A 72,089-nucleotide genomic window follows, 5' to 3' on the forward strand; every position below is an offset into this window, starting at 1 on the left:
CTTATTGAGACTCTATTAAGAATATAGGCTGCTATATTTACTTCCTTAGCCCAAAGATATTTAGGTAGGTTGTTCTCACACAGCATGGTCCTAGCCATTTCTTTCAAGGTTCAATTTTTCCTCTCTACAACTCCATTTTGCTGGGGTGTTATAGGTGTGGAAAAATTGTGATCCAACCCCTTTTCATTGTAAAACTTTTCAAACTCATCATTTCAAATTCTCCTCCATGATCACTCCTTATGCTAACTATGGCTAGTTCTTTTTCATTTTCTACTTTCTTACAATGACTTAAGAATGCTTGTAGAGCATCATTCTTATGAGAAAAAAATACACCTAAGTATATCTAGAATAGTCATCAACTATAACAAAGCCATAAGATTTTTCTCTTAAGCTAGTTGTGCTTATTGGACCAAATAGATCAATATGAAGCAAGTCAAGAAGTCTAGATGTTGACACAATTTTCTTAAACTTTAAGGATGTCCTAAATTGTTTTCCTAGTTGGCAAGCATCACATATCCTGTCATTTTCAAATTTTAACTCAAGCAGTCTACCAACAAGATTTTTGTTAATTAATTTTGACATAGTATTCATGCTCACATGTCCTAATCTCCTATGCCATAGCCAACTATCATTTTCAGCATTTGCAATAAGACATACTTCAGTATTTACTTCAAGATTTTCAAGAAAAATTACATACATATTCTTCAATCTATTTCCTATAAATGAGATTTTATTTATACTCATGTCTATCACTTCACACTTAGTTGAATCAAAGCACACTCTAAATCCTTTATCACATAATTGACTAATACTTAGTAAATTATGCTTTAAGCCTTTAATCAACAACACATGACTAATTTGAGTTTGGGAATTCTTATCAACCATACCTATACCATGAATTCTTCTTTTTGAATCATCTCCAAAGGATACGGTTCCTCCCTTTCTATTATCCAACTGAGCAAACAGCATTTCATGTTTGTCATGTGCCGTGAACAGCCACTGTCCAAGTACCAATGTTGTTTCTTCTTGAGTTGAGCTTTTGAACATGTCTCCTTTAAGTCCAACTCAACCTACAAAACAGAATTTCAGTTTTTCTTTATAGGTACCCATACTTTGATGGGTCCTTGAGTGTTAGTTGCAACAACGGATCCCTTAGGAACCCAGATTTTCTTAACTTTTTGCACTATTCATTTCTTAAAACACTCATATGATAAATGACCATGTTTACCACAATTATAACATCTAGGTAATGCTTTAGCTGAATTTTTATTGGGGTATACATCTCTTTTTAAGGATTCATTTTTCAAACATTTAAGAGTTGTATTTTCATCAAGAGTTATTTGCAAAGCTTCAGACTTGTTTTCTAGCTCTTGTTTTAAAACCTTAAAGTCTATTTTTGAGTGTTCTAACTCAATTTGCAAAATATTTCTTTACTAAAAAACAGAAGCAAATTCTTGTTTGATTTGTTCCAAATCATTTTCAAGAAATGCAGCCTTTTTCTTTAATGATTTGTATTTTGAAAAAAGCTTTTCAAATTCATCATAAAGACACTCATACTTATCTTGTAAATCATCATAAGAATTAATGCAGAGGGATGAGGGTACCTCTGTTTCATCCTCTTGTGCCATTAAACAGATGTTTTCTCTTTCCTCAGATTTTTCATCATCAATTTCAGAGCTTGATGTGTCACTGTCCGACCATGCAACAACCACCATTGCTTTCTTGGATTTCTTATTTTTCTTGGGAGTTTTATCTTTTAGCAATGGACACTCGGACTTGAAGTGACCAAGTTTTTTGCATTCATAACAGATCATCTCCTTTTTTTTGTTGGAGTCATTTTTGTTCCTTATTTTCCATGAAGCATCTTGATCTTTCCTGAAACCTCTTCTAGTTAGCCTTCGATTTCTTCTGCTCATTAGCTTTTTGAATTTTCTTGCAATTAGAGCTAATTCTTCATTATCATCACAAGAAAGCTCTTTCAGCTCTTCTTTAAGGATGTTGGCTTTAAGTGCAATGCTCTTTTTCTTTTCCTTTGCTTCCCTTCGGTCTTCTTCTTCTTCTTCCTTAAGCTCCAGCTCATGAGTAAGAAGAAAACCACAAATCTCATCGAGAGTGAAGATGTTCAGATCTTTAGCCTCTTTAATGGCAGTCACTTTTGGTTTCCTAGATTTTGGTAGGCTTCTAAGCAGTCTCTTAACTAATTCATGTTCAGGGATAGCGTTGCCTAGCTAACTTAATTTATCTGTGATGTTTGTAAACCTATCAAACTTACTGGTGATGTCTTCACCATGCTCCATTTTGAACATTTCATAACTATGTGTTAAGAGAACAATTTTGGACTCCTTGACTTGGGAAGTCCCTTCATGGATTATCCTAAGTTTCTCCCACACTTGTTTAGCTGTTGTACAGCTTGAGACTTTGTTAAATTCAATGGGGGTCAAGGCACAATGTAATGTGTTGATGGCCTTAAAGTTTATTTGAACTTTCTTAGTTTCAGCCTTAGTCCATTGAGACCTTGGCTTGGGCATCAACTCATTTGTCACTACATTCATGGTTGAGGGCATAAAGGGTCCATCAGTTATGACGTCCCACATTTTATAGTCTATAGCCCTAATGTAAATTGACATTCTAGTGCTCCAATAAGGGTAATTAGAGCCATCAAACAGAGGTGGTCTGTTTGTTGATTGTCTCTCAGCCACTACTGAATTTTAGAGAGCCATATGGATCCTCCCTAAGGATGTTAAGCCTTAATAACAAGGAACTAGCTCTGATACCAATTGTTTGTCCCGATAAAATGTGTTAGAAGGGAGGTGAATAGCACAATTTAGCTCTTGACAAGATTGGAAACTAATTTTTAGAACTTAAGAAAATAAAAACAGAGTATAAAATGCATAGCAATTTAGAGTGGTTCGGTCCAAGACCTACATCCACTACCTTGATTATCCAACCAAGGATTTTCCCACAAATCCACTATGGACCGGTGAAATTCACAAGCTTTCACCAAGCTTTACAATGACTATTACCAGGCTCAACCAAAAACCTTTTACACTAGTTTTTCACGAGCTCAACTAAAACCCAATGTTGTTTTCCAAGGCTCAACCACAACCTACAACAATCAAGCTATCCCAAGTTTGAACAACCCCTTAGAGTGACTCCCTTACTCTAAGAATAAAAGAGAAGTAATAAAGAAGTACCTATGATCACTTACTTGATCTAAATGGTACAAGATGAAGTGTTGAACTCTATTACAAAGATTGGCGTTTAAGTGCAGTAAGGTGCAATGAAACTTTTCTGGTTTTTTCTACTTTCTATAGCTCAAATCTCATTCAATGCTTCAAAAAACTTATTTCTTATTGTTGGAAAACCCTTTTATACTTGGAGATGGAACTTTGATGGCAGTTTGGCAGTTTATATCCATTGAAAATAGTTGAGGATGAGTTCAACCGTTAATCTGTCTTGTAGTGCTCTGGTTCAAATTGTAGACAGAGAGCTCTTAGTCTACTAACTTGGTTGACTAAGTTGGTTCTGTTTCTGGTTTGCAGATTCTGGCAAAGAGCACTTAGTCGACTGACTTGGTTGACTAAATTGGTTCTGTTTCTCAAACTCTTCAACCTGCCATTTCTCCAATTTGAAATTTGGTCAACCAATGTTCTTCCTTGTTTCACCAATAAGCTTCCTCTTTGTTATTTAGTTACATCTTGTTGATTTTATTCCTCTTTTTCTTTCAAAAATACTCTTTGAAGAGTTAATAAATTAATTTCATGTATTACTTTCCTGCACACTTAAGTAAAGGTATTAGACAGACATAAATGGGAATATTTTATTATCATCAAAAACTAATGGAGCCAACAATTGATTATCTTGACACAGCAATATTCCTTAATTGTGTGAGAATTTAAATTGATTTAAAGAGTATACAAACTCAATTTATACAAATTAATGCATATGGATTAAATTTACCTTTTTAATGAAATATAAAAACTAAAAACATAATTTGATCTAAATTTTTTAACCATTTTCACCTTTTCGAACCAACAAAGGAATAACGAACGACATGATACTAGTTAAGTAAGACCCACCAATAACTCAAACGTTTTCATGACCCAAATTTTCGAGCCATGACCAGTGCATGGGCTCAATGGACGTAGTCCACTAAGCCCAAGCAAGCCTATTTACATGATCAATTCATTTCTCCATCAAAATTACTGAAGTCATATTTCATAACTTTGAATCAAAATAATACTAAACATTGCCAACTCATAGTGGCATATCGATCAAGTATATATAAATATACATTGTCTACAACATGTATCTTAATAATTTACATCAGGGTTGTCTATACATCTCAAAAGAAGACTCGATTTTCAGCAGAGAGACTCCGGGTAAATGTACAGCTACTGAATGCCGAGACACTTACCAATAGTAGAATCTACGAGGTCACCTCTACTTAATTACCGACTGCCTCCTGATCTAAAAATATGAAGTTGAAAACGGTGAGTATAAACCCAGTGAGTGAACAAGCAGGGAACAAGCAAACATTAAGGAATGTTTAACGAAATCATGATGCATTCATTTTTCAAAACAATGCAATTTGTTTTAGTTCTTAATAAAAACCCCTCATGTAAACCCCACATGAGTAAATCACTTTATGAAAAGGGTCCATGCTCAACAAAGGATTTGGAGAGTGAAAACTTTAATAGCATTCATGCTCAACAAAGGATTTGGAGAATACCTTTCGGCTGCAGCGACACTTGACTTAAATTATCAACTAGCCAAGGGTTTCTTAACTGGCCAAAGGTTTCTCATCAAAACCCTCATTTTAAACTTAATTCATTTATTCCTTAATGTTGAAAGTCCATGCTCAACTATGGTATCAAAGAAATGGAAAATAGGGTAGCAACCGAACCAAATGAGGAGCAAAACAGAAAGTTTTTCAGTATAGCGAGATTCAATCTCGCTGCAGCAAAATTTTCAATCACAAAACAGAAAGTTTCTCGTTGCAGCAAGAAGCTACAATAACATTCTCGCTGCAGTGAGATTTCGGCCAGGACCACCCCTCCAAACCCGAGAGTTTCTTGCTAATGTGAAATTTAATCTCGTTGCAGCGATAAACAGGGCACTAGCAAAAATATTCCCCTTTCCCGCAAGCAAAGGCCACCCTATTCACATAACCAACACAACATGAAACTCATATAATTTCCCAAAGTTTAACATGTCAAATTTCTCAAATGCATTACATCCATATACCATATTATGAACTTTATATAACACACACATTTACATATACATACATCATCATCATCATGTGTGCACTCCCTACTCACACACTCCATCATCTTCATGTGTGCATTCCTTACTCGCACACTCAATCATCATCATGTGTGCACTCCCTACTCACACACCTCAACATCATCACCCAACATCATTCATCAATACACAGCACGTATTCATAAGATATATACATACATACAAACATAATAATAAACACATGGATTCATTCTTATACACGTCTCCCATTTCACAATATCAAAAACATTTAATCAAGGCTTGCTCCCTGGCACACATTTTCAAAGGCAAGTTGGATAAAATCATTCACATTCCCCAAAACAAGTTTGAAATGCAAGTCCACTCACCAGTATTGTTGAGCCTTTAACCGACTCTAACTTCACTAATGGTCCAATTGGGACAGTGTGGCTTTGTTGGAACCTATCATCACATTAACATCACCATTAATTCAAGCCACATACTTACAAATTCTAAAAGTTATCTCTTAGCTAGCTTTCAATTGCCATTTAAATGGTTATCCATTTTCACTATCTTATCACTCTAAAGTGAATTAACAATCTCAACCACAAAGTATTCACAAATTCAAATCTCTAATCATTCTCAACACTAAAATTTCAACTCTAATTTACTACTCGCCTTAATAGCTTTAAAACTTTGAAATTCTTTCCAATAATTCTCCAAACTATTGTAAAGTTTCCTCTTTCTCTCTCTAAAACACCTAACTAGTGAGAGAGAGTATGGAAACAAGATTTTTCAAGGGTTTTAAAGTGAGAGAATGGAATAGCACAAGGGCTTATGGAAAGGGTGCACCAAAAGCATGAAATTTGTAGCTAGAGAGAAAAAGTTATGAAAGTTTCATATGAAGCTTTCATGGAGGATGGAAGTAACATGAGATGGAAGAAGAAGAAGAAGAAGAAAAGCTACTGGAGAATGTAAAGGCTGTTGGAAGGAAGAGATATATATAGCCCATGCTTATCCACTCCATTTAAATTACCAAAATGCCCCTCCACAATTTAGCTTATTCTCCTCTAATCTTTTATGCAATCTTTTTACTCCTTTGACACTGGGACAAGATCCATAATGGTCTAGAAATGCTCGGGTTCATGAAACTTAAAAATTCTAACTCGAGGTGAAAAATGACCATTTTGCCCCTAGCATGAAAATCATCAAAATTTTTGTTTCCTTGTCATTTTACCCATATTTTCATCATTTATTTATGCCTTAGGCCTACTTAGGCCTTAATATTGTTTAAAACTTACTTTTATGGGCTTACTAAGGAAATGATAAAATTACCCCTGATCAGGGATAACGCGTGTACTTCTATCTACGAGTCTATAAAGGTTAAGGTCTCACAAATGTACTAGTGTAAAAGCTTGATCTTGAGTAACTCAACAAGCCTCTAATTAAATGAGTAGACTGGTTATCTTATTATATGGTGGAAGGTAATTTTTTGACTCAATATATTAATGAAGGATTTTATTTATTAGTTCATTAAGGTCTCATTGATTTGACTTTGTTGACATGCATAACATTTATTGTATTTCACATATATTATACATACTGAAAAATAAATCTATCACATGCCAACTACTAGGATGGTTGTGGACTTTACTAATTCTAATTTCCTCGAGCTATTAAGAAAATTAGTTGGTCGAATTCTTAGGGGATTTTACGAACATCATCTCTAAGCTTTGCTTTTATTCTCTTTGAATCTCCATGGCTCCTTTAGATCTCCATCTTCAAGTTATAAAAATTTTTCTATCTAACCCTAGTTTTACACTTTGATGTAACTAATTATATGGAACACTGAGAATGGAACGGCTTGCCTTTTGGGATTTTATGAGAAGTATTGCAGAGAATGTACAGGGTCCTTGGCTGGTTGGAGGCAACTTTAATGTTATCTTAAGGCAGGAAGAGAGATTTTTGGGTACAGACCCACATACGGGAGCCATGGAAGATTTTGCAAATGCCTTACTTGATTGTGGGTTAGTAGATGCAGGGTTCGAAGGCAACAATTTTACGTGGACTAACTCCCGGATGTTCCAAAGATTAGATCGGATTCTTTATAACCCACAGTGGGTAGCTCAGTTTACTTCCACTCGGATTCAACATTTAAACCATGATGGTTCAGATCACTGCCTGCTTGTAATCTCTTGTTCTAACTCCACTATGTCGCGGCCTTCCTCATTTCGGTTCCTCCACTGTTGGACAAAGCATCATGGCTTCTTCGAATTTGTTGCTAATAATTGGAAATTACCGATGCAAGAGCAAGGCATGAAGGCATTTTGGTTGAAGCAGCTAAGGCTTAAGAAGGCTTTGAAAAGCTGGAACAAATATGTTTTTGGTGATATTTTCAACAATCTTAGAGCAGCCGAGAAATAGGCCGAGGAAAGTGAAAAGCGGTTTCAAGAAGACCAGTCCATGATAAACCGTGAAAACATGAATTTGTCCTATGCTAAACTTAACCACCTACTCAGTGTTGAAGATGCGTACTGGCAGCAGAAATCAGGGGTCAAGTGGTTGATAGAGGGGGAAACCAACACACGGTTTTTCCACATGCGTGTGCAGAAGAAAAGAGTGAAAAATTCAATATTCCGAATTCAGACTTGTGATGAATCGGTTGTGGAGGATCAAGAGCAGATTAAAAATTCAGCAGTAGACTATTTTGCTCAACTTTTGAAGGTTGACAACAGTGATAACACCAGGTTCAATGCTTCATTAATTCCTTCTTTATTAACTGATCGTGATAACGATTTTTTATGTGCAGTGCCTACAATCTCTGAAGTTAAGGAGGTAGTTTTTGCAATTGATAAAAATAGTGTGGCGGGTTTGGATGGGTTTTCCTCTCTCTTTTTTCAACATTGTTGGAATATAATTGCAGATGACCTTCTCGATGATATTCAGGATTTTTTTTTTAGAAGAGCAAGGATGCCTAAAGGAGTTACTTCTACAAATCTGGTTCTGTTACCAAAAAAACTGGATGCAATGCACTGGAGGGATTTTCGTCCAATTAGCTTATGCACTGTCCTCAACAAAATTGTCACCAAGCTATTGGCAAACCGGTTGTCTACAGTGTTGCCTTCATTGATAACTGAAAATCAGAGTGGCTTTGTGAAAGGGAGACTAATCAGTGACAACATACTTTTGGCCCAGGATTTGATTGGTAAATTGGATCATAAATCGAGAGGAGGTAATGTTGTCTTGAAACTTGATATGATGAAAGCTTATGACCGGCTAAACTGGGATTTTTTATATTTGATGATGGAGAAATTTGGATTTAATGCTCAGTGGATAGACATGATTAAACGCTGCATTTCGAACTGTTGGTTTTCTTTATTGATTAATGGGCAGTCAGTTGGGTACTTTAAATCTGAAAGGGGTTTACGACAAGGAGATGCAATTTCACCATTATTATTTATCCTTGCTGCTGAATACTTATCTTGTGGATTAAATAACTTATTCTCTCAATTCTGCTCATTGCATTATCAATCCGGATGCTCCATATATATTAGTCACCTTGCCTTTGCGGACGATGTTATGATTTTTACTAATGGAAGCAAAGCTGCCTTGCAGAAAGTGTTAATGTTCTTGCAGGAGTATGAACAGATTTCAGGGCAGAAGCTTAATCCCAACAAAAGTAACTTCATCACAGCCAATAGTGTGTCTAGCTCGAGATGCCAGATTATAACTCAAGCCACAGGATTTCATCAAACAAAATTACCCATCACATATTTGGGAGCTCCTCTGTACAAGGGACCTAAGAAGGTGTTGTTGTTTGATTCCCTTATTAATAAGATCCAGGATCGCATTACAAGATGGGAGAATAAAGCTTTGTCCCCATAAGGACGTATTACTTTATTACGAAGTGTTTTGTCATCTTTGCCGATTTATTTGCTTCAAGTGCTTAAACCGCCTGTGACTGTTATTGAACGAATTGAGAGACTTTTTAATTCTTTTATTTGGGGAGGTTCATTAGATAGTAAAAAGATGCATTGGACAGCATGGGGAAAAATAGCATTACCTTGTTCTGAAGGTGGATTAGGTATTTTTAATTTGAAGGATGTTTTTGAGGCTTTCACTGTGAAACTTTGGTGGAGATTTCGAACTTGTAATAACTTGTGGACTCGATATATGAGAGCTAGATACTGTACTGGCCAACTTCCTCACACTGTGACTTCTAAACCCCATGATTCACCTACATGGAAGAGAATGATCATTGGGAGAGACACAACAGGGTAGCAGATAAAGTGGCGGCTTGGGAAAGGAGATTTATTTTTCTGGCATGATAATTGGTTTGGAGATGACCCACTGGTAAACTCTTTCCCTTCATTTTCTAATTCCATGATTAAAGTTCATTATTTTTTTCATGATAATGAGTGGGATGTAAACAAGTTGAGAGTTGTACTGCCAACTAATGTTGTGAACGAGATATTGAAGATCCCTATATGTTGTACACAAGAAGATGTGGCGTATTGGGCTTTAACGCCAAATGGAGACTTTTCTACCAAGAGTGCATAGGAAATGCTTCGCCAACGCCAACCTAATCATCCATTAGGTAAGTTTTTTTGGCACACAAGTATCCCACTTACCGTCTCATTTTTCTTATGGCGTTTAGTGAATAATTGGATTCCTGTGGAGTTACGGATGAAATCAAAAGGATTCCAATTAGCATCGAAATGTCTTTGTTGCCGATTGGAGGAGACAGTTATGCATGTATTTTGGGATGGTTCGGTTGCGCAACAGGTTTGGAATTATTTTGCGACATTCTTTCGAATATATGTTCTTAATCCCAACAATGTTATGCAAATTATTCATGCTTGGTATTATTCTGGGGATTACACTAAACTTGGACATATTCAAATATTACTGCCTATACTGATTCTTTGGTTTCTTTGGGTTGAAAGAAATGATGCTAAACATAGAGGTCTTGGAATGTATCCGGATAGAGTTATTTGGCGTATTATGAAAATGTTATAGTAGCTATTTCAGGGCAATTTGTTACACCAATGGCAATGGCGAGGTGATCTCGATATTGGTATACATTGGGGTTTCCGTTTTGATCAAAAGAGCCAAGGTCCACCAAAAATTATTTACTAGCATCGACCATTGATAGATGAATTTAAGCTGAATGTCGATGGTAGTTCCAAAGATGCCTTTCAGAATACTACTGGTGGGGTTCTTCTAAGAGACCATACAGGTAATATGATTTTTGCTTTCTTTGAGAATTTTGGACCTCATAATTCGTTACAAGCAGAGTTAATGGTATTACATCGGGGTCTGCTTTTATGTATTGAGTACAATATATCTAGAGTCTGGATAGAAATGGATGCACAAGTAGTTGTACAAATGATTCAAGAGGGCCATCAGGGTTCTTCTAGGATTCGGTATTTGCTTGCTTCAATCCGTAGATGCTTGAGTGGTTTGTCTTTTCGTATTTCACACATTCATAGAGAAGGGAACCAGGCTGCAGATCATCTCTCAAATCAGGGGCATACACTCCAAAATCTGCAGGTATTTTCACAAGCAGAAGGTCTACTCCAAGGTATAATTAGATTAGATAAAATAGATTTACCATATGTTCGTCTTAAATAAATGTAAAAGAGTAGTACTCCAAATTTATTTATGTTATTTGTCTTTCTTAGATTCTTGTACTATGGAAAAATTTCAATTTTATGATAGCATTAAAAAATATGCACATAAAATGAAATTTTCCATTTCAGGCATCTTTCTTTATCTTTCTCAAACTCTTGTAAATTTGGAGGTTCGGTTTATATCCCCCTCCCGATTGTACTTAATTTTTTCAATATTTAATAAAATTTTAACAAGGTAGCTGGGACTTGCGGGAACTTCCAGCATTAAAAAAAATATTATATTCTATAATCAAGAAACCTTGAGTTACATTCGCGGGGAGTTAGGTAAGAAAAGAATTTTATGACCTTAGACAAAATGAGAGTAAGGCAGGGTGTGTAGACCTTAGTTTAAAATAAATACCATTAGATATAAATTTAACCATCCATAACCTAATCTTTTAAGGTCTAAGTCCATAATCATCCTCATGCTTTATAATCATAATCAAAAGCATAGAAATAAATGCAAGCTCAATATCACTTGTTGATCTTGTGTGTTATTTGAGAAAAACATCAATTAAGTTACTTAAAATGCTTGACTCAAATTATTGGGTATTGTTTTAATTCAATTTAGTGTATAAGAAATTTCCATTTTCAAAACATTTAAAGTAAACCTTTTCTCCTTTTGCTTAAATAGAAATCCATTGAAATAAAACTTTCCATTTTCTTCCATAATTAAACTCCTTTTAATTTTGAAAACCTCTTTATTTTAGGTACACTTCCTAGAATATATCTAAGACAACATCTTAATTTCTAACATTTAGAGTATGGATTAGGTTCCTAAATTGTATATTGTTCAAGTTACTTATTAAAACAAATTTTGGAAACTTCTAGTCAAACCAAAATTCTAAAGAAAGTTCAATGCTATCACATAATTTTAGAAATTTCTTTTAAAGTAAAAAACTATTTTCTATGAATTTCCCAAGTTAAAATGCTACCATTAATTTTAAGAATTTCTTTTATAGTAGGAAACAATTTTCTATTCTTTATGAATCACCCAAAATTAAAATAAATGTCATTTAAGTGTTCTTAAACTACATAAATCATGAGTGAAACTCATGAAAAAATTACTGAAAATATCCAGCAAGTGTGTTTAACAATTAAACACAAAATTCATGGAGAATTAAGCCACAAAAACTTATCATAGTTGCCCATAATTTTTCACATTGAATCTTTGTTGTTTTGGAACTCGAAAGCATGATTTTTATGAACTTTTCATACTAAATTAAGTTTGATTGAAATATGCAGTAACTTAATTTGATAAAACTAATTTTTAACAATTTAAAACTGCTCATAACGCTTGCCCAATGTTAGCAAAATTAATTAGCTCATTAGTTTCCAAAATATGTCAAAACTATTCGGTTTTAACTTGGCTTTACAACCTTTTAATCCATTCATTAATTCTTCAGTTAAACATGATTTTAAACCTTTTAAAATATGTTTTAGTAGATTAAGCACTTGTTGTCTAGATTTGAATTAAAACAAAAAAAATAAATTTCAAAGAAAGCCTTCAAAATCTATATATACCAAATCAACATACAAATCAATCCTATTGATTATCAATAAGAATCAAGCATGCAAATTACATAAAAAAAATCAAATAAAGGCTTTGATACCATTTCTAGGATTTGACCGTAGGCATAAACATGAAATTAAAAATATAGCGCAATGAGAAAATAAAATATGCATTTAATCAAAGAAACAGTCGATTCTCATTGAATCAATGTTTGTATTTTGCATGTAATTTTCAAATTAATTATGAACATTCATAAGTTTAAGTATCATGTACTTTGCTTTAGAAATCACAATCAAGAGCCAATTAAATGCAAAAGGCTTGTGATGAAGCAAGAAACCCGAAAAAGAGAACAAGTCAGTCTGAAATCCTTTAGCGAAATTCATTACTTCTTTACCTTTAGGATTTGTCAAATCTTCAGCCACCCAAATATTTGGCCTAACAGTAATCCACATAGTGACAGAATAAGACCTTCTCAAAGGCAGGGTCTTACTTGTGTTAGCAAGTTTTGTTTCTAAAACAAAAAGATCAAAAGTTCTTGTTGAATCTTATTTCTATCAAATAAAGAAAACTATTTTTCTTTTCTTATTTTACAATATAGCTAAGAAGTGGCTGAAGGCTTAGAGTTTTAGTTGGCTAACATAACATATTTATATAGTCAAACTAAGTTGTAACCATAGATGCAACATTTGTATTTTTATTCAATTAAGTCCTTTGAGCTTAATTAATTTTCTCACTTTATTTTGGTCTATTTCAATTAAGTCCAACTTGATTGATTATCTTGATGTAATCTCAATCATATCACTTAATGTGTATGACCCATGAGGCTTCTAACATGTTGATAATAAATATAAATCAAAATCAAATATCAATTTAATAATTTATTTAAATTTATAAATCATGAGTTGTATCTAGCAGCACATTATGACCAACCAAATGTTAGAGAGTCAATTAAAGAATTTGACAAAACTCTTCAGTGATAAGCCTTTCAGTGCAATATGGTCTTTTTATAAAATATCTCAGATATGTGATAGAATATGGCTCGGTGTCTACTTATGATTTTTCATATTAGTTCTCATAATTCATAACTAACCTTATGAATTTAAGAAACTAACTTTCGCCAGATTCATCATGTTTTGGCCGAAGACTTTATACAAGTTAATCTAGAATTCAGAATAAGTGAGATACATCCCCTTATATCACTTGGAGTGATAAATACTTTCTTGACCACTCATCCACCTTCATTTGCTTTATGGCATACCCAAAAACACCCTGTTTAGGCATCTGGTCGCCTTTAGATCCATAGGGGTGAAATCAAAGTATATCATTTCCTATACAAGATGACTTTGTCTCTTAAGTTCGAGGACTAGTTGCACAACTATCACATGAGAATATATTCTATAGACACTTGAATGAAATACCAAATGGAGTTCTCATAGTGGGTTGTGTTCATTGAATTTGTTCTCTAACAAGTACTCACATGTTATCCTTAAGTATCCCATATACTTCAATCTATGAGATCGATTGCTTACTTCCCAAGTAAGGAGGCTTAACATATACTAGTCTTTGAGCATTGTCAATGCCCTGTGTTGACAATACAATGACAAGGAACAGTTTTAAGAACATGGCTTTGATGCATAGTCATCTCATTATTGTAACAACTTTACAATTCTCTTGCAAGGCCCTTATGTTCCATGGGCTTCATCCAATTAATAGTTAATAATTCCCTATTATTGCACTAATATAAAGAAAAACCTCTATCATGTAATGTTATGTGATTAACAATGCATTAAATAACAATATATCCCCTAATCAATTCAATCGACTCTAGGTCATATACCAACAATTGCATAGGTTGTAGTTGATTAGTGCTGTCAAAATCCTTTTGTGGTAGTGAACTTTTGTAATTTTACAGACTCTCAAAGCCCTTACCATAATTTTATGTCATGAAAAGTGTTTTACAGGTCATGCTAAAGACCTGATGATGGCATAATGGTAAAGAAGACTAATAAAATCAAGCTTTTTTTAATTTAAAAAAAAAAGTGCACTAATAAAAACGAAGGAGTAGCTACCGTATATATAATATAAAAGAGACATACCTGTTTTTTATAGCCAATAACAAGTTCATATATCCTAAAAAAAGTCGCAGAAAATGGATGGACTCTACATATGTTTGTTTGAAGATAAATGTGATCATACTTCGCAGAAAGTGCTTTGATGATTCATTTACAATATAAGACTGATGGGGTATGTAATATCTAGTCATATTTTCAATTTTTATACACATTATATTCTTTTTGGCCGATCTCATGCTGGCAACAAAACTTGTTCAGAAGAGAATGTTAGAGTTGCTTAATCCTTTTAATCCCTTTAGAATTAATCCACATAATTAAATGATGCGGGTTTTTCACTATGAATTAGTCCGCCTGCTGCCCATCAAACTTAATTAGATAAAAAGATTTAGTATTAAGTTGATCAATATCTTTAATTCTTTTCACTCATCGATCTTAGTCATACATCAAACTTGTATAGATTTCATCTCCTTAGGTTTTGTGTGCATATTTTCCAAACTATTATATTATTCAATTAATGGAAAATGTTCGTGGCTGTCTTCATCGCATGTCAATTGCTCTTTGATTTTATTTGGCATTGTAGTTTTCACTGCGCTGTCACCTGACTCTTCTGCGAAGTATCGTTTGTTTTTAAACAAATATTTTCTGGAGTTCCCAACTTTTCCATATTCATAGCAATAACCTCCTAACTCCCAGGTACAGTAGCTTCCAAAATGTTTCTCTCAAGGCCCAACTTTCATTTTTGTCTTGCCATGTATTTCCTTTCATGCGTAGATAATATCTATATCTAAATATAGTAGTAACTGGGTTTGGCGCTATATATATAAAAGAAACTTGTACAGCCGACTAGCTACCTAACTAGCAGCTAGGCATGGCGAACTGCCTTCATCTCTTGTATCTCTTATGTTTCTTTCTTTGGGTTCAGTTGGAAGTCAAGTCGGAAACGAGAGGAGTTGAAGTGAACACCTCGATTCAAGTTGGGGTGATTCTTGATTTGAAATCACCGCTGGGTGCCATGGCTGAGATATGCATTTCCATGGCAGTCTCGGATTTTTATGATGGCCATTCTGATTATCAGACGAGACTGGTTCTAAATACGAGGGATGCACATGATTCCGTTGGGATGGCTTCTTCAGGTAGATTTTATTTAGCTATAACTACATTATTATACTATTGATAAAATAAATCTTATGTCAATTACTCTTAAAGTGTAATAATGATTTGTTACCTTTATTTAATAAGTTCAAGATGGATGCTGTTGTCATAACGTATGAGTTTCAAATTTTTAGGTTCAATTCCTTGAATGGATAAAAAAGGGGTTAAAAGGATATATACCTCTCAATTTCATTCTATAATCTAAGTATATCCAAAACAAAAAAAGAAAAGGGGTGACGTTTTAACTTGACAATTTGAATGGCTGATTAAGAATTCGGACGAGAAATTGAACCAATGGTGCCACTGATTCCTAGCTCGGTTGATTGACTCAATCTCAATCTTATATATGTATATATATATATTGATAATTTTATTGAGTGAAATTAACCGTGTAATTTTTTTATATGAATATAACTTATTCAAAGAGTATTAATTTAAAAAAAAATTATAAAGTATCATGTGAAAAAAAATTGAAACCGTAAAGATGTAAGTAGAGTTTATCTACTAAATATTTGACCAACTGTTTAAACCTTTAATTAATAAACAAGTGGCTAAACATTTTTTCCGCTTATCAAAAATAAAAAACAAAAAAATTCAAATATTTGTCATTAATTAAAAAAATTGAAAATAAAGAAACAATTAAACAAATTCTTCGAAACCTGCAAGGGTTAGTAGAACTTTAATACTCTACAACAAATTTGTAATATTTTTAAATTTTAGGCATAATAATAAAAGAATACCTCAAATTATAGAAGATTTTTTTACTTAGAACTTTATTTTTTATTTGATGTAGTTAAGCTCTCATACATTTATCTTGTTTCGAAGAAAGTCCAATTTGAATGGAAAATGCTGCTGAAAACAATTAACAGTTTCATTGACCCATATAAATTTATGGAAAATCTATATTCTTTTTAAATTTTTTGGGTCCGTAAAAGAAAAGTAGTTCTAGATTTACATTCAATTAATATATTGTCAACGTAGATGTGAGTCATATCAGCATTTTCATCCTAATTCGAGTCTATTAAAAGAAAATAATAATAAAAGGTCTCTATTGCACCAAATAAAAAAAAAAAAAAAAGAAGACCAAAGACAAAATTTTTTACTTTATAATTAGGATGATCATTATGNAAAAAATAAAAAAAAAAAAAGAGCCAAAGCAAAATTTTTTCTATAATTGGATGATCATTATGCCTAAATCTTAAAAGTTGTAGAATGATTATAAATAATCATTGCATATTATGTATTTCATGGTTTTGCCATTTGTATGGATGGAACAGTTGTAGACTTGCTGAAGAATGAGCAAGCGCATGCCATTATAGGGCCACAGTGGTCAGCGGAGGCTAAATTTGCGATTGAACTAGGTGAAATGGCTCATGTTCCCTTGGTTTCATTTTCTGCAACAAGCCCTTCACTTTCTCCAACCCAAAATACTTACTTCATCCGAACAGCCCAAAACGATGCCTCCCAAATCAGGGCCATTGTGGCCGTTTTGAAACAATTTGGATGGCCTCAAGTTGTTCTAATACATGAAGATACAGAATACGGCACTGAGATAGTTCCTTATTTATTTGATTCATGGCGGGAGAACGACATTGGCTTAGCATACAAAAGCAAGATTTCTTCTTCTGCCACGGATTACGAAATTTCAAGAGAACTAAACAAGTTGAGGGCCCTGCAGACAAAGGTATTTTTAGTGCACATGACTAGTTCTCTTGGGTCTCGTTTATTTAGCCTGGTGGATAAGGCTGGAATGATGAGTATAGGGTACTCATGGCTTATAACTGATGGCATATCAAATTCATTGGAAGACATGGATCCTGCGGTTATTCATTCAATGGAAGGCGTGTTGGGAGTAAAGCCCCATGTGCCTGAGACACACGTTGTCAAGACTTTCAAAAAGAGATGGCAAAGGAATCTCCATTTGTTAAAGCCTAATAGTTCGGTAGGTGAGTTAAACATCTTTGGTTTTTGGGCATATGATACAGTCTGGGCATTAGCCACAGCAGCAGAGAGGATTGTGCCAGTAAATCCTACTTTCTTGAAGGTAGGCACTAATGGAAGTGTGATGGATCTTGCAAATTTAAGTATTTCTAAGATTGGTCCAAGATTTCTCAGTGAGATCTTAAACACCAAATTCAAAGGACTTGGTGGAGACTTTCACTTGGTTGATGGGCAGCTACAACCTTCAGTATTTGAAATATTCAATGTAATTGGAAGAGGACAACGAATCGTTGGATTTTGGACCCCGAAGGAAGGAATATCACCAGCGCTAAGTTCAACTGAAAGAGTAGCTAGCTCAGGTCTTAAAAACATCATATGGCCTGGAGACTCGACAGAAGTACCAACAGGCTGGGCTATACCCATGTTGAGAATTGGTGTTCCAGTGAAAACAGGTTTCACCCAGTTTGTGAAAATAGACAAGAATGGTGCAGATGAGATCCGCTGCACAGGGTTCTCCATAGAAGTTTTCGAAGCTGCATTGAAGAAATTGGCTTTCAATGTTTCTTATGTATATGTTCCCTTCATGAATGACGAGGGAAAGAGCAATGGTTCTTATAATGACCTTCTCCACCAGATTGAGCACAAGGTTAGAACAGAGCTTTCTTTATCTATCTTTTCTAGCTATTACTTGCATAACATGTGGTCTGCTTTATCTATCTTTTCTAGCTATTACTTGTACAATAGGTGGATAAAAAGTACAAAACTATGCACATTTCTTACTCTATGTTTGGTAAGAAAGGAAGAAAATAGAGAAAGGGAAAAATGTGAGGAAAGAAAACAAAAACGAGAGAAAGAAAAGTTTTTTTTTTCTTTTATTTAATATGAAAGATAAAAATAATTAGGAAAAAAGAAATTAGGGTAAAATGGCAAGTAAAATAGTTAAGCCGAATAGAAAAAAGTAATTTTCTTTTAATTTGAAGCGATTATATTTTGAAAATGTTCAAATTCATCCTTCATTTTAACTTTTTTATTTCTTTCTTACTAAATGAAAAAAGGGAACGCATTAAAAGAAACACTACTTTTCTTTTTTCCCATTCTTTCTATACTCTTTCCCTTCTACCTCCTACCAAACATAGTGTTAAATTTTGGCTTTATTTTTGACTTATTTCCTTTTTATCACGAGACAATTTAGATTGTTGATGCAGTGGTGGGAGACACAACAATTATTGCCGACCGGACATCATATGTTGACTTCACATTGCCTTACACAGAGTCACGGATAGTAATGGTCGTACCCATCAAACATGAAAAATCCCTGTGGAGTTTCTTGCAACCTTTAGGTTGGGATCTTTGGTTTACAATCATTGGATCTTGCATCTTCTTTGGTCTCGTCATTCGGATTATGGAGCGCCATCACACCGCAAACACAAGATTTGGAGGGCCACCTAGTCGACAGCTTGGCATGATCTTTTGGTTTCCATTCTCATCTCTAGTCTTTCCTCAAAGTAAATCCTTTTACTTTTGAATGAAAATCTTCTTTAAATTCTAAATATCACTAGCTATACGGCTAATCGTCCACAATTGGCTGTGACCATAATTTATTGTTAGGCACTGTGTTATCAATCACTATTTTCTTTCATGTCAAACTTAAAAATAGGTTGCCTGATTGTCGTATCTTGTTCCAAGAACAACTTTACCTTTTTCAACAATTACTTACAGATTATTCCAACTATTTCTCCTGAAAATTATCCATACGGATGATACTCGATGCATATTTCACAACCAACAAAGGAACCGGTTTTACCCTTTTTTTTTTTCTGAGAACTGTGTATTTCACCGTTTTTAAACTACTTATGGAAATTGAGGTTGTAGAAAGAGATATAATACAGGAAGAATTATTAGACTTGGTAAGAAAAGTTTTCCTCTTGTAACAGGGGAGCTGCTACTCAATGACTACTCCATATTTGTGCTGGTCATGTGGTTGTTTTTGGCATATATCTTGATGCAGAGTTACACAGCAAGCTTGTCTTCAATATTGACGGTGGATCAGTTGCATCCCACATTCTTTAGTGTCCAAAACCTCAAAACAAAAGGTTACAATGTTGGATACCAAAACGGTTCCTTTGTGCTAGACTTCTTAAAGAATCGGTTGAAGTTCGATGAGTCCAAACTCAAGGCATATGACACTATTCAGGATTATGACAAGGCCTTGTCAGAGGGAAGTGAACATGATGGAGTTGCTGCGATCTTCGATGAGATTCCTTTTATCAGGCTTTTCCTTGATAAATATGGTTCAAACTATATGATAACTGGACCGACGTATAGGACTGACGGGTTTGGATTTGTAAGTTTTATGTCTCTTTTCTACACTAAGAAATTAGTTTATTTACTTTTCTGCTGTCATTCTTGAGATTGATAATTAATATCATTACGGATTAACTCTTCCAGGCATTCCCAAGAGGCTCCCCTCTAGTCCCTTATATTTCAAGGGCAATCTTGAAAGTCAGAGAGGATACAATAATGGATAACATTGAGAAAAAGTATTTTAAGCATCAGGTTACATCTTTATATTCAGCTGCTCCAATCTCTGCAGATAGTCGTAGTCTTAGTTTACATAGCTTCGGTGGTCTCTTTATCATCACAGGGATTGCCACATTGTTAGCCCTGGTCATTTCAGAAGGCTATTTTTGGGAAAAACCTGTTTCTATGGCAAAAAAATATGGTCAAAGATATCTTTCCTCTCGAGCTTCCAATATTGAAACTAAACTGGTAGCTCATTCAACAACTGTGATGAATGCTAGTACACATTCGCTTGATGAAATTCAAATTAATTCAGGGGATTCTTCTGGAGTTTCTGACCTCAGTGACGGAAGTGTTCATCAAGAAAATGAGTAAAAGAAATGGAAACTGAAGACGAATGTCACTCATCGTAGCTTGGTCTTCTAATTGCAGCTGTCAATCCCTAGATACACATTAACATATATATTATGTTTGTTTATTGTTAGTGACTTGATCCGTATATATCATCTTTAGCAGTATATGATATGCTAAGCATAAAATAATTACTTCTAATTTTACTTGTTTGGTTTCTGTAAAAGTTGGTAGCATTTGTCAATATCTAATGGATTGACTATATTGAATTTTATTGAAAAAGATTTGCAAAAAACCAAGTCTCAAGGATTGAGTTTTTGACACTGTTGAAATAAATAGTGAATTTCGCAAGGACTAAGATTCTAGAGAGAAACAGGAAAACGTCTTTTCAGCAATGGTGTCGGTTATGTAGTTTTTATTGTAATTATAGTAACACAAAGTTACACTGTTAGCGCGGCATTAATGGTACATTCAAGGGCAATTTTACAAGTCAGCGAAGACAGATAAAATGGAAGAAATTATAAGAAAAATTACCTGGGAAGCCAAACAACTATTTGTGATCAACGTCCATCCACAACCTCTTCAGATAGTTTTGGGGGCCTCTTCATTATTATAGGAGCTACTTCAATGTTTGTCACTCTTGATTTTTATGTCCAAATTCCCTTATTTCCACTGTTCTGCTTTAGACAACAACCATCTGTTAGACTTTTCCAAACAATTAAAATGTACATTTACATTATTTATTTATTTTATCTTTTACCAATAAGGTAATATTATAATTCGTAAAATGATTTAATAAAATATTATATGTGGACTTTATAGTTAAGTTTATATAAGAAAACTTAAATCCTATGATAGGTAAGATTTAGAATTCACCAGCCGAAGGTAAGGATAAGTCCTTTCCTGTCTAGAAAACATTAAAAAACTTACTCATTGGAGAGTTATAAATTGACAAGGAGTAAGATCCTAGTGCATTAAATTGCAACAGGTAACTTATGTTGTCTTGTTTCCACTATCATATCATAGAATAATAATCAGTTACATTTTGTGTGTTCTAAGTTTCTATAATAGTAAATCCTGTATTAAATATAATTAATTATATATAAAGTTTTAAGAATTGGTATTCGAGCAATTATAGTTAAGATTTAAGATCCTAAAGAATTATATATTGATTACATAAATCATAATTGCATTTAAGGTCTTATGTGGTTTTAAATTTCACTAGCTTTTCAAGCCTACCCTCATTTGGAATTATCTTGCCCGGTATAATACTTTAAAAAGCTTTTGAATTATTCAGACAAATTCAAATAAGCTCTTATTCTTTTGTTGCGTTTAATCAATTTTTTATAATTTTATTTTAAGTCAAATAAACCATCGTAAATAATGGTTGACTAACTATTGTTGGTTAAGATGACATTTGTCATTCTATGCTAAATGACGATGATATGGCATGATAACCTATTATAATAGATGATGATATAGCTTGCCCGTGTGGCATGATGACATAATCATGTGATATTTTTACTTCTAGGTCAACGCCAAGTGAGTATAAAATGATATGTGGCATTTTGTCTAACGACAGTTAATCAACTTTTAGTCATAAGAACCTATTTTTTTTCTCAGTCATAACTATCTATTTAATCTAAAATAAATGTACAAGGGTTTGATTAAATACAATAGAATAATAAGGGCTTATTGAATTTTCTTAAATAGTTCATGGGCTTTTTCAAGTATTATGCCTTTTTTCCTGATAAATTGTCCATATATGTTTTTTATGATTTTAAGTTTTTTCACATAAAATTACAATAAAAACCTATATAAATTAATACCCTTGGAACCATGAAAATTTATTAATTAATCGAGATACTATTTAATCCATAAATTAATAATTTATACATTAATTAATAAAAAATTAATTTATCAAGGTATTTTTTATTTTTTTCCAGAACATTGGACTTAACACATGTGTTATATATTGTGATTATACGAATATTACCTAATTACTGAATTACGAATTATCATTACTCATGACAAGCAAATTATTGAGAATGTCATGGGAAATGACAAAGAGAAAAAAGTTGAAGACAATAGTTCTGTACTAGATCCTGTCTTGCACAAAAATGCATTCAAAGCAATAATCATATTGCATAATTTTCTCTTGCAATATGAAAACATTACACTAAGCCTTCTTAATGCACTAAGAAAGTTAGAGATGATGTTTAAAGAGACATTAATTTCAAGAAGAAACAAGTAATATTTGAGTCATATTTTACAAAGGCCTCCTAATTGAGTCATGTATATATATAATTTTGATGTATAAGAAGATTATTAAATTATATATCAAGTGTTACCTATGTATTAAATTAAAAAATATATTATCTTATAAATTTAGCGAAGTAATTAATTTACCATGTTGATACCAAGTCGGAACCGGTAAAGTTAGAAATGGGTATTCAATGTATTCCAAATTTATTAAGGGTTTTGGAGAATATTGATAATTAAACATCGTTTTTAGATGCTATTGGAGTAATTTGAGTTTATTGAAGAAGCTGAGCTTTCGACGAAAGGTGCTAAGAGAAAAAAACACGCTTGAAGAGGTTGGTAGATACAACATTTTTAATTATTTTGATATAATTAAGCATGCCTATTCTACAACCTCGCATTAAAACGTATTTTAATAGATTTTGCAATGTGAACGTTTGGTTTTAAGCTTGTTTATGAAATCTAAGTATATTATGTAAATATGTTATTATGTATATAGTTTTGAACATAAGGAACAAGCTTTTCAAATGTTTGATACTTCAAAATTGATATTTGTTTATGATTGGTTGGTTAATTAACTATTTGGAAATTTGGAATGGAAAATGATTAGTTTTGCATAGACACTAGCTTCGGGTCAATTTGTCTTTGAGACTGATGACTTTGATTTAGCCTATGTTTTAAGCTTTGATTATTGATGATTGAATTCATCCTTTGTTTTAGAGATGGACTTGAATACTTTGACTTTGTTTTGTTTGGAACATTTAATCTTAGATGGTGAATGGGTCCACCTTTTCATCAGGAAACGAACATTTGAATATTTGGAAATATAAAACAACATGTTTTAATGGAGCCTACTTGAGTTATGGACTTGTAGCTAGTGACAGTAGCCACTAACCATTGTGCACAATGCTTAACTTTGATTGGGTAGTTAACAAACTGCTACCCCCTTTGATTTAGTTTCGTTTGGTAGTTGATACGATCCTACCTCCTTTGATACATGGTTGATGATTATCATGTATCCGACCACTTTGATACTACGGCACACTTTGATTTAATTGTCTATGCTATCTTGGGCTCCATAATCTATTTGAAATTATATTTGACACTATGGACTTAGGATTTGATATTTGTATTGAGTTTGGACTTCGGAATTAATATTGTTTCGACTTGAGAATTTAGACTAACATTTATTTAGACTTTGGTCTTTGGATTTAACATGGTTTCGACCTAGGTGCATAGGGTTGATATTTGTTTCAATTTTGGCATTAGGAATTGGTATATGTCTTAATCTGATCTTTGGATTGGGTAATTGCCCTAACTTTGGTGTTTAGACTTGATTTACTCCATGTAATACAAATTATATTATTTTTGAAATCCATTCATTTTCTTCAAGGATTTTCTAGAAATAACAACATTATTTCATTTTCTTTAAAACTAAATCTTTGTTTTCCTCGACATCTTTTACAAAAGCTTTAAAGCTCGATATTTATAAATTGTTTTCTTGGAAATACTTGAACATTTTACAAACCATGATTCTTATTTCAAAGGTTTAAGAATGGGTTTTCAATAAAACTTTATAAAATCATTTTAAATAAGTTTGTATTCATTGAGACAATGAGTTGAGATTTCATGGATAATTGATCATACTTGATATATAACTCATACCTTGGGATGTTTTATTTTTTGCTTGAAGATTAAATTCCCAAACTATATGGACATTTGTTATGGTTAAAAGGAAAACTTTGATATTGTTTGAAATGGACTACTTGCATTATTTTTAAAAAACGTCTTTGATAAACACTCTGTTGTTTAGCTTGTTCCCCCTCTTCGTATTTGCTCACGGAGTTATTTATAACTCACACATGTAAGATGCATTTATTTTTGTAGATCAATAGTTATTTGTGTCACGACCCAAATTTCGGGTCATGACCAGCCCATGGGCCCAATGGACGTAGTCCACTAAGCCCAAGCAAGCCTATTAATCTAACGTGTTCATCATTCCATCATAAACTGCTAAGTCATTTTTCAAAACTTAGAATCAAAATACTACTACACATTGCCATCTTATACTGGCATAACAAACAAACGTATTTACATTGTCTACAACATGTATCTTAACAATTTACATTAGGTTCGTCTATACACAACAAAATAATACTCGACTTCCAGCGGAGGGACTCGGACGAATGTACAGCTACTAAATGCCGAGACACCTACCAAAAGATGGATACAAGTCTACAAAGACACCTCGTCTTAATTACCGACTGCCTCGTGATATGAAAACATGAAGTTGAAAACGGTGAGTATAAACTTAGTAGGTGAACAAGAAAGGGAACAAGCATACTGTAAGGAATGCTTAACGAAATCATGTTGCATTCTTTTTCAAAACAATGCAATTTATTTTTGACCTTATTAAACCCCTCATGTAAACCCCACATAAGAAAAATCACTTATTTGAAAAAAATCCATGCTCATCAAAGGATTTGAAGAGTGAAAACTTTAATAGCATTCATGCGTATCAAGTCAATAAACGACGGGTCCTCACTGCAACGAAATGGCATTCTTGCTGGAGTGACACTTGATTTAAATTATCATCTAACCGAGGGTTTCTCACCAAACCTCCTCATATTAAGCTTAATTCATTTATTCCTTAATGTTGAAAATCCATGCTCAAATATGGTAGCAAAGAAATGGAAAATAGGGCAACAATTAATCAAAATAAGGTGAAAAATAGAAGGTTTCTCGCTGCAGCGAGATTTTAGTCATAAAACAGAAAGTTTTTCGTTGTAGCGAGAATGAATCTCGTTGCAGTGAGAAGCTACTGTACCTTCCTCATTGCAGCGAAAATGGATTCTTACTGCAGCGAGTTTCCAACCAGCCTACCCTTTCAAAACTCGAGAGTTTCTCGCTGCAGGGAGAATCAGAACATCAAGAAAAAGGTTTCCTTTTCCCTTAAAACAAAGCCATCCTGCTCAATAACAAAAGCAACATGTAACACATGCAAACTCCCAAATTTCAACTGATCAAATGCTCACATTTTTGCATTACAACCATATACCATATATGTATATATATAGATATCAATCATCAAATACACCTTCCCATCATCATCATCTCATATGCAACGGCTTATGTGCACTCCCACTCGCACATAGCCAGGTCAGCAACGACTTATGTGCACTCCTATTCGCACATAGCCGGGTCAGCAACGGCTTATGTGCACTCCTACTCGAACATAGCCGGGTCCACATCAACATGCAAATAAGCACCCAATGCATATAATGCATATTATCATATTTTGATAACACATAGCACATTGTATAGCACATTTCCACAATATAAAATCACTTCACCAAAGGCTTGTTCCCAAAGCACATTTTCAAAGTCAAGTTAGATAAAATCATTCACATCCCCCAAAACAAGTTTGAAATGCAAGTCCACTCACCGATTTATTGTTAAGCCTTTAGCTGACTCTATTTCCCCTAATGATCCAATTGGAAGGATGGGACTTTATTAGAACCTAGGATCACATTAGCATAAGCAATAGGTCAATTCACACACTATGAATCCTAAAAGCTATCTCTTAGCTAGTTGTCAATTGCCACATTAAATGGCTATCTATGTTCACTATCTTAATCACTAAAAAGTGAATGAACATCCTCAACAATAAAACAACTCATAATCTAAATTAATAGCCATTATCCACAGCTAAAAACCAAGCTTAGTTCATCACTTACCCTAGGGCTCCTTTGTAGTCAAATCTTCCAATAGCTTCCAAATCAATGGGATAATTCTCTCTTTGTCACGACCCGGAACCTCCCTCGGGCCCATGACAACCGCCGTGACGTCCCGATTGACACTCATTGCCCGAAATGCCAATCGAAACCCCGCAAGGCTTACATATCAGTTTCTTGCCTTTTCTGTGAGCAATCGTTTTTAAACATTCCGTTTTAAACAATTACCAGTCGTTTCAGGCTCAAGTAAATCAAAAGACAAAAATATAGCATTTTTATATAAAATAATATTTATAGAAAGACGTGTAAGTAAAATAAATTCACACATACAATAATTTACAAAGTTATAATGTACAATAATAATTACAATGACAAGTGGCCCATGAATACACCAAGTGTTGGTGATAGTAACCTACTGTCTGTATGATAGAGGGGTCAACTGGAATCTTCGACAAAATCGATATCTACAAGCTACCACTGGCCTGAAATATTTGAAAAGGAGGTGGGTGGGATTTTACAATCCCAATGAGTAAACAGACATTATCATAAATATCTAAAGGCGAGTAAAATGGAGGCAAGTTTAAACAACAAATTACAAACCATTTCATAAGGTTTTCAATTTCTTTCTTAAACCATAAAACATTTGTAATTTACCAAAACAGTTGTCAAGGCTTATAACCTTTATTAAAAACATGGCTCAAGCCAAAATCTAGTCCTCGGGATACCTTGGCCGATGCATTTAACCGAGTCCGCCAAGGTTGTTAAGATATTTACATGTTAAACACATTCTAGTTTTGAAAACAAGCCGTTCCTTGGTGTTGGCCGAGTTACACATTCACCTGGGGGTTCGATGTGAAGTGAACTCTAACACAACCCTGGGAGTTACCCTCGTCGCCTCTACAACCAGAGTAAGTATAAAATCAGGTTTATTGTGCCCCTCTAATAGGCAATCCACTAAAACCCGTCACTGCAGTGACTAAACCCACCAATTTTAATAAAATTTTGACAATATAACGTGACTTTTATTTATTTATCCAGCCTGCATAGTAAAAGACAGCTTACATTCTATTCCCAATGCAATTATAAAATATAGCCACATATACTCATATATCATAAGCCATTCATAAGAAAATAAATTTTTCAAGACAATTGGTAGCCTCCAATTACTCAATTTCATAATCAACACAATATATTTTTATTTATCACATTTATTTCTAAAACATCAAAAATCCCGTTTTAATCTCATTTTCGTTGCATAAAATACATAAAGAGCATTTAAAAATAAACTCTAGATAATTTACAATAATAATAGGTTTACTCACCGTTTGTACAGATGAAATGCTTCCTAGGTGCCCCGATCATGGTTGGTCGGGTACGACTTCCTTGCCTTTACCGGAAGGCTCTCCTCCTAGACACATTGCAAAATTTACCCAATTCACCACATTGATGCTAAATCACTATATAATTGACTTAAATCCTATACTAATGCATGGTATGAAATGCAATAGCCTAAAACGGCTTAAACGCGATATTAACCTTCTAAAATCACCAAAATCAGTTCACTTACCTCCTTGGAAAATTCGGCCAAAAATGGGACATTAACTCAGTAAATTTTCTACTTTGTTTTTCTATCACATTTAACCATTTTTCATCATTTTCTCTTCATTTCTCTTAGAATAAAAATCAGATCATCATCATTGTACCTCATTGCAGATTCGGCCAAGGGTGGGTATTGTGAAAATTTAATGCTTTCTTGCCCAATTTAATTTCTAAACGCATTTAACTAACTAAAACTATCAATTTAACTAAAAATCAAAACCTAAAAATTTACAATTTTCTCCCCCCCTTTTGAAATTCGGCCAGCCCTTGATGTCACTTTTAGATCTCTCTCCTCAAGCATGCTAAATGGAAACAAAGGCATAAGAAAGGTAGAAATTAAGCTAAAGTCGAAAAATCTTACCGGTTAGACGCGTAAACGGGCGAAAAACGCGAATTCCCCTTTGAATTTTCTTGTTTCTCTTTGGATTTTCTTTTTTTCTTCCTTTCCTCTCTATTTTCTCTCTTGTTCTCCCTTATGGCTGGCCATCACTTAAAATGGGGTTTAAATGGGCTGACTTATCATTAAAATAATATTAAATAATTAAAAAGTGCCATGTGTAACTTTCTCATTGGCCCATTTTTAAAATTTCATCCATTTGTTTCCAAATTTTCCCCATACACTTCTCCCACATATCCATAGCTTAGATAAAATTCTCAGACTTATCCAAAGTCTTGGTGGAGTAATTTTTGAAATTTACACTTTTACCCCCGTAAAAGTTAAAAATTACATTTTTGCCCAAAAAACTGAAAAATTACCCATAGACATATTTTTCATCCCTTTTACTCATACCATTTCTCAATTTGTCAAATTTGATCTAAATTCTCTCAAAATCTCAAATTTTGTTCGCAAGTGGCAAAATTACAGTTTTGCCCCTAAACATCAAAATTTTTAATTTTTTCCCAAATGAACCCTTGAACTCCAAACAATCATTTTTAGTCATTCCTGGACTGTAAAATATTAAATTTCATCCTACGATTCCTATTTGAACTAGTTCAAGGTTAAATCAACTCAAGTGTACCGTTAGGTACAATACCGAGTTTCGTCTATTCTTAGAGACTTTCCTAGAGTAATAACATGCTACTCAGTGCATGTATGTCATGATATGTGTTTATAGGGTCAGGTTTTACACTCTTTCTCTCTCTAAAACGCCTAGCTAGTTAGAGAAAGTACAGAAATAAGATTTATCAAGGGTTTTGAAGTGAGAGATTGAAAGAATACAAGGGTTCTAGTCAAAAAGGCTCAAAAGTATGAAAACTAGAGATAGAGAGAGAAAATCATGCAAGCTCCATATCAAGCTTCCATGGAGGTTGGAAGCAACGTGAAAGAGAACAAGAAGAAGAAGACAAGCTGTTGGAAAATGGGAGAAAAAGCTACTGGAAACAAGATATTTATAGCTCAAATTTATCCATTCCCTAAAAATTACCAAATTGCCCCTCCACTAATTAACTTACTCTCCTCTAATCTCTTATGCAATCTTTTTGTTCTTTTGACACTAGGACAAGGTCCATAATGGTCTAGACATACTCGGGTTCATGAAAACTTAAAATTTTAACATGAGGTGAAAAATGACCATTTTGCCCTTACCGTGAAAATCATCAAAATTTTGGTTTCCTTTCCATTTTACCCCTAATTTCACCATCCATTTATGCCTTAGGCCTACTTAGACCATAATATTGTTTAAAAATCATACTTTTATGGGCTTACTAAAGAAATGACGAAATTACCCCTGATCAGGGATATCGCGTATACTTCCCTTTACGACTCTATAAAGGTCAAGGTCTCACAATTTGGCTCGTTGTCCCTTGGGAAGAGCCAATATAACAGTCAGTCTTGGGTAGGTGAATATATGGCATCTGGTAAGCATCAGCCTTTTTGTTTCAGAGTCGTACTCCACTAGTCCAATTTGGTTTGATCATTTATATTTGATTGTCATGGGTAACATTTTGCTATGTCATGTATTAAATGGCATGAATTTTGAAATTTGCCACGGGATGGCTATACTTTGTAGCTACCATAGGATGGTGATAACTCTATGATATAGAGTTATTTGAGCTTAATTTTGATAATAATTTAGCTTAGTTCTTGTAATAATGCATAAAAATTAGTAAGTTTTATTTAATTATTTTAAATTAGTTAATTTAGGTGAGTCAATCTAATCTTAGTTAATTTTATGCTTAATTCAGTGTTAATATGGTTAAGATAGGTTGTTATTGATTTATTTGTGCTTTTGTAGGTGTTTGATGAAAGAAGAATTTTAGTGAAAGAAGGAGAGCAATTTTGAGATGCAGACTTCCACTGCATATATTGCGGTATTTCTGCCATAACTTTCTCTACAAAGCTCTAAATGAAGCGATTCTTAGACCATTGGAAAGAAAAGAAAAAAAATTCTACTTTCATGTTTACCACTTTGCCCAGTTCGAACTAGAAGATGGTCAAAAATGTTGTTGAAGTTGACACACTGTATCAGTCCTAGAGTAATTACGATTTTTGTTAATTAATTGGGCAAGGCTGTGGCCCACATAGTCGGATGAGGAAATCTCAGCTGAAATTGACTCCTTTCTTCACCCAGCTTGGCCTAACTTCAAAGCCTATAAAAACAACCTTTCGGAAGACTTTTAAAAGAGGAGAGGAGAAAACACCAAATTTACAACTGAGAGACAAGCCACAAAGTTATTGAAGCTAAGAAGAATTTGAAGGATTCAAGGAGATTTGGAGATCAAGATACAATTCTTGGGTTTTTCTATCTTTTGGTTATTTTCTTATTTTTCTTAGTTTAATTTGAATGTTTAAACTTTATTCAATGATGATGTGTGACTTGATGGGGAACTAAGTNATACAATTCTTGGGTTTTTCTATCTTTTTGTTATTTTCTTATTTTTCTTAGTTTAATTTGAATGTTTAAACTTTATTCAATGATGATGTGTGACTTGATGGGGAACTAAGTTTTTAATCTAAGATTTTGATTGAACTTAATATGTAGTCTGAATTATTTATCTCTCTTTTACTTATGTTTGATAGATTTAAGTTATTTATTTTATTTTGTTCTTAATGTTTCTGATTGACTAGCTACTAATTAGATTGAATTGGAAACCTAAGTTAAATCTTGATGAAGAAATTTAGGTAGACCTTGAATAGAATAACGTATGATCGAATGCACTTAGTTGATTAGGTGGTTTGATTTTCATATAGGGTAGACATACACCTATAAGCTATACGTAACCAAAATTAGAGCACAAACTTAATTAATCTTTCTTCAATTTAATTTGTATAGACATATAGTAAATTAATTAAAAAAGATATTTTTATGAGAAACTTGACAGAGATTTGTAAATAATTTAGGACTCTAGGTTAGCAACTTAATTCATTAAATTGAGTTAAAAGAGAGAGACAATATTTAGATAAAGTATTGAAGGATATCATAATTTTAGATCTAGTAATCACTAGAAGTAATTTTGCTGATATATTTTTTTTTTGGATAAAAGCTGATATATTAGTTTTAATTATTAGTTTATTAGTTTCAATTTTTCTTTTTAATTTTAATTATTTAGATAAAATTAAGGTGTGTTAATTTTAGTAGTTAACAGTAAGGATCAGTTCAATTCTCATTGGGATTGACACTCTACTCATGTCTATATTATCTTTATGATACGTATACTTACGTGGGTAGAAAATTGAACAACAATAGCCTGTATATGTTACTTGATATGCATTACTTCTGCATTTTGCACACGTGAGTGTGCAGACTAATATGACATATTTCTATGTGATATAATATGTTCATGCATATTTGATATAAGGTTCAATGGTGATTGGTCCCACAAGGTAATCCTAAGTAATTGATTTAGTTGTTCATTTTAGGCTTGTATGGGTTAAAGGGGTAACTCCCATCGATACCCTTATGCTGGTCATGGCCCCTAGGTTTGGGTCATGGCAAAATTGGTATCGGAGCACTAGGTTTGTATAAGACCTAGGTATTTTTATTTTGAATCAATGGAGTTGTTGGGTCTTTATTTGAATTTTTAGTTATGATTTATGAACCGTGGCACACTTCACAACTAGGAAACAACATAGATTCCCATGTTTTTTTATAAACCTACTTGTTGGTCCATTATCAATTAGGTTAAAAGTTCGCTCTTGTCTAGGTAAGGATGCTACCTAGAACTTGAGCTGTTATTGGAATAGGATGTTCCTAACGAGCTAATAATGAGATTTCGTACTTTAAGTTTTAGAGACATTGATGGACGAGGTAGGGTTAGTAAGACTGTTGAATATAGGTGGCTAAGTAAGTGTAGGGATGTAGTTTCGCGGCTTTGGGAATAACCTTTTAGTTAGGTATAGACACGTATGAGGTAAGCGCAAAATTTTGGAAAATTCATTACGCTGATGAGGTGCAAATCAACGCTATAGTAGAATCATTTCCTAACAACAAGTGAGTGGATGCTAGAGCCCACCTTGGTATGGATTAATGATATGTCCATGTATGAATATGATATCTACCTTATGCAAGTATGACACTTGGGATTAGAATGGAAATACATACATTATTTGGTACTACCATTAGACATGAATGGGTACTAGAAACTACATTAATGATTTTAAAACAATGCTTAATTATGAGGACACCTTTAGTATAAGGTTGCCATTGTTGAAGGGGAAAAGATTTTGATAATAACTTCATTATCGACCTCATACCCTTAGCATGTTTTGTTTACATGTCGTTGCATGTTTTTATACGAACCTTGATACGTTGGTTATGTATGCAAGTACATGTATATTTTGTTAAATAAAGTTTGAAACTTTGGAAAAGGTAATCTCACGTTTGAAATATGGAATTAGATGATTATGTTTAAATTGGCTTATGAAATGGTTGGTGTAACTTGGGATTGTATACACAATCTAACAGGACTTATTCATGGAAGTTGAGTGATTACATGAAGGACAAATGGTCTTTTGATGTCGAATGGTAACTTTAAATGTTTTTCGTAAATCAATAAGATTGAATGGTTAATAAAGTACTGAAATATTTTGTTGGGCCTATAATACGATAGATACCTTGTGATCATGGAAAAGAATTTGATTTTTGAAGAACTTATGGAATTAGGTAGATTACTATTATTAGAATTTTGAATGCTAAATAGCGAATTGTATTAATAATAAATTTGTGACTCTTAGGTGAGGTATGAGCGAATAGCATTTGATTTGGAAATGATTTTGATTATCCAGAAAATTTTAATTGGATTGAACCCCCATGGTTTAAATCACATGGATATGCTCTATCTCATGGATATAGATTAGACTTTGAGTCTGGAGTTGATCGTCGTATGAATGTTTTAAGAAAAAAAATTTTGAAAAGTTTTGAGGCTTATAAGCTGTGTGGATTGATTAAATGCCATATGAGCATTGAATTATGTAATGAAGGTAAATGAAATAGGAATCTTGGATATGACTTAGGCAATTCGTTATCATGCTGGAGTAGTATTTAGTAAAAATTTTAAGAGTTGCAAATTTATGGTGTAACACCCTTGATTTGGATATGGCCTATCTGTGATGTTGGCCAAGTGATTTAATGAATAAATTTGAAGTTTGATGTATATGTCACAGCCCAAATTCCAGGCTATGACTGGCGCATGGACCCAATAGGCGTAGCCCATCGGACCCAAGCAAGCCTTTCCGTGAAAACTTATTCATTAAACCGTTTGTCTTTCATTTACCTCTAGGGTTCTCAATTCATAATTTTCAAAAATAATTCCTTATCATGAGTTAAATCATGGCAACCGAGCATATAGTATCCACAAAATAATATTATCACTTGCCGACGTGTGGCGACACTATTATTCAAACCAAACACACAGTGTTTACAATAACTTTCATGAATTACACTAGAACAATCATACACACATACAAAAGACATTGACTATCAGCGGTGTGACTCTAACGGGGCTACTATCATTGAGAGTTGTAGTGAACCTACCAAAAGATGAATAAGAGGGAGTGCCTCGACCTAGGATCAAACTACCTACGATCCTGAAAACTAAACATGAAGTTGAAAAAAAAGGATGAGTATAAACTCAGTGAGTAAACATAGGAAGGGAACAAGCATCAATATAGGAAGTTTTAGAAAATATGATGCAATTATGTTGAAAACAATGAAATGTAGTTTAATTTCTTGTAAAACCCTTAATTCAACCCTTGATTATTTAATCTCTTAAAGTGAAGGATTTATAATCCACAATGGAGTTGAAAGAGTGAAAACTAAAACAAATATCTAATCAAGACAAGTAAACCAAAGGGTTTCTCGCTGCAACGGAAAGGCATTCTATAGCATATAGTACAATCACATCTTTCATTTTCATAACTTGTCTATAGCATATATATATACATGTACACCACCACCGCCTTACTCAGCTCATGTGCACTCCTTACACGCACAAGGCAATACCATCATGTGCACTCCCTACACGTACATTTTAATATCATCACAAGCACTCCCGCCCACATCATTACCGGCATGTGCACTCCCATATCGCACACCATCGGAACCGTCATGTCCACTCGCACATCGCACATGCACGGTTATGGCTATTATACAGCACTATCACTCAAAATATAACACACATATCCACCTAATATAGGAACACATGGTTTTATTATATCACATATTTTACCACATAAAAACATTTCATCAAGGGCTTGTTCTCATGCACGTTTTAAAAAAAAGTGTGATAAAACATTTCAAGTGATTCAATTAAACACGTATGCATTTATCCCAAAACATTTTAATACAAGTTCACTCACCTTACGATTGCGGGATACTACGTGGTTATTAGTTCTGAGGCATATTTAGCTATTTCTACTTGCCGGTCGTTCGTTTTTTCCTCTGACATGCCACCACAGTACACTGTTTTTACTTCTGCACTTCCTAGCAACAATCCAAATTCAATATCTTTAGTGTACATCATTTCTACTTTTCTTTTTCATTCAATCGTGAATCCTTATTCAACTAACTTACACCTTGACACATTTTTACCAAAGTTGCCTTTATCCTTTGCTTGCGTAATTCTTTAAATTATAATTATCGACAAATCATTTATTACTCTAGCACATATATTAATCTTTTCTAAGGACATTTATCAAGTTCAACCATCATTTCCACACCAATAACCTAGCATATGGCAACAATTAGAAATTTACTTCCATCAAACATTTTCTCAGTCTACATGTACTACCATTCTCATTTACATGTTGCCACCAAGCATAACATCAATATTCATTCATGTACACCAGCACCCATAACCTTGTAAACCTTTCTTAACAACACATATCCACACATATCCAAACTTCCAATTAATAATTGCCTTCCAACCATACCCATGACATCACAATAACACTACATATTGCACACAATCATTCTCACAATATTAAACCAATCATAGGCTTCAAATTGTAGCATTAAGCCTACCACTTGGTTTTAGCTTGGATTTCACCTAACAAAATTTATAATTTTCTCACACCCATGAACACCATAGCTGCCAAAAAAAAATGTCTTACACATTATTCCTCCAAAGATTTAACCAACCGGGAGCCTAAACACAAAAATCCTTACCTTATGTTTCTTGAATCTTGAGACCCACTTGATATTTCTTCAATTACTCTTGAATCACTTATTACCCAAGCCTCTCACTTCTCTCTGCTTTCTTTTCTTAGCCGATTCTCTCTATTTTTCTTTTCAAATGCAAGGTGGTAAGGTGAAAATAGCATGGGAGCATGAAAATGGCATGGGGGCATGAAGGAGAAGAAGAAAATATCTGCTAGAGAAGATAAGAACCGGTCATGGATAAGGAAGAAAATGGTCAAAGCTTTCTTTGGAAGCTTTGACCAAACTAATGGCAAAATTATCATTTTTTCCTCCAAGGTTTTCACCCTTTTTAATTGTATCCTCCCATAATCTTTTAAATTCTAATTTCCTTCTATTATCTTCTTTTACACATGTACAACCGAAATATAAAGTTTTTACTCCAACGCAGTGTCCCCATATTATTTAAATTATTTACTTACCTGTGCTAGCTTTATTTAATAAGAACACACGAGCCCTATTTGTCATGACCCGGTACTCTACTCGAGCCCGTGACAACCGCTACGATGTCCTGATAGACATTCATCGCTCGGAATGTCGATCGGAACCTCGCAAGGCTTTAATATCAATTTTCTCACCTCCCTTGTGATCAACAATTGTAAAATAACATGTTTTGATAGGATATAAACTATTTCCAAATCAAAAGAAGAGAAAAATAATTTTTATGTTACAGGGGCATTTTGGTCATTTTTCCACACTAATCTCGAAACCAGTTAAAAATGTAGTATATGAGTGAAAAACACATATTTCATAATAAAAAATGAATTTAGATGTCCAAAACATTCATTTATAGCGAAACTATATCTATTTGAATATAACAAAAATATTCAATAAAATATTTTATTTTCTTATAAAACAATATTTATAGAGTTACTAGTAAATAACTTTTATCGCTTAAAAGTTAAATAATTCATTCATACTATAATACAGATAACCAAAGTATAAGATTTAATTTACAGTGACACGTGGGCCCACCATTGACCAAAAGAATAAAAAAAAATGAACCTACAGTTTTTGGATGATGTAAGTCCAACTGTAGTCTTTGACGATATCAGCCATCTACAGTCTATTCTGAGCCTGAAATGGGTGGAAAGGAGGGTGGTGAGATTATAAAATCCCAGTGAGTAAACAAACATCAGTTAAATAAGCTAAAGCCGAGTAAAAGGAGACAATCAAAATATCCCATCACATTACGTATTTCACAATTTGAAAATTCATCCCAACCCATGCAAACGGTTGTATTTCATTTAATTTCTCATTAAGGCTTATGACTTTCATAAAATTTGGCTCACGCCATCAAATGGTACTCGATGACACCTTGATAAGAGGCGTACACTCGAGCCGCTAAGGCTGTTAAAAATTTCGTATATACGTAAAACATATCTTTATTTCATTTTGAAACATAGCCGTTCCTTGGCGTTAGTGGAGTTCATCATCACGAGGTGGTTTGGCGTGACGTGAACTCTAACCATACCTCAAGAGATACCCAATGCGCCTCTCCGATCGAGGTATGAATATAATTGGATTTCGTGCCCCTTTAATAGGCTGATCCACAGAACCCGCCCACTACGGCAAGCTAAACCCACCATGCAATAAAATTTGCAATAGCATGACATGGCAATTATTTTATTTTACAGCCTCTCAAGGCAAATCAATAATTCGTGTATTTTCAGCACATTTATCAATTCAACCATTCATGCCAATATTGCCATAAGCCAATCAATTAAAACCATAAATTTACAACATATCAAGTGGTCTCCAATTACTCTATTTTCAAAGTCATCATTCAATTTCAAGACAATTTATAAATTCATTCATTTAAACACATTTTTCATAAAATTCACAAAATCGAATAAAAAGACCACTTTAGATAATTAAAATGATGATAAGGTTACTCACTTCACAATAACGGGATTTTTACATCGCCATTGATTTGTACTCGTATAATTATTCTTAGTTGTCAGTCACCTACGTCGTTCGGCACGCTCCCACAACAAATTTTCCTAGCAACAATTTAAATCCAATATAATTAGTGCATCAATTCCACTTCTCTCTCTCATTCTATCATAAATCTACATTATTTCTCCTCATTTCTTATAATATTTTACCATTCAACTTAACACTCTCAACCAAATTATGCATCTAAATTCCTCCGACATAAATAATTCTTCACAACGAATCATTTAAAATTTCTTAACTTCATTCGAGTACTATTCGTAAATTTCACATTTTCTTCTTTACTTTAGTCTTATGACACCTCTTAATAAATATTTAAATGTTGTATTAAAGTAATTTAAATTTTATTCATATCACTAAATAACCAGTGTATAATTAAATAAAATGAGCTAGCCTCAAAACAGTCCAATTTCACAATAAACCATGGAGTAGAGTAAAGAAATTTTACCCAATTAGGCTAGGTTGGCCTAAGTCTCCACCTTCCTTTTATTTTGGACTTTTATTGCTTTGTTGTTTTTGGACCCTTTTTCATGAACTCTTCCCATCTCTTTCTAATTGGGCCATGCCCATTCTTTCCTTATTGGGTCATGTCCATTTATATGCATATATGTGTTTATATATATATATTATATAATATATATATATTTGCTTTTCTTTTCTTTTTCTCTTCTTTTCTTTTTTTTTCTTTTTCTCTTCCTCTTCTCTCTAGCCGACCAACAGCTTCTTGCTTATCTTTCTTTTTCCTTTCTCACGTACAAGAGCTGTNCTAGCCGACCAACAGCTTCTTGCTTATCTTTCTTTTTCCTTTCTCACGTACAAGAGCTGTCCATAATTTTTTTTCTCTCTCTCTCTTTCACCGTCGGCCACAACTTCTTGTCTTTCAACCAAGAAATTTTCAGCAGCTAGAGCTGCTCATATCCACACCAAAATCAGTAGTTAAGCTGCTCTATTTCTCTTTAAAATTTGCAACTAAGCTGCTCTATTTTCCCTTCAAAAAATCAGTAGCCAAAGCTACAAAAATTAGCAACCAAAACCATACCGTTCAGTCTTCAAAATCAGCAGTAAAAACTGCACTTTTTAGCCTTTAAAAGCAGCAGTTAAAGCCTCAAAAAATCAGCAGCCAAAGCTGCTCCTTCCTTCCTCAAAATCAGTTCTTTCCTTCTCCAAAATTTTCAACAAAACCACCCCTTCAACTCTGCTCTCTCTCCTTTCACTTTCTTTCTCACTCTCGACTTTCTCTTTTCTTCTTTTTTCTCTTTTCTCTCGACTGCTTCTTTCTTCTTTCTTCTTTCTTTCGTTTGTTCTTTTGTTTCTCTTTTATTCTCCCTCACAACCGACTTCTCTCTTCTTCTATGTTTTCTTCACTTTACTTATTTTTTTTTTGTTTCATGAATCTTCCAATTTGTTTTCTTCCAATTTGCCCCCCCCCTCCCCATTTTTTTTCCTTTTCCATTTTATTCCACATGGCCGGCCTCCCTCCATCAAGCACATCAAAGAGTCTTTTGACTCTTTTTATTGACCACATGGGCGGCTGCCCATGTTGGTCTATCTTTATCTATATATATATTTTTATATACTATTATTATTTTACTATATGTTCATTTTATTTCTCTCATTAATTCCATTAGATATCCTTCAATCTTTATATTTCAAATTCGATCCTTTTAATACGTCTAAAAATTTCAATTTTCATCTATCTTCCTTTCTCTGTACGTGTACTACCAAATTATCAAAATTGCACTTCAACGCGGTATTACCATAATATTTAAATATTCACTTATCCGCGTTGGCTTGACTTAGCAAAACACGCGTATTTCACTTTCGTCGCTCATTTCCAAAAATTTATTTGTATTTCTTCTCCCCCACTTGGATCAACCATATGATCCTTCTTCATGACTAATTTTGATTTCGATATCCGGTTAAATATTAATATTTTAATATTATTTTATTCTAAAAATTTCCTCGTTTCCTTGGTACCTAAAATACCTTATTATACCTCAATTGACTTCCGAATCACCCTTTTATCTCACAAATTCTCTTTCGATAAAAAAATTATTATTTTATTGTTATTTCCTTGCATGTGGAATATTTTATCCTAACTTGTTCCTTTCATCTTTCATCACTTTTAAACATTATAATTGACCTCAATTTGCATTCAATCAACTTTATTAATCACTGTTTCAAAATATAAGGTATCACACCATTAATGTTATTTTCCTATGAAATTTCTGCGTTCTTCTTTTTCCCCAATTAGATTGACCATATATTCCTTCTTCATGAAAAATTTCGACATTGAATAAAATATTAATATTTTATTAATAAAATATTATTTTACTCCAAAATTTTTCACTTGTCTCCTTAGCACCCAAAATGTCTTATTATGCCCCGATTCACTTCCGAATAACTTTTTATTTCGCTAATTCTTCCTCGATAAAAATATTATTATTTTATTATTATTAGTTCACGTGCTGAATATTTTCTCCAAACTATTAATTTTGCCTTTCATCACTTTTAAACACTGTAATTAACCTTAATTGGCATCCGATAAGCTTTATTAGCCTCCTTATCAAAGTACGAGGTGTTACAGTCTCCCCCACTTAAATAGAATTCGTACTCGAATTCTCCTCAACATCGGGTTGTTAATTTCACTCAACGATCGCATTTCATTTCCTTCTTCATAGGATATTATGATTTGTGCACTTTGTTACCTTCTGTTTGACTAAAACACTTTACAAGGTCAGGGTACTTAACTTATCTCTATTGTCATCTTGAGTAAGAACTACGGTACTCTTCATTATTGTTCTTTCTCCGATATTAAGACACAAAGTATGCCTTTAATTTCATTACTAACCTTAATCATATCTTTATTTCGATTCTTGTCAAACCTCTCGTCATTCATTCACCTTATCCCTATACACTATTACATAACTTATGGCATCATAAACACACCTTATTCATTCCTATATGTATTTCCAAAATTATGGGGAGTTGAATCTTTCAACCATTCCCTCATACTTCATGTTTGTCCTGTGTTTATGCAACTTAAATGTTCTTAATCATATTAGTCCATCTTGCATGTCTTAATCACGCTATAGATTACATTTCCTTGGATATTTCTCCAAAATTTCTTATATCAACATAGTTCCACTTTTGATGGTATTTCTTATCATTGTATTATCCATACAACTCATCAAATATATCAAGTTCAAATCTCGAACCTCTAAGAACAGTTCTTCACTTTAGTTGGTCACATCGTCAGCCTCACACATGCATATGTACATGCACCTTTAAATGTTGACATTCCTCATATTTAATCTACGAATATTAGGTGTAACCAATTTCAGATTGCCCCTTTTTAGTTGTTTAAAATGCCATTCAACTTACATCCTACCACAAGTTGCCTCTTACGTAATCCATACAAATTTTCTTTATGCCTATGTATAACTTCATACCATTCGTATCCTTCCCAATTACATGCTTAAGTTTCACTGTACTTTATATATCCTTGTATCACCATGTCATTAATCACATCTCACTTGCCAAATGTCTTTTTCATTGAATTTGCAATCCAGTATATGTGTACATGCTTTATAATCTCATTAATCTTCAAAGATTCATCTTTACTTGATCATTGTATCTCATGCAATGCCACAATCCCTAAAAGTCATCTTTATTCCTCAATTATCCTTCATGCCTCTAACTACATATTATGTCCTTATTGCATTTCGATGTTAACCAGTCACTTAAGACTTAAACTCATTCGAATCATGCATGCCGCATGCATTTTCGAATTCCAATTTCCATAATACCTTAGGAGCTTTTCACTATCCAACTTTGTTATCAAAGTTACCTTCAACCCTCATTTGTACGATTCTCTTATACTGATATAACATCATTCTCCCTTTTACCTACATGCCACTATATATAGGGCAATAAAGTAACTTTTCAATTCATGCATCATTCTCCAAATCATCTAAACCTTCACATAACAATTCTCAATATCAAGGTCTCTGATGACAACTTTGTCACTAGGCGCAACTCTACCTCTTTGGGTATCCCTTTCCTCTATAAGCCCCTAGGCGGAAAGTCATGCTTCACTACTGTTCACATGCGAGAGTTCCCAAGGATTGAGTTATAACCCCTTGCTCATACGTTCAATACACGAGATGTTCCAGCATCGTGGCATTGGACAGTTAGTGTTGCGACGGTGCAACTGCCAGAAACTTCTTCCACAAGGAAGTTCTCTTATCTTCAAAGTTACTACTTCAATCTTCCTTAACCATATGGCTTTCCTTTAAGCTCTTATCACAATTTCCATAAGCATGTGTATCTTCTCTTCACTTGTCTTATGCGCTAAGCCAAGTTAATACTTTTAACTCATATTATCTTTTAGCACTTATCATCCATCACTAAGTCCCACCTTAGGACTTCCTTTCCATATTGTGTAACGACTTCACAAGATATATATACATCGCCACACATGTAATTATCCATTATTTATGGCATCCCACAATACTTATGATCCATAATTAATTGTCTTTCTTGTCTTGTATCTCTAATAGTTTATTGACTTTTGGTACAAATGACCATGAAAATAGTTTATCTTTCTCCACACTATATACTCAAAACCCTTATTAAATCATAAATTTATCTTTCCCAAGTTTTGTAATTTGCCTCCATTGATCCATATTTGTGCCAAATTATTTCCTTATAATGTCATGGCATCACTTTGTAATCCCTTCCATTTTTAAATTTATAATCCTCCACTTAATCACATTAACCATTCAAAGTGTCACTTATAGCCTCATTGATTTCTCCCATGTCCTTTAGAATTGTAACGGTGATTAAGAGTCCTAATTTCACATTTCCATGATTGATTACTTACCTTACCACGCTTTCTCACGATCCTATGCAGTTACAGCACATTGAACCTACTTATTATAACATAGTCCCCTAGTTCAATGTGTTTACTCAAAAATTGACTTCTTTTATTCAACTTGCCCCATGAACTGTGGCTTCATTTATTTGCTTACTTATTTTGTATTCAAAATCATGACAAACCCACATACCATGATAAATGATAATTCCTAATAAATACTATCAATTCAAATGGCATTATGCACCTTGCTAGAAGCTAGGGTTGCCACTCAAAGGTCTATCACGTTAATTGGCAACCATTCTGTAGTACTGCAAAACATAATTATCGTCAGGTCCTGTAATTGCTTGGATCGTTAATGACTTTCTATGTCAACCTTCAATAATTGCCTAGGTGACCAATCACGCCACTAAGGTGTATGTCTTCCCTTAATAATTATATTGCTAGTCCACCTCTGTCATACCAAAAGATTTCCATATGCACCAAGTCATTTAGACAACTACTTCATACTCCGTTTGAGTCATACAAAGTAAAAGCCAAACTCTTACATCCTTTGTACAAATAACTACTACTACTTCATTTACACCACATTTGCCTAGGCTTAAGGTAATACGAAATTCAACGAAAATATCAAGTGTCTTTAGGATCATCGTCGCCTTGATCCGAGCACATCGACAGATCCTCTTCTGGTCGTCTTCTCCCTCTTGAGATTTCCCATTTTATCCTTAATCCAAACTTACTATATTCTTATATATTCCTTTATACTCACAAGTGCAACACCCACTCCACAACTTGGAGGAAAGTCTCGGATAGTTGACACTTTCCTAAGATGACAATCTCCTCTAGCCATTGCCTCTTTCACCTTCTCTTTAAACTTTTCCTTAGACATTTCTAAAAGTAATTTTTTTTACGGCTTCTTGAATGTTAGAGCTGTCCTCACTTTTAAAGCCCTCACTACTTTCGAGGCTTTCCCAATTGCGAAACATTTCTTCCATTTCTGGGAGAATCTAGTTAATAGGAATCCAAGACAGGCCACTTTTTGAACTACCTAGATTAAGGAGTCATTGGCTATTGGCAGTGGAATCTAATGATCCCTTGTTAGCATTGGGAGGGGCATCCGAACTACCGTCTCTTCTAAACATGGCATGTGTAACAGGCGCTCCTCCAAACCTATATGCAACCAAGCATCAATTGCTTAGTCATTTATACATCATAAGAATAGGTAGGTTTTCTAAAGAATTAGAGGCCTATGTAGCCTCCCATCCTTAGCTTGCGTTGTGCACCCATAATCCAAGGATGAGACTCTGCACAGACTCCCACAACTCTGCTGATAGACATAAGAATCCTTAGGAGTCAACTGACCTAGAGCTCTAATACCAAGTTTTGTTGGTCCCAATAATATGTGCTAGAAGGGGGGTGAATAACACAAATCGGCTCTTTCAAAAATTGTCTCTAAGTGTAGACAAATGCAAGATAAATGAAAGAAAGAAAATAAAACAAAAACCAAGTAAACAAAATAGTAGAATTTAGAGTGGTTCGGTCCAAGACCTACATCCATTACCTTGATTATCCAATCAAGGATTTCCAAACAATCCACTAAGAACCGGTGAAATTCACAAGCTTTCACCAAGATTTACAATGACTTTTACTAGGCTCAACCAAAACCTTTTACACTAGTTTTTCATGGGCTAAACTAAAAGCCAACACCTAACTTTTCAAGGCTAAGTTAGAACCTTAACACATTCAAGCAAACCTTGCTTGAAATAAACACTTAGAGTAATTCTCTCACTCTAAGAATACAAGAAAAGAAGTAAAGGAAAGTACCTATAATCACAAGTTGATTTAAATGGTACAAGGTTGAGTGCAGAATACAAATACAAAGAATGGGCGTTTAAGTGCAGTAAGGTGCAAGAGAATTTTTTTGGTTTTTCAGCTCTTAATGGCTCAAATCTCTTCCAAAACTTCCAAAAACTAGTTTCCAACTTCTGGAAGACCTTTTTATACTTAGAGAAACATCTTTAATGGGAGTTTGACAGTTTTCTAGCCGTTGGAGATAGTTAGGAGTTAGTTTTAGCCGTTACTCTATCTTTTAGTGCAGATTTCAAATTTGCAGGCAGAATGCTCTTAGTCGACTAACCGATATCTTGGTCGACTAAGTCATCTCTATTTTTTGCTCTCTATGTTTGGCAGTCCTGGCAGTGCACACTTAGTCGACTAACCCATTTCTTGGTCAACTAAGTTTGTTCTGTCTTGAAATCCAGATTTTGGCAGTAGCTTCTTAGTCGACTAACCCATTTCTTGGTTGAATAAGTTGGTTCTGTTTCTCAATATTCTTTAGCCCACCATTTCTCTAATTTAAATTTAGTCAACCAACATTCTTCAATATTTAACCAAAGACTTTCCTTTTAGTTGATCAATCATTTTTCTTCATTTTCATGATCCTTGATATATACATTCAAAAGGTTGATTCATTATTTCCATCTGATTTTTTGTCCTGCACACTTAGATAGAAATGTTAGACACAAATGAAATGGGAATGTTTTATTATCATCGAAAACTAATGGAGCCAACAATCTCCCCTTTTTTGATGATGACAAAACATTCCTTGATTAATAGCACAATGTCCTTTAATTTCTTTTTAATTTCTGCAGAAGATGAAGATTGCTCCCCCTAAGTGAGTGCTCCCCCTTAATGTGTGCATATTTTGCTTATTTATTCCAGCAAAATTTATGCACATTATGTATGTACATCTAGAGTGTATATGTGCAAAAATATTACAACAAATGGATGTTGATAGATTTTCATCAAAATTTTCTAGTGTCTGTAAACAATTATCAGATTTTGTCTATGTCATTCATCAATTAACTGATATACTATACACAACATCCATATCCATTCATAATCATAATTTATAATAAAGATCAGTACACAAATCCTATCATCAGTGCAGTAACAGACTTTTATCAATAGCAGTTAAATTATCATAAAAAGCAGGATATCAGCAAGTTGTTTTATTATCAGCAGCAAAATACCACGAACATATCAGCAAAGTGCCATAAATATATCAGCATCCATTTTTCCCATAAAAATATAAACAACAAGATTAAAGTTAAGTGTTCAATTGCCATCATGGCATAAATAGTAAAAAAACAGAAAATATGCCTAAATTACCCTTGGTTCAGTTCTGCTATTTTTCTTTCCTAAATTCCTGGTTCCTCAACCCTAACATTTTTTTTATTTTAATTTCTTGGTTCTGACTCCCCCTAAGGTTCTGCTGATCTTCTCCCCTTTTTTGTCATATCAATTGAGGAGGATGAGGGAGATGACTCATCAGTGGCATATTTGACATCTAAGGGCTGAGGAAAGGATATTGGAGGTAGGTCTTGGGACAGGGGATCAGGTAAGGGTGAGTCAGATACTTTTAATGGTTCATGAGGAGAAGAAGCAAGTGTTGGCTTGGATTTTTCTGCCAGTCTGGTGGACTTCCTTCTCTTAAGGAATGCTGTTTTTGTGGCCATTGTTTTCTTCCTTTGGTGGGTGGTTTTGTCTCTGGCTGTGGTGCTGCAGTGATTTTTTGTTTCCCTTTTCCAGATTTTACTTTCATTTTGGGGGCTAGTGTAAATGTTTCTTGCTGAGCTTTTCCTTTAATTGTTTCTTTCTCAGCTTGTTCCTTCCTAACCATTTGGTGAAAGACATCCATAATGGACACCTCTTTCCAGTAATCACTTCCCACAAGGATGAAGGATCATAGTTTTCTGGGAACTCAAACTCACCCTCTTCACACTCAATGTTAAGTAAACTGCCCAAATCAGTAGTAGTCACAGTAAATTCTTTCCCATTTAAAATTACATTTAGGCCATCCTCAAGATAATCATCTGGCTCCTTTAATTCATCATTCTCAACTGCTATACTAGAATAAAATTCTTTAACCAAACTTGCACTATAAGCTCGATTCTGAAAAGTACTAAAATATTTCAATTTCATCTCCTCAAAATAGTTTGATACAACTGCTTTAAATTCAGGCACTTCATTAAAATTGTTCTAGTCGATAAATTTCCCACAAGTGATTAGTGCATTTTCAATTTTTCGGAACCTATCCTCATGAATTTGGTTTCTAAATTTAGAGGACAAAGATTTACCTTTCTTTGACGTTTTTCCCTTTTTTTTTCTTTTTTTCTGTTTTTTGTTCTTTTTCCTTTTACGACTTTCTAGATTTTCCACTCTTTGATGCAAATTTGATTTTCTGTTTCTTCTTCAGCATTTCTATTTTTGACCCTTCTACCAATGGCCTTTTCCCTTTCTTCTTTTCAATGATTTCCCTACTCTGATAAGCCTTTGCCATTTCGATTCTTAAGATTTCTGGTTGGGGCTCGAGGGTTTTGGTTTTGTGTGAGTCAGTTTCAGAGGCAAGAATGTAGAGAGAATGGGTTTCAGTTTCAGAGGACCGAGTTTTAGGGGAGAGAAAATGTAAAAAAAGAAGTTGTCAACTGTATTAATTTACCTTAGAAAACTGTTCGCCTCCCCCTTAAAAATTTTAAAATTCCCTTTGAATTTTGGTTATTCTCCTAGGTAGTTTTTCTTTTTCTCTTTATTGCCCGGTACACATTATTTTATTCTTTCTTAATTTATTTGACTGAGTCTTATTATTTAAGACTAATGAGCACTTTTAGTTGACTAAGATTCACCTTAGTTGACTAAATGCATTATGTTTTATGAGCATAAGCCAAGATTTTTCTCACAATTCCTGCAGACTAATCATACCTAAATTCCTTCTAATTTCACAAAATCTATCTTCATTTAGGGATATAGTAAAAATATTTGCTAATTGATGCAAAGTATTCACAAATTCAATCTTGATATCACTTTTCACTGCATGATCTCTAACAAAATGGTGCCTAATCTCAATGTGCTTTGTCTGCACAAGATTTTTAGATATATTGATTGCACTTGTGTTATCATAGAAGATTGGTACATTATGAACTTTAATTCCAAAATCTCTTAGTTGTTGTTTGATCCACAAAATATGGGCACAACAACTACATAGAGAAATATACTTTGCTTCAGCTGTTGAAAGTGCCACAGAGTTCTGTTTCTTACTTGACCAAGATACTAGCATACTTCCTAGAAATTGGCATGTTCCACTAGTACTTTTTTTATCAGTTTTACTCCCAGCAAAGTTTGCATCAGAATAACCTACAAGATCAAATGATGATTCTCTAGAATACCATAATCCTAAGGTTTGTGTTTCTAAGAGGTATCTAAAATATCTCTTAACAGCTGTTAAGTGTGATTCTTTAGGCTGTAACTGAAATCTAGAACACAAACACACACTAAACTGGATATTTGGGCTGCTTGCTGTTAAGTAGAGAAGTGATCCGATCATACCTCTATAGAGCTTTTGATCAATACTTTTTCCTTTCTCATTAGCATCAATTTGGTGGATGGACTCATTGGTGTGGAGATTGGTTTCAACTTCAGCATATCGAACTTTTTGAGCATATCTTGAGTGTATCTTTCTTGGTTAATAATGATTCCTTCCTCATTTTGCTTAATTTGAAGACCAAGAAAGTACTTCAACTCTCCCATCATGCTTATCTCAAATTCACCTTGCATTTCTTTAGCAAAGTTCTTGCATAAAGCCTCATTAGTTGCACCAAATATAATGTCATCCACATATAATTGAACAACAATTAAATCATTTATGTATCTTTTAATAAATAAGGTTGTATCAATGCTGCCTTTAACATAACCTTTTTCAACTAGAAATTTTGAAAGCCTCTCATACCAAGCTCTAGGAGCTTGTTTCAATCCATAGAAGGCTATATAGAGTTTGTAAACATGGTCTGGTTTTTCAAAATCTTCAAAACCTCGAGGTTGTTCAACATACACTTCCTCTTGAATGAATCCATTTAGAAATGCACTATTTACATCCTTTTGGAACAACTTAAAATTCATGAAACATGCAAAAGCTAGCAACAACCTTATGGCTTCAATCTTAGCAACGGGTGCAAATGTTTCATCATAGTCTATACCTTCTTCTTGGTTGTACTCTTGTGCTACTAACCTAGCTTTATTTCTAACTACATTTCCTTACTCATCTACCTTATTTCTAAACACCCATTTTGTGCCAACAATAGGGTGATTTGAAGGTCAGGTACTAGTGACCATACACAATTTCTTTTGAATTAGTCAAGTTCCTCTTGCATGGCCATTATCCAACTTTCCTCATTTTCAGCTTTTTCAAAGTTTTTAGGCTCAATTTGTGATATGAAGGTTGAAAATTCACAAGTCTCTCTAGTTGCTCTTCTAGTTCTAACTCCTTATGAAATGTCACCTATTATTTGATCTTGTGGGTGGTCTCTTAAAAATCTCCAACTCCTTAGAAGGTCATTATGCTGATTTTCTGTTCTTTGCAAATCTTCTAGAGATGGAGTTTCATTTTCTCTGCTAGGTGAGCTTTCTTCACTATTCTTATTGTTCTCTAAGCTAATTTCTTCCATTTGTTTTTCTAGGATTTCTACATCATCATCATCAACATGAATTTCCTTTAGTAAAGCATTGGACTCATCAAAAGCTACATGGATCGATTCTTCAACATTTAGAGTCCTTTTGTTAAAAATCCTATAAGCCTTTGAGTTTAATGCCATAACCAGCTGTCATTTTCAGCATTTGCAGCAAGACATATTTCACTATTTATTTCAAGATCCCCAAGAAAAACAACATACATATTCTTTAATTTCTTTCCTATAAATGAGACTTTGTTTTTACCTATGTCTATTACTTCACACTTATTTGAATCAAAACATACTTTAAATCCTTTGTCACATAATTGACTAATGCTCAATAAATTATGGTTCAAACCCTTAACTAACAACACATGACTAATTTGAGTTTGGGAGTTCTTACCAACCGTACCTATCCCATGATTTTGCTTTTCGAATCATCACCAAAGGATATGGTACCTCCCATTCTCTTGTCTAGTTGAGCAACCATCATTTCATCTCCTATCATGTGCCGTGAACAGCCACTGTCCATATACCACGGCTGTTTCTTCTTAAGTTAAGCTCTTGAACATGTCCCTTTTAAGTGCAGCTCAACCTACAAAACATATTCAATTTTTTTTATAGGTACCCATACTTTGATGGGTCCTTGAGTGTTAGTGGCAATATAGAATCCTTTTGGAACCCAAAATTTTCTAACTTTCTACAGGTTACTTTTCTTTAAACAATCATATGATAAATGTCCATGTTTTCCACAACTATAACATTTAGGTGACGCAAAAGCAAAATTCTTCTTATGGTATGCATTTCTTTTTGAACATTTGAAAGCTGTGTTTTCATCAAGTGTTTTGTAAAGTTTCTGATTTATTTTCTAGCTCTAGCTTTAAACCTTCAAAATCTGTTTTTGAGTGTTCTAACTCAATTTACAGAAAATTTCTTTGCTCAAAAACAAAATTGAACTCTTGTCTCACTTTTTCCAAATCATTTTCAAGAGATGTAGCCTTTTTCTTTAGATTCTTATATTTTGAAAAAAGTTTTTCAAATTCATCATAAAGGTTGTCATACTCATCTTGTAAATCATCAATGGAAATATCACAGGGGGATAAGGATACCTCTGTTTCCTCATCTTGTGCTATCAGATAGAGATTTGCTCTTTCCTCAGATTTTTCATCTTTAGCTTCAGAGCTTAATGTGTCACTGTCCAACCCTGCAGCTGCCACCATTGCTTTCTTGGATTGCTTGTTTTTCTTCGGAGTCTCATCTTTCAACAATGGACACTCGGACTTGAAGTGGCCAGGTTTCTTGCACTCGTAGCAGATCAACTCTTCCTTTTTGTTAGAGTCATTTTTGTTTCTAATTTTCCATGAAGTACCTTGATCTTTTCTAAACCCTCTTCTAGCTAGTCTCCAGTTTCTTCTGCTTATAAGCTTTCTGAATTTTCTTGCAATCAGAGCTAACTCTTCATCAGCATCACATGACAGCTCTTTTTCAAGGATGCTGGCTTTAAGTGAAATGCTCTTTTTCTTTTCCTTTGCTTCTCTCCTATCTTATTCTTCTTCCTCTTTAAGCTCTAACTCATGAGTAAGGAGAGAACCACAAATCTCTTCTACGGTAATCACATTTAGATCCTTCGCCTCTCAGATTGTAGTCACTTTAGGCTTTCAATTTTTTTGTAGGCTTCTAAGAAGTCTTTTAACTATTTCATGCTCGGGTATTGGCTTGCCTAGCTGACTCATTTTATTTGTGATGTTAGTGAATCTATCTAGCATGCTAGTGATGTCTTCACCAGGCTCCATTTTGAACATCTCATAGTTATGTGTCAAGAGGGCTATTTTGGACTCCTTGACTTGATAAATCCCTTCATTATTCTAAGTTTGTCCCACACTTGTTTAGTTGTTGTATAGCTTGAGACTTTGTTGAATTCAATGGGGGTCAAGGCACAATAAAATGTATTAATGGCCTTAAAATTTGTTTGGACTTTTTAGTTTCAGCCTCGGTCCATTCAAACCTTGGCTTAGGCATCAACTCATTAGTTACAACATTCAAAGTAGAGGGAATAAAGGGTCCATCAATTATGACGTCCCACATTTCATAATTTATAGCTCTAATGTAAATTGACATCCTAGTGCTACAATAAGGATAATTAGAGACATCAAATAGAGATGGTCTGTTTGTTGATTGTCCCTCATAAACTATGGATTTTTGGAGAGCCATTTGGATCCTCCCAAAAAGTGTTAAACCTTAAGAACAGGAAACTAGCTTTGATACCACTTGCTAGTCCCAATAATATGTGCTAGAGGGGGGTGAATAGCACAAATCGACTCTTTCAAAAATTGTCTTTAAGTGTAGACAAATGCAAGATAAATGAAAGAAAGAAAATAAAACAAAAACATAGTAAACAAGACAGCAAAATTTAGAGTGGTTTGGTCCAAGACCTACATCTACTACCTTGATTATCCAACCAAGGATTTTCCAAACAGTCCATTAAGAACCTATGAAATTCACAAGCTTTCACCAAGCTTTACAATGACTTTTACCAGGCTTAGCTAACACCTTTTACACTAGTTTTTCACGAGCTAAACTAAAACCCAACACCTAACTTTTCAAGGCTAAGTTAGAACCTTAACACATTCAAGCAAACCTTGCTTGAAACAAACACTTAGAGTGACTCCTTCACTCTAAGAATACAAGAAGAGAAGTAAAAGAAAGTACCTATGATCACAAGTTGATCTAAATGGTACAAGGTTGAGTGTAGAATACAAATACAAAGAATGGGCGTTTAAGTGCAGTAAGGTGCAAGAGAGATTTTCTAGTTTTTCAACTCTTAATGACTCAAATTTTTCCAAAACTTCCAAAAACTAGTTTTCAACTATTGGAAGACCCATTTATACTTGGAAAAACATCTTTGATGGGAGTTTGACAGTTTTCTAGTCGTTGGAGACAGTTGGGAGTCGGTTCTAGCTGTTACTCTATCTTTTAGTGCAGATTTCAAACTTGCAGGCAGAATGCTCTTAGTCGACTAACCGATATCTTAGTCGACTAAGTCGTCTCTGTTTTCTTATCCCTGTGTCTGACAGTCTTGGCAGTGCACACTTAGTCGACTAACCCATTTCTTGGTTAACTAAGTTGGTTCTGTCTTGAAGTCCAGATTTTGGCAGTAGCTTTTTAGTCGACTAAGTTAGTTTTGTTTTTCAATATTCTTTAGCCCGCCATTTCTCCAATTTAAATTTTAGTCAACCAATATTCTTCAATATTTAACCAAAGACTTTCGTTTTAGTTGATCAATAATTTTTCTTCATTTTCATGATTCTTGATATATACATTTAAAAGGTTGATTCATTATTTCCATATGATTTTTTGTCCTGCACACTTAGATAGAAATGTTAGACACAAATGAAATGGGAATATTTTATTATCATCAAAAACTAATGGAGCCAACAAGTTTGTCATAGCCCAAATCCCGAGCTAGGACTGACGCATGGACCCAATAGGCATAGCCCATCGGACCCAAGCAAGCCTTTATGTGAAAACTTATTCATTAAACCGCTTGTCTCTCATTTACCTCTAAGGTTCTCATTTCATAATTTTCAAAAATAATTCCTTCTCACGAGTTAAATCATGGCAACCGAGCATATAGTATTCACAAAATAATATTATCACTTACCGACGTGTGGCGGCACTATTAGTCAAACCAAACACACAGTGTTTATAATAACTTTCACGAATTACACTTAAACAATCATACACACATCCAAAAGACGTTGACTATCAGCAGAGTGACTTTGGTGGGGTTACTATCATTGAGAGTCATAGTGAACCTACCGAAAGATGAATAGGAGGGAGTGCCTCAACCTAGGATCTAACTACCTTTGATCCTGAAAACTAAAACATGAAGTTGAAAAAAAAGGATGAGTATAAACCCAGTGAGTGAACATAGGAAAGGAACAAGCATCAATACTGAAAGTTTTAGAGAACATGATGCACTTAAGTTGAAAACAATGCAATTTAGTTTAATTTCTTGTAAAGCCCTTAATTCAACCATTGATTATTTAATCCCTTAAGGTGAAGGATTTATAATCCACAATGGAGTTGAAAAGAGTGAAAACTACAGCAAATATCCAATCAAGACAAGCAAACCAGAGGGTTTCTCGCTACAGCGAAAAGGCATTCTATAGCATATAGTACAATCACATCTTTTATTTTCATAACTTGTCTATAGAATATATATATATACATGTACACCACTGTCGCCTTACTCAGCTCATGTGCAGTCCTTACACGCACAAGGCAATATCATCATGTGCACTCCCTACATGTACATTTCAATATCATCACACGCACTCCCACCCACATCATTACTGGCATGTGCACTCCCACACCACACGTGCATGGTTATAGCTATTATACAGCACTATCACTCAAAACACAACACACATATCCATATAATATAGGAACACATGGTTTCATTATATCACATATTTTACCACATAAAAATATTTTCATCAAGGGCTTGTTTCCATGCACGTTTTAAAGAAAAGTTTGATAAAACATTTTAAGTGATTCAATTAAACACGTATGCATTTATCCCAAAACATTTTAATGCAAGTTCACTTACCTTACGATTGTGGGATACTATGTCGTTATTAGTTCTGAGGCATATCTAGCTATTTTTACTTGCCGATCGTTCGTTTTTTCCTCCAGCACGCGACCACAGTACACTGTCTTTACTTTTGCACTTTCTAGCAACAATCCAAATTCAATATTTTTAGTGTACATCATTTCCACTTTTCTTTTTCATTCAATCAAGAATCCTTATTCAACTAACTTACATCTTGACACATTTTTACCAAAGTTGCCGTTATCCTTTGCTTGTGTAATTCTTTAAATTATAATTACCGGTAACTCATTTATGACTCTAGCACATATAATAATCTTTTCTAAGGACATTTATCAAGTTCAACCATCATTTCCACACCAAGAACCTTGCATATGGCAGCAATTATAAATTTACTTCCATCAAACATTTTCTTAGTCTACATGTACTACTATTCTCATTTACATGTTGCCACCAAGCATAACATCAATATTCATTCATGCACACCAACACCCATAACCTTGTAAACCTTTCCTAACAACACATATCTACACATATCCAAACTTTCAATTAATATAATTGCCTTCCAACCATACCCATGACATCACAATAACACTACATATTTCACACAATCATTCTCACAATATTAAACCAATCATAAGCTTCAAATTATAGTAGTAAGCTTACCACTTGATTTTAGCTTGGATTTCACCCAACAAAATTTGTAATTTCCTCACACCCATGAACATCGTAGCTGCCAAAAAAGGACTCACACATTATTCCTCCAAAGATTTAACCAACCAAGAGCTTAAACACAAAAATCCTTACCTTATGTTTCTTGAATCTTGAGACCCACTTGATATTTCTTCAATTACTCTTGAATCACTTACTACCCAAGCTTCCTACTTCTCTCTCCTTTCTTTTCTTAGTCGATTCTCTGTATTTTTCTTTTCAAATGCAAGGTGGTAAGGTGAAAATAGCATGGGAGCATGAAAATGGCTTGGGGGCATGAAGGAAAAGAAGAAAATATCTGCTGGAGAAGATAAGAACTGGTCATGGATAAGGAAGAAAAGAGTTAAAGCTTTCTTTGGAAACTTTGACCAAACTAATGGCAAAATTACCATTTTTCCCTCCAAGGTTTTCACCCCTTTTAATTGTATCCTCCCACAATCTTTTAAATTCCAATTTCCTTTTATTATCTTCTTTTACACATGTACAACCGAAATATAAAGTTTGTACTCCAACGCAGTGTTCCCATAATATTTAAAATAGTTACTTACCCGCGCTAGCTTTATTTAATGAGGACACGCAGGCCCCATTAACATCATTTTCCTATGAAATTTCCTCGTTCTTCTTCTTCCCCACTTAGATTGACGATATAGTCCTTCATGGAAAATTTTGGCATTGAATAAAATATTAATATTTTAATAATATTTTATTAATAAAATATTATTTTATTCCAAAATTTTTCACTTGTCTCCTTAGCACCCAAAATATCTTATTATGCCATGATTCACTTCCGAATCACTTTTTATCTAGCTAATTCTTCTCCGATAAAAATATTATTATTTTATTATTATTTGTTCACATGCAGAATATTTTCTCTAAACTATTCCTTTCGCCTTTCATCACTTTTAAACACTCTAATTAATCTCAATTGACATCCGATAAGCTTTATTAGCCACCTCATCAAAGTATGGGGTATTACAGTATAAGAGTATGTAGATGGGTACATTTGAAGATTTTGAAGATATGTCAAGTATGTTAAGTGTATAGGGATATGCATCTTTATACTTAGGCAAAATTTTTATGATTATATTTGGGTGAATCTTAAAGTTTGATAATTAGATTGGAGATTTGATCCCATATTTGAGTTGTATGAATGATTAGAAATGTGTTTATTGATGAAAATGAATTAAGTGCCCAAATGAATGAGATTGGAGACGTAAACAAGTCGACAATGTCCATTATGGGCATGATCTATTAATAGATGTTCCACATCTATCGAGAGATACAAAATAGAAAGCTTGAGAAGGCAAGTAGGATGAACAACTATCGATAGATCTATGGTATCTATCGATATATGACCATTCGGGAACTAAACAAAGTAGGTAAGACTAAATCTATCGATAGATCTGGAAAATTTATCGATACATAGCTAAACAGGAAATATTGAAAAGAGCTCTAGGGCACCATTTATCGATAGATTCGAGGAATCTATCAATAGATGAAGGTCAACACCAATGCATTTTAGTGGGATCTATCAATAGATTAGTCTGAAAATGCAAAAATAAAAAGGGGTTTCAGGCTGTTTAGCTCATTTAAAACAAGAGAAAAACAGTTCCACCACTCCGAAACCCTAACCCTCAAGAGGACTTTGGAGCCCAATTTGAGTAGATTATTGCTTGGGAAATTCCTTAGAGGTAAGATTAAACTTTTTTACCAATTAGTGTTCAATTTAATCAAGTAATAACCTAAAAATCTAATTTTTCCAGCTTTGGTGAATCCCTATTTATTTTTACTAGAATTTGGAGCTTTGATTGGTGCAATATAGCTTCCAAGCTATGGGTTTAGCTCGTTGTTGAAAGATTTGAGCTTGTATGTTGGATTGCTAAGAATTTAGCTATTTTTGGAAAAATTGGATAATTTCGAAAGTTAGGAAATAATTAATGTTTGGATGTTTAATGTGTCCTAAAGGGAAATTGGAGTTATTTGACTGAGTTAGTAAACAACAAGACAGTTGGACGTCAAGACTTAGAGCTTGGTTGTGGGTGCGCCTTAATTGTCATTATGAGTGGGTTAATTTAAATGCATGTGATGCATGATGCAAGTTAGATGCATTGCACTGGTACTAAATTTTGTAAGTAGGCCTAAATGAACATGCCTAGGCTAGAGAACCATGTTACATATGAATATATATATATATATATATGTCTGTGATTACATGTGCTATGATGTTTGTGCCTTGGGACAAGCCATTTTGTAGCCTATTTGAATATGCCTAGACTAGAGAGTTTGGAGGATATCATAAATGTCTAGGAGTAGATAACTCTAGATAGACAACCCTTGGAGGACATTAAGTAGTTGATGCCTTAGAGAATTAAGGGCATCTAGATGAGATTGAGCTAGAGATGACTAGAGCTTATAAGAGAATTATTGGATATGAAATGTGGTATTGATGATACCTAAAGAATGATGGCCTCATTGGATTTGTGTTCCATAGTGCCTTAAAACTATGTGTGATTGTAGGGAAGGTGGTAAGTAGGGATGGTGGCGTCAATCTCACCTGTGATTCCCACCTGTAGTGCTTTGATGCCACCCGACTGAGATTACTTTGGGTGATGTCGTTTGTTGGAAGATTACTCCAAATGATGACTTTGATTTTCCTCCTATTGCTTCAACATGCACGTGATGTGACTCTACCGGTTAGCCACAGTGCATGATTTGATGATGTCTGGGGAAGGACCACTCTAAGATTCAATTTGAGTCATGGATGATGTGACATAGCCTTGGAAGGGCAAAGATAGACATGATTTGATATGACACTCCGATGACTAAAATATGCCTATGGAGTATAACTTTGAATGGCTTTGAGGATAAGCCGAGTCAATATGCATTACTTGCGGAGATTTTATGGGGCTAATTGATATGCCCCTAATATTGAAGATGTTTCTTAGAGCACTTTGTTAGCATTTGATGATGCTATATGTGTGTATGTATGCATGTGTTATTTATCTGCACCCTTCATTGATTATTAGATGACACACCCATTTTTATACCATGTGTAGATAAATAGGCTACTGGACAGTGCATGGAAAGGGTCATCCATTAATAGACCAATTTTGGCATTTAGTATGTCCCCACACCATTTTGGTCACTTCTTTGAGTCTATCACAAGCTTCTGCAATCGGAATAATGATTATACATGTAGGCACGCTGTGCCATCGAACTTGTGTAAGGGTTGCAAAGTATGAACCCGTTTATTGGCCAATGTATGGCTTTATGAATATTGTATTAAGTATGGTGTATGAATAGTGTGCTAGGGATAATTTTATGTATTTGAATTTAAGTTATATTATGAAAATATTTCATGTGAAAATCCCTTGGCTATATGGTATGTGATTTGAACTTGTGAGGCTTGCTTTGTCACGATCCAATTTTCGGGCCATGACCGACGCATGGGTCCAATGGACGTAGCCCACTAAGCCCAAGAAAGCCTATTTATATGACCTGTTCATCATTCCACTAAAAGTTGCTAAAGTCACATTTCATAATTCCAATTTAAAATAATGCTAACCATTGCCAATTCATAGTGGCATTACTAATCAAAATATACATATATCGTCTAAAACATATATCTTAATAATTTACATTGGGTTTGTCTATACACAACAAAAAGGATACTTGACTTCTAACGGAGAGACCCGGGTGAAAGTATAGCTATTAAATGCTGAGATACCTACCAAGAAGATGAATCTACGAAGACACCTCGACCTAGCTAACGACTGCTTCCTGATCTAAAAACATGAAGTTGAAAATAGTGAGTATAAACCAAGTGAGTGAACAAAGGAAGGGAACAAGCAAATAATAAGAAAAATTTAAGAAATCATGATGCACTTATTTTTAAAAACAATGCAATTTAGTTTAATTCTTGTTAAAACCCTTCATTAAACCCTTAATTGGTTAATCACTTGATGATGAAGGATTCATACATAACAAAGAATTTGAAGAGTGAAAAATTTAGTAGCATTCAAGCAAGTCAAGTGAAATTATGGGTCCTTGCTGTAGCGGAAAGGTATTCTCGCTACAGCGAAAATTTGGCTCAAATTATCAGCTAGCCGAGGGTTTCTTAACTGGTCAAGCGTTTTTTACTAAAACCTTTCATTTCAAACTTAATTAATTAATTCCTTGATGTTGGAAGTCCATGATCAACTATGGTGTTAAAGAAGTGGAAAATAGGGCAGCAACCAAACAAGGTAACAAGTATAACAGAAGGTTTCTCGCTGTAGCGAAATTCCCTGTAGACATCTCATTGCAGCGAGTTACAGGGCTGCAGTGAGCCTCCTAACCCGAGAGTTTCTCTCTGTAGCAAAATATAGAACACCAAGAAAAATTCTCATTATGTCAGGCAAAGGCCATCCTGCTACAATGACAAAATCAACTTGAAAATACTCAACAATTTACAAGGTTCAACATGCAAGATCTCACATACATTACAACCATATACAATATTCATGAACTTTCTATTGCATAAATATATATATATATATATATATATATACATACATAACCACCAATACCACCACCGCCTCACCCAGCTCATGTGCAACCCCCACATCGCGCACATAGCTGGAGTTATCGTGTGCATCCCCTACATCGTACACAACTAATACCGCCGTGTGCATCCCCCACATCGCGCACGGGCAATATCATCATCCACACTCCCGCACCCGTCATCACCAGCATGTGCTCCCCCAGATCACGCACATGCTCGGTTATAATTACAAACAATATTACTATCAATGCATATCATATATATATTTAGATATATATTTAGATATATATATATATATATATACATCAACATAACACAGGGCACATGAATTCATCACAGTCGCATTCCACAGCACAAAACGTTTCATTAAAAGCTTGTTCTCATGCATATTTTAGAGAAAAATAGATAAAATATTTCAATGGATTTAATCAAACACATATGCCCCAATCCCAAAACATTTTAATGCAAGTTCACTCACCTTAGTGGGTTTGTAATTGAGTTTCTTTTCAAAATTCTTCCAAGCTATTATAAAAGCTCCCTCTTTCTCTCTCTAAAACACTTAGCTAGTGAGACGAAGTATGGAGGTAAGACTTTTCAAGGGTTTTAAAGTGAGAGAGTGAAAGAGCACAAAAGGTTCTATGAAAGGGTGCACAAAAGCATGAAAATTGGAGCTAGCTTGAGAGAAGTCATGGAGGTTTCAAAACAAGCTTCCATAAAGGATGAAAGAAACGTGAGATGGGAGGAAGAAGAAGAAGAAGCTGTTGGAAAAAAATGATAGTTATAGCTAAAGCTTATCCAATCTCTACTCAAATTATGAAAATGCCCTTAACAAGTTAGCTTGTTCTCCTCCAATTCTTGGTGCGATCTTCTTACTCTTTTGACACTGGGACAAAGTCCATAATAGTCTAGAAATACTCGGGTTCATGAAAACTTAAAATTTTGACTCGAGATGAAAAATGACCATTTTGCCCCTACCTTGGAAATCATCATTATTTTTATTTCTTTTGTCATTTTACCCTTATTTTCATCATTCATTTATGCCTTAGGCCTATTTAGGCCTTAATATTGTTTGAAAGCCTACTTCTAAGGGCTCACTACAGAAATGATGAAATTACCCCTGGCCCGTGTTATCGCGTCTACACTTAGTTACGAGCCTATAAAGGTCGAGGTCTCACATGCTCAAGCCTTATGCACTTTGCCTGTTGGGCTTTGTTGCCAGTCATGGAGCCCCGGGTTTGGGTCGTGACATATGGCTTGGAGTTAAATTCTTGACATTGTTGATAATTGTCAACCGGAAAGAAAGACCTAGATATTAGTTGAAAAAGAACAAAATTGATATGATATGCTTCCAAGATGACAAAAGTATTTTTCTATTAATCTATTTAAATTCTTAGTATGTGGAGTAGACCTTTGGTATGTATCAAAAAACTTAATTCTGAGAGAATTTGAGAAATTATGAGGTAATTTGAGGATGCTGAAGATAATCGAATTTGTTCATTAAAGTCAAGGTTAAGAAAAGCCAAGTTTGTTATGTCAAGGTTATGATTAAATGACTATTGAAGTGCACATTGGGAGTGTAATTTTGGTAACTTACAGATTTTGTATTATTGGTCGAGTAGCTAATTAACCTTTCTGAAAGTACAAATTGCGCATTAATTATGAAAATGTTAAGTATATTTTCGAATTAAGATAATTGGGGATTGGTACTAGACAAGAGAAATTCAATGTATTGTTATGCTCGACCTCATTAATGAGAAAAATTGGTTGAGTGATTGTTAACACTCTTTTGAGATAAGTCTTAACTATGATTAAGATGCATGAGTTGTGCATGGCACATAGACACTAATTGATACTAAAAATATTGAAGGCATATTAAGGGGTGAGATTATGACACCTCGATTATGTTGACCTTGCTAGTAATGAAGGTGACTACATAACTCCAAATGTATGGAAAATATCTTACGTTAGAGTAAGCATGTGAAGAGTGGCACATGTATGATTTTGATGACATACTATGTGACTATGGAAAATTGGCCACTTATAGTTTTGGCCTATATGAGGTTAATGATACAATTTGTATTTGAAATAATAAGGAAGATTTTAGAGGACATTTCAATGGAATAACAAGAGTTATTGCCAATTGGTAATAAACAACTAACTTTTCAGTAAGTTAAGATTAAATAACTAGAGACTAACAATGTTATTGAAACTTTCCCATCTTGGAATGGAAGTAGAGACGAATCATTATTGACTCCATGTTTGAACTGATTTGAACCCTAAAGGGATTGTGGTAGTGGTTGGATGATTACAGATAACTAGACTTCATCTTTTATAGTAAACCTTGGAAAGTGGGTAGTTAAGTGGAAACGTGGGATGTTAACTCTTAAACTCTGGATGCAACAGTGTGCCATGATTCCTAGTGATGTGAAGAAAAAAAACTTTTCATATGAGTACCACATTGTTCCATCTCAATGGACTTTTTGATAGGAGCTCATAGGGATGGCGGTGTTGTCCCACTTGTAAATGCTCGAATAGTTATCATCTATTGTCATTAGGTAAGGATGCTGGTGAACAAGGATAGTGATAGAAGTCCCGCTTGCAATTCTCACCTACGCCAATTGTAACTAACTTAGTTATGAGATTGGGTTAGCATAGATAGCTAAGCCCAAGTTATGTGGTATCTTAAATTATTTTTGGGAGATCGTATAATGGAGTCTTGAATAGAAAAGTTGAGAATGTTTTTTTATCTAAGGACATAGCCTTGGTAGAGAGGACTATGGGTTTAACACATTGGTGACGATAACCATGGAAAGACCAAAAATGGGATAAAGATTTAGCCCTCACACTTATTTTACAACTAGGGGGTATTACAGTTGTCTAAATTTGAGGACAAATTTTCCTAAAGGGGAGAGAATGTGAAACTTGTAGTTTTTGTTGCTTGGATAAATTGGAAAATTAATTTGGTAAGCTTAGAAAATGCGAATACTAGCCAAAGAAGCTTAATTTGATCCTTGAGAATTCCTAAATAAAGGTTATGGAGATTGTAAAGGGGAATTAGAATGGAATTAGGCCTTAAAAGGAACAATTTTCATAAATCTGGACCTAAGAAGTTGATCTCGATGCATAGAAGGTTGACTTTGTGAAGCAAAAATAAGGGAAGTGCACACATTCTGGTCCAAGATCGACTATAGACCTTCTATAATTGATTTGTGAACGAAAAATGAAAGGAAATGTAAACATTCTAGTATAGAGTCAACCCCATACCTTTTATAATCAACCCTAGACTGCCTAGACAACTTTAAACGAGCTTAAAAGCCCTAAAATCGAGACCCACTCTTTCATTTTCACCTCTTTTGTTCTTCCACTCATTTTCTCTCAAACTTCACACCATGCAAGACCCACTAAATCCCCTAATCAAACCTTGGCTTGTAAGTGCTAAAGGTAAGGATTTTCACTCCCAAAACTTGGTTTTTCTTATATTTGTTTTCTCTCCTTAAAAGGTAGGAATTTTTCTAGGTTTTCAAGATTTGGCTAGATCTGCCCACTAGAAGCGCACCAAAGAGGAAAAATAGGTAAGATAAATGGTTTACTTAATGGGTATGAGGTTTGGATGAAAGATTGACGAAAATTATTAGGTATAAATAAAATTTAAATAAAGTTAGAAATGGGCATTCAATGTATTTTGAAATTATTACGGGTTTTCGAGAATATTGATGATTAAACATCATTTTTAGGTGTTATTGGAGTAATTTAAGTTTGTTGACGAAGTCAAGCTTTCAACAAAAGGTGCCAAGAGGAAAAAGCGCACTTCAAGAGTTGGGTAGATACGACGTTTTTAATTATTTTGATATAGTTAAGCATGCCTATTCTCCAACCTTGCATTAAAACATATTTTGATAGATTTTGTGATGTGAACATTTGGTTTCAAGCTTGTTTATGAAATCTAAGTATATTATGTAAATAAGTTATTATGTATTTAGTTTTGAACATGGGGAACAACCTTTCAAATGTTTGATACTTCAAAATTGATATTTGTTTATGATTGGTTGGTTGATTAACTATTTGAAATTTGAGATAGAAAATGATTAGTTTTGCATAAACCTTAGCATCAATTTGTCTTTGAGATTGATGACTTTGATTTAGCCTTTGTTTTGAGCATTGATTATTGATGACTAAATTCATCCTTTGTTCAAATACTTTGACATTGTTTTATTTCGAGCACTTTATCTTAAATAGTGAATGGATTCACCCTTTCATTTGGCAACGAACATTTGAATATTTAGAAATATAAAACAACATGTTTTAAGGGAGCCTACTTGAGTTTTGGACCTGTGGCTAGTGACGGTAGACAATAGCCATTGTGCACAATGCTTAGCTTTGATTGGGTAGTTAATAGAGTCCTACCCCCTTTGATTTGGTTTCATTTGGTAGTTGCTACTGTCACGACTCAAAACTCCCATCGAGCCCATGCCAACCGCCGCGACTTCCTATTAGACATTCATTGCCCGAAATGTCAATCGAAACCTCGTAAGGCTTAACATTAGTTTTTCCTCGCTTCCCCTATGAGTATTAGTCACTAAAATTATGTTTTGAGAGATTATAAACATTTTTCAAAATCAAAACAACAGAAAAACAATTTTTTTTCTCGTAGGGGCATTTTGGTCATTTTTCCTCAAAAATTTCGAAATCTGCTAAAAATGTAGTATGCGAGTACAAAACTCATAATTCATAATCAAAAATAAGTTTAAACATCTAAAACCTTTATTTAAAATGAAATTATGACTATTAGAATAAAATAAAAAATGTTGAATAAAATATTCAATTTTCTCATAAAACAATATTTTTATAACACTGCATAAATAATTTTTACAGCATAAAAGCAAAATAAATTCATATATATTGTAATACAGTAAGCCAGAGTATTTAATTTAATTTACAGTAACAAGTGGGCCCACGAACGACCAAAAGTATTAAAATCAGTAAACCTACAGTTTGGAGGATGCAAGTCCAACTGTAGCCCTCAACAAAGTGAGCTATCTACCGACTATCCTGAGCCTGAAAGGGGTGGAAATGAGGGTGGTGAGATTATAGAATCCCAGTGAGTAAACAATACCATCTAAAATATCTAAAGCCGAGTAAATGGAGACAGACAAAATAGTTTAACATACTGTAATTTATCACCTTTCAACTCATTTCAATCAAATAAAATCAATTCATATAAATTGAGTAATCAACATGGCTTATGAATTTCTTAAAGCTTTGGCTCATGCCAAAATCATTTTTATACTCAGTTATCAGGGATGCCTTGATCGAGGGCTATCCCAACCGAGTCCGCCAAGGCTGTTAAAAAGTTATGTACGCATAAATAATGTTTTTATTTTAAAAATATAGCCGTTCCTTGGCGTTGGCCGAGTTCCCCTCAGGTGGTGGTTGGGCGTGAAGTGAACTCTAAAGTTTGACCTCGGGAGTTAGCCTACACGCCTCTCCAATCGAGGTACATATATATGACCAGGTTTCGTGCCCCTCTAATAGGTTGATCCACAGAACCAGCCCATTGCAGCAAGCTAAACCCACCATACCATAAAAATTCAACAACACGATATGGCAATTTTATCATTATCTAGCTTATCAAGGCAAACAACAGTTTATACATTTCAACACAAATACCAATTCAGCCATTCATGCCAATATTGTCATAAGTCAATCAATTAGAACCATAAATTCACAATACATCAAATGGTCTCCAATTTCTTTATTTTCAAAGCCTTAATTCAATTTCAAGACCATTTATGAAATCATTTTATTTAAACACATTTTGTTTATAAAACCTAAAAATTTACCATTTAAACTCATTTTTCATAAAATCACAAAATCGGATAAAAACCACTCTAGATAATTAAGACGATAGTAAGGTTACTCACAATGTCTAGAGTACGAATTTTCGAAGTATTCTGACTACTGGTCCTCGGATGCAATTTCCTTGCCTTTATAAGAGGACTCACCACCTTGACATAGTACAAAATCGAGAAACTTACTACATTGGTACTAAATCAAAATTAAACTAATTTAGACTACTAATGCATGATATGGAATGGAAAATGCACGGGTAACCATCTAAACTCGGTATTGGCCTAATTCATCTTATCACCCGATTAATTGGCCAACGCGTCCAATATAGCTCCAAATTGCTCCATTTCTTTTCCAATACCTTAATTCACCAAACACAAGTCAAATAACCTAAAATTTGGCAAAACCATCTTCACTCTTCTTCTTAGAATTTTCGGTCAATAATGATGCATTAACACCATGATTTTTCCTACTACTTTTCCACATCATAATTCATCATTTTCTAACAAATTCTCTTAAAATAAAAATCAAATTCATCCTTACTCAATACAAGGTAGGTTCGGCCATTGATGGGTGATAGGGAAAATGAATTCTTTTCTTGTTGTTTTACTTCTAGACATGGTAAACTAACTAAAAACACTAACATAACTTGAAATCAAATCAATCCAACATCATTCTCTCTCCATACCCATTCGGCTAGCCATGAATTCTTCATGATATCTTGTGATTCAACTTTGGAAAATGCAAAATAATGCATGGGAAAGGTAGATCACAAGTCAAAATCAAGAAATTTTACATTTGATTGCTTGATTACTTGAAATCCACCAATTTTTCTCTTGAATTTTCACCCTAGGGTTCTTGTTCTTTTTTTCCTTCCTTTTTTCTTCTTTGGCCGGCCATATGAATGAAAAATGGGCTGATTTTGTGCCAATTTATAAGGAAAATAATGAATGGATGAGATTCCGACATGTGTCACCATTCCATCGGTCCATGTGTCATACTTAGCCATTAAGCAATCTCTTTCCACCACTTAAATTTCCTCAATTATCCATGATAATATTGGGTAAAATCCATATGCTGGACAAATATTGGGTGGTGCAAAATTATAATTTTTCCCTTGAGGTGGCAAAATGACTATTTTACCCCTATGCTCGAAAAAATGCCGAAATTAAAATTCTTCATTTCTTAAACTCAAATTATACTCCCAATGATCAATCTTAGTAAAAAATTCCAGCCAACACTCACATCTTAACCTCGGGTGACAAATAACCATTTTGCCCATGGGTCATGAAAATTCCAATTTGATTCCAAATCGATCCTCAAACTTCGAATCACCATTTTAAGTCATTATGGGGTTTTTAAATTCTCAATTTCATCTGAAAATCTCTATTCAGACTAGTTTGAGGCTTAATTCAACTTAATTGTACCATTTGGTACAATACCGTCCTTTAACGATTTCCAAGGTACCTAAGTAAACAAACATTTATTCTTATGTAAGAATGGCATAATAAACATATTATAGAGTCGGGCTTGATAGCTACGATCCTACCTCTGACATACAGTTGATAACTATTATGTATCTAACCACTTTGATGCTACGACACACTTTAATTTGATTATCCATACTCTATAGCGCTCCACTATCTATTTGAAATGATATTTGACACTATGGACTTTGGATTTGATATTTATATTGAGTTTGGACTTCGGAATTAATATTGTTTTGACTTGAGACTTTGGACTGACATTTGTTTAGACTTCAGTCCTTGGATTGAACATTGGTTTTGATAACTCGATGATATAGAGTTATTTAGTTACATTTTGGATGCCAAATTAGCTAAGTCTTTAAAAATTTAAATTAGTTTGAGTTAGTTTTTATGCATTTTGTTATTTAGTTTAAGATATGTTGATGTATCTAAATTTACATAATTTCAGTTTATTTTAATGTTGAAATTCTCAATTTAAGCCAATACTAATTTAGTCCCTGTTTTGGTAGGTGTTCAAGTGCATAAAAGTGCATAAATTTAAACAGTGATGAACTTTGCAAAGAATACTAAGTGTAGATTTCTACTAAACATGTTGCGGTAGTTTGGACATAACTCGAGCTACAAAGTTCAATCAACATGATTCTTGGACCATAGGAAAGATAAAGTGCATATCTACAACTTTCATTCTAGGTAAGAGAAAATCGCATTGCAAGATGAGTTACAAAATTAGTTTCTACCCCAAGGTTCTACAAGGAGCAAAACCGAGGCATTGAAGCACTCAAGGTCGTAGCGCCTAAGGGAGCATCATTGCTCCCATACAAAAACTAGAGGGTTCGACGTTGTGGTGGCCAAGGAGGAAGGTCACAGTATCGGTTGAAAAACACAAAAAAAAACTATATAAGGCTAGAGCACTACAGCACCCATGGAGTAAGGCTACGATGCTTTGACGTGGATTAAGTGATTTTAGCCAATCAAGAATTGAATTTTTAGGGCTTTTGGGGTTTAGGGTTTAAGAGTGATGAAACTAATGTGATGAAAATTTTCTAATTAATTTACATAGACATATGGAGTTAGTTTTGAAAGGTATGTGTAAGATCTCGACAAGGACTTACGCATAATATGGATTCTTGGTTAGCCTTGCACCCCATGAATCTAAGTTAAGAAGAATGATTAAATTTAAATGTAATATTGAGAGACACCATGATATTAGGCTTTTGAATTAATATTTTTCTTTAGTGAATTTTTATTCTTCTTTGGTTTGCTTAGTTTTAATAATTATGTTTAGATTAATTAATCATTCAAAATTGAGTGCTTGGATAGGATAAATTTCGTTATAAAGTTAATACTTAGTAAGAATAGATGCAAATTTCTGTGGGAAACAATACTCAACTTATCGTTATATTACTTGTATGGCCACGTGCACTTCCATGTATTAAGTCGTTAACAAGTTTCGACCTTGGTGCTTGAGTTTGATATTTGTTTCGATTCTAGCATTTAGAATTGGTATTTTTCTTGACCTGATCATTGGATTGGGTAATTGCCCTGACTTTGGTGTTTAAATATGATTTATGCAATGTAATACAAGTTATGTTATTTTTGAAATCTACTCATTTTCTTCAAGGATTTTCTAGAGAAAACAACATTATCTCATTTTCTTTGAAACTAAACCTTTGTTTTCATCTACATCTTTTACAAAAGCTTTAAAGCTTGATATTTATAAATTATTTTCTTGTAAATAGTTGAATGTTTTACAAACTATGATTCTTACTTCAAAGGTTTGAGAGTGGGTTATGAACATAACTTTATAAAATCATTTTAAATGAGTTTGAATCAGTCGAGACAATGAGTTGAGATTTCCTGGATAATTGATCATACTTGACACATAACTCGCACCTTGGGATGTTTGATTTTTTGCTCGGGGATTAAATTTCCAAACTCTATGGACATTTGTTATGGTTGAAAGGAAAACATTGATATTCTTTGAAATGCACTACTTGCATTATTTTTAAAGTGCTCTTGATAAACAATCTCCCGTTTAGCTTGTTGCCCCTCCCCGTATCTACTCAATAAGTTATTTATAACTTACACATGTAAGATGCATTTGTTTTTGCAGATCAATAGTTGTTTGGCTCACTGTCCCTTGGGAAGAGCCAATACATTAGCTAATTTGGGGTAGGTGAATATATGGCATCCAGTAGGTGTCAGCCTTTTTGTTTCTTAGTCGTACTCTACTGGTCCTATTTGGTTTGGTCATTTATGTTTAACTATGATGGATAATACTTTTCTATGTCTTGTATTAACTGCCATGAATTTTGAAATTTGCCATGAGATGGATATACTTTGAAACTGCCACAAGATGGCTTGTATATGTTACTTGATATGTGTGGCTTCCACATTCTTAGCACATGAGTGTGCAAACTAATATGACATATTCCTATGTGATATAATATGATGCATGTTTGATATATGGTTCCATGGTGATGAGTCCTACTAGGTAATCTCGAGTATTTGATTTAGTTGTTCATTTTAAGCTTGCATGGGTTAAAACGGTAACTTCATCAATACTTTTACATTCGTCATGGCCCCCGAGTTTGGGTCATGACATTTGTTCTTCGTTTGATGTATCAACTCTGAGAGCGATTTGACCCCACTCTTGTTGCTTCAGCACGCATATGATTTAGTGCTCTACTAGTGGCCTAACCCTAAACATGGTTTGATTTCCATCAATTGGTCATTGAATGTAATTTGATTATGTTCAGGGACGACCAGTCTATGATTAAGAATTGAACCATAAGAGATATGACACAGTTTTAAATGGGTAGAGATAAATTTGAATTGGACGTGATATTTTGGCAATTGCGGTGTGCCTAGGAGATTAATTCTAAAATGGCTTCGAGGGTAAGCCACATGCGTTTTGCACTATTTGTGGAGCCCTATAGTGGCATATGTTTGATTTGTGAGATTTGTGAAATATCAATAAGGATGAATGATATGCCCTTAATATTGGAGATGTTTGTTGGAACACTCTGTTTGCATTAATAATGCAATATATATATATATATATATATATGTTTAATAGCTTTAACATATTTGATTTATCTACACCTCTCACTGAGTATTAGATGACTCATCTATTTGTTATACCATGTGTAGATAAATAGGCCACAAGACTTGCATGGCTAGTATCATATTTAGACAAACTGATTTTGGCATTCAATAGGCATCCCCCATCTGATATGTCCACTTTGATCAGTCTGTTTTGGGTCTTTTGCTTCGGTCTTACCTTTTATATATGTAGGCATGATGTTGCCATTTAAATTTGTTTAAGGGTTGTAAGGTACGAACCCACTTTGATGGCTAATGTATGGCCTTATGAACATTATTAAAAATGTTGATGTATTAACTATGTGGCAAAGGGCAACTTTTATGTATTTGAATTTAAGTTATATTATGAATACATTATGTGAAAACCCTTGGCAATCTGTTGTGTGACTTACGTGATTCAATTTTTTGAGGCTTGCTCAAGTCTTGCAAGCTTGTCTACTAGGCTCGTGCCTTGGTCACAACTCCCTAGTTTAGATCATGACAAAGTTAGTATCAAAGTGCCTAGGTTCTAAAGTGTCCTATGTCTTTCTATGTCTATTAGTAGAGTGCTGGGGATTAATGTAGAGTTTTTTTGTTCATGGTTTATGACTACAACACAAATCATGAGCAAGAAGCCCCATTTTTGGAAGCATAAGACACAAACTCCCAAGTTCTTAGTAAGTTAACCCATATTTTTAGACCATAAATTTTGAAATTTTTAATGTGGTATTACTTCGTCTTGGTACAGGATGCCACCAAAGACAAGAGTTGCGTTAAGGGCTACAAGAGAGCAATACACCCCAAATAAGCCTATGGAACAACGATAGGTGTCCTCATCAAGCAGTCGTGGCGTAAGTAAAACCACTAGGCAAGCTTAAAATGGGAAACCCAATTATATTCATGTGGATGATGAAAATGTGAGACTTGGGAACGACTATCTGACAGGAAGAGGTGTCACCCTAAAGAATTTAGCAACAGGGTTGCAAAGTTTAGCTTATGAGTATGCGAAATTTCACAATAGAGGTAAGGCACATTCCAAAGAATTAGTTAACTCTAGTTTGCAAGATCCGAACTATGTGCCTTAATGTGAACATTAGAAAAGAGATATTAAGGTTACTTTGGTAAATTTCATGAAGCTTTAGGCCTCATCTTTTACTAGATCAGACGTGGAGGAAGATCCACAGAGATTTTTGGAAGATATGGAATGTATTGTTTTACTTTAGGATGCTCCCTATATCAATCTATTGAATTGGTGGGGTTTAGACTGAAAGATGTAGCCTGGATATGGTTTTATCCCTCAAGAGAAGTAGACCATCTGTTTTAGCCTTAATGACATGGGAGAAATTTGTCCAAGCCTTTTTGGATCACTTTTTGCCTGAGAGCATGAGAGACACAAAGGCATAACAACTTGGAACATTAGTTCAGACCCCAAAAATATTGGTGACGGAGTATGATGTTTGATTCACCCAATTATCTAGATATGGTCCTAACTTGGTCCTAACTGAGGAGAAAATGATGAAAAGATTTGCTAAGGGACTGATTGAGCTGCTATTTAGAGTTCTTACCATCCAAAGATTTGGCTCCTACGCCGCAATGCTGGGTGCGGCTAGATTGATTGAGACCAGGAGAATGAAAACTAGAATGGAAAGGAATAGGGGTCAAAGAGCTCAAACACAAGGCCAACAGGGTTGAAGAGATTCTAGTGCAACTAAGAGTCCAACATCTGTACACCATCAAAGTCATGAGGGAACTACTCCGACATGTAAGCCACTCAAAATAGTGATTCATTTAGCCTTCATTCTAGATGAGAGTAGTCTAGTGGATCATCTAATTTAGGCCCTACACAAAGTGGTGTTCTGTGTAATTATTGTGGGAAAGCAAATGGTGGACCATGCCAAAGAGCAGCAAGGTTATGTTTTTGATGTGGACAATTAGGACATTTGATGAGAGATTGCCTAAGGCAAAGGTAGTCGTCAGAATGAAATCATGGATATGTGCGACTAGTTGCCACTACCTTACCTAGAATGGCACAATCTATAAGAAATGTTAGGGTTGATAAAGGCAAGCGTATAGCCTCATCATCTCGGGGTAGATCAGCACAATCGAGTAACAAAGGTGGAGGTCAAGCAAGGGTGTTTTCTCTGACAGCATAAGATGCTCAAACTTCCAATGTAATGGTCACAAGTACACTTCCCATTTATGGTACTGAGGCTTTAGTTTTGTTTGATCTAGGGTAGACACATTTCTTTGTGTCACCACATTTTGTGTCAAAGTTGGATAGATTTTGTTGTAATATTGAGGAACCCCTGATTGTGACTACCCCTTTAAGGGAAACGTTAATGGTCGAGTATGTGTATAAGTCCTACGTAGTCTGTATTAAAGACAAGGACACTATGGTAGATCTGTTGCTACTACTGACTTTGGATTTTGATGTAATTTTGGGGATGGACTGATTAGCCTATTGTTTTGTTAAAGTGGATTGCCACTATAAACTTGTGAAGTTTAAGTTCTCGAGGAACCTTTATTTGTGATTTATGGGCATGATAGTCCAATATCTGTAGGAGTCATGTCAATTATGGTTGCTAGATGTATGGCAAGGAAAAGAGGCTAAGGACACCTAATGATGATGGGAGATGTTTCGATGAACAAAGGAAGTGTGCATTACATACTGATAGTATGTGAGTATTCGGATGTATTTCCAGATGAACTGCCTAGATTGCCCCCTGAAAGGGAGATTGAATTTTATATTGATTTGATTCCAAATATGAAGCCAATT

General features: G+C 34.2%; 1 protein-coding gene across 1 annotated transcript; it reads left to right on the top strand.

Annotated features, from left to right (window-relative positions):
• LOC18609151 (glutamate receptor 2.2) lies at nt 10,609-20,633 on the top strand. The gene is made up of 6 exons (XM_018114937.1): nt 10,609-10,797; nt 15,424-15,634; nt 16,931-18,240; nt 18,787-19,099; nt 19,529-19,938; nt 20,043-20,633. The coding sequence occupies exons 1-6, from the start codon at nt 10,609-10,611 to the stop codon at nt 20,487-20,489; spliced, it is 2,880 nt and encodes a 959-aa protein (XP_017970426.1). The 3' UTR covers nt 20,490-20,633.

This window comes from Theobroma cacao, chromosome 2, assembly GCF_000208745.1.
Source record: "Theobroma cacao cultivar B97-61/B2 chromosome 2, Criollo_cocoa_genome_V2, whole genome shotgun sequence".
Lineage (NCBI taxonomy): Eukaryota > Viridiplantae > Streptophyta > Magnoliopsida > Malvales > Malvaceae > Theobroma > Theobroma cacao.

Bases quoted from the DNA above. Each gene is read 5' to 3' on its own strand.
- LOC18609151 (XM_018114937.1), top strand. From the start codon at position 10,609: ATGGATGCACAAGTAGTTGTACAAATGATTCAAGAGGGCCATCAGGGT. The intron at 15,635-16,930 runs GTAGATTTTATT...TGGATGGAACAG, and splicing joins CGTTGGGATGGCTTCTTCAG to TTGTAGACTTGCTGAAGAAT. The intron at 19,100-19,528 runs GTAAATCCTTTT...CTCTTGTAACAG, and splicing joins ATCTCTAGTCTTTCCTCAAA to GGGAGCTGCTACTCAATGAC.